Below are 72,089 nucleotides of genomic sequence, written 5' to 3'. Positions count from 1 at the left end.
GACAGTGTCGATCTTCAGACCGGATCCCATAAAGGTCACCCTGCCCATGGAGGAACCATCAATTTTTTTCATAGTACAGTGAACAGAACAACAAAGAATTTTTATTCAAAACAAATTATTTTACATTTTTTTTCTACAAATTTGTTTTGTTGGCTTAGAGCAGGGGTGGGCAATTATTTCAGCTGGGGGGCATTTAACACTTTTCAGTGAATATTCGCGGGCCGCACACAAAATATCTTGTATAAACAATACCTCTGCAGATATATCTATGGAAGGATCGGGCAGTGTGTTGTGCGTGCATTGCCTGATCCATCGTGATTGACGTCACAATGAATAATAAGAAGAAGAAGAAGAATGAGAAGAAAAAGAAGAAGAAGAAGAAGATTAACAACAAAAACAATAATCCTCCCCTTTATAAAGTAAGCTTTCACAAGAAGGGCCCTCTTCCTTCATGTGCTTTTTCGTCTCCTACTTAATTTATCTTCTTTTCAATATGCCCTTTGACAGCACCAAATCCCTCAGTTTTCTGCCGCCTTGATACTTATTTCAGTGTTGTCTGCTGATGCAGCTGTGATTATATACCCTGTACTTGTGCTATATTGTATTGAACTGTAAGTCACTGTCTTCTTGTTTTACTTTTTTGTTTTGTTTATGTACTCTGGATTTGGGCGCTGCGGATTCCATGTGGTGCCATATGAATAAAGGATAATAATAATAATAATAATAATAATAATAATAAAAAAACGTTTTACTAGAGATGAGCGGGTTCGGTTCGTCAAGATACGAACCCTCCCGAACTTCACCTAATTTACACGGTTCTGAGGCAGCCTCGGATCTTCCCGCCTTGCTCGGTTAACCCGAACGCGGCCGAACGTCATCATCCCGCTGTCGAATTCTCGCGAGATTCGTATCCTATATAAAGAGCCGCGCATCGCCGCCATTTTCCACTCGTGCATTGGAGATTGAGCGGAGAGGACGTGGCTGCGTTCTCTCCCTGAAAAGCTCCGTAATCTGTGCTCAGTGTTCTGCAAATATCTGTGCTCAGTGTGCTGCAAATATCTGTGCTCAGTGTGCTGAAAATATCTACGTTCTCTGCCTGAAAACACTCCATATCTGTACTCAGTGTGCTGCAAATATCTGTGCTCAGTGTGCTGCATTGTGGGGACTAGGGACCACCAGTATTATAGTAGTACAAAACAGTAGGCCATTGCTGTGTATTTTGCAGCTCTGTGTCAAGTATACTATCTCTGTGCTGCATTATTGTGAGCAGTATATAGTAGGACAGTGCAGCATTTTGGTAACCAGCAGTATACATATATAGTACAGTACAGTAGGCCATTGCTGTGTATCTTGCAGCTCTGTGTCAAGTATACTATCTCTGTGCTGCATTATTGTGACCAGTATATAGTAGGACAGTGCAGCATTTTGGTGACCAGCAGTATACATATATAGTACAGTACAGTAGGCCATTGCTGTGTATATTGCAGCTCTGTGTCAAGTATACTATCTCTGTGCTGCATTATTGTGACCAGTATATAGTAGGACAGTGCAGCATTTTGGTGACCAACAGTATACATATATAGTACAGTACAGTAGGCCATTGCTGTGTATCTTGCTGCTCTGTGTCAAGTATACTAGCTCTGTGCTGCATTATTGTGACCAGTATGTATACTGTACTGTGCGATGTGTGTTATACACCTGGTGATTTTATACATCCTGTAATCTGTACTGAGTGATGTGTGAGATACACCTGGGGATTATACACCCTATATTATTATTATTATTATCCTTTATTTATATGGCGCCACAAGGGTTTTTGTCATTTTCTTCCAGTGATTTGGATCAATAATACCATTGATTAGAACGAATAATTCCTGTGATATTGAGGTGTTTGTGTCGCTTAGCTGTCCAGCGACCACAGTGCACCTCTTTTTCTCTTTTCTTTGCATCATGTGCTGTTTGGGGACTATTTTTTGAAGTGCCATCCTGTCTGACACTGCAGTGCCACTCCTAGATGGGCCAGGTGTTTGTGTCGGCCACTTGGGTCGCTTAGCTTAGCCATCCAGCAACCTTGGTGCACCTCTTTTTTTCTTTGCATCATGTGCTGTTTGGGGCCTATTTTTTAAATCTGGCATCCTGTCTGACACTGCAGTGCCACTTCTAGGTGGGCCAGGTGTTTGTGTCGGCCACTTGGGTCGCTTAGCTTAGCCATCCAGCAACCTTGGTGCACCTCTTTTTTTCTTTGCATCATGTGCTGCTTGGGGCCTATTTTTTAAATCTGCCATCCAGTCTGACACTGCAGTGCCACTCCTAGATGGTCCAGGTGTTTATGTCGGCCACTTGGGTCGCTTAGCTTAGCCATCCAGCGACCTTGGTGCACCTCTTTTTTTCTTTGCATCATGTGCTGCTTGGGGCCTATTTTTTAAATCTGCCATCCTCTCTGACACTGCAGTGCCACTCCTAGATGGTCCAGGTGTTTATGTCGGACACTTGGGTCGCTTAGCTTAGCCATCCAGCGACCTTGGTGCACCTCTTTTTTTCTTTGCATCATGTGCTGTTTGGGCATATTTTTTAAATCTGCCATCCTGTCTGACACTGCAGTGCCACTCCTAGATGGGCCAGGTGTTTGTGTCGGCCACTTGGGTCGCTTAGCTTAGCCATCCAGCGACCTTGGTGCACCTCTTTTTTTCTTTGCATTATGTGCTGTGTGGGGCCTATTTTTTAAATCTGCCATCCTGTCTGACACTGCAGTGCCACTCGTAGATGTGCCAGGTGTTTGTGTCGGCCACTTGGGTTGCTTAGCTTAGCCATCCAGCGACCTCGGTGCAAATTTTAGGACTAAAAATAATATTGTGAGGTGTGAGGTATTCAGAATAGACTGGAAATTAGTGGAAATTATGATTATTGAGGTTAATAATACTATGGGACCAAAATGACCCCCAAATTGTATGATTTAAGCTGTTTTTGTAAAAAAAAACACCCTGAATCCAAAACACACCCGAATCCGACAAAAAAATTTCAGGGAGGTTTTGCCAAAACGCGTCCGAATCCAAAACATGGCCGCGGAACCGAATCCAAAACCAAAACACTACTAAGAATGCAGTGATGGATACTTTCAACGTTTCATTAAATATGAAAAAAGGTCTACCTTATGCGCTCTTCTTGATTCAGGTGCCTGGTGCCGTATATTTAAACTTCCCGCTGCTTGCTGCTGTTTGCTGCCCACATCCACTCTCTAGCCCCACCCCCAACACCGCCCAGCATCTGATGTAATGCCGGCTGACGTGATGCGTCACATGACACAACAGCGAGGCCGCAACTAGATTCTCCTCAGCGGCTCAGGCGGCTTGCAGGTACTACAGCGCAATGACAAACAGCTCATCCAGTCAGGCTGCTTGTCATTGCGCACTGACGGGAAGCAGCGGGCCACGCAGGATCAGGTCCGCGGGCCATATTTTATCCACCCATAGCTTAGAGCAATGTTTCCAAACTTTTTGGCTACTGTCCTCTTTGTGCCATAGGCTCATTCCCAGTGCTGTGACCCTTTTTGAAGACAAAACACAAAACATTAATTGCTAACTTTAAATTATTCAAAATGCCTGTCATGATTAAAACCTTATACATGTGATAAACCTTTAGGATCAGAACTCATATTCTGTATTCATCTATAGCAGCCGCCTTTCCCTTAAAATCTGATATGCTTTCCAGTTCTTGGATGCCACTAGGGCTAGGCAATGGTGGACGTTCCAACGTGGCTCCTGAAGAGCAGCAATGCCTGGAGCATCCTGAGGATGATCAGAGTGGATGTACAGACCGCAGGGTTGATGTCCAGAGCTAGACTTAAGCAAGGGCCATGGGGCAGTGACGGAGCGCCACCTAGAACCTTGCACTTTGTGTGACAGCACCGCTTGTACATCCATAGTCAAAGTGTTGCTACTAGGACCACAGCATGCATAGCAGTGCGTTATCACACCAGACAGTGTTCACAAACAAGGACAAGGTAGACAAAATAAAGATGTGAAAGCAAAGCATAGGCAGCACACTGCTCATGAAATCTTAAAATTGAGTGGGAAAAGAGCACAACTGTGGGTCTAATTTACTATGAATGGCTATTGAGGCTGTGATAGCAATTTTCACAAATCTGTTATTGCAAAAACCTGCATGTGAAGAGCTGCTCAGAAAGGATAAAAGATGCCCACTATACATTTGCAAATCTGCGTATACATTAGCAGATTTGCAATGCATATACAAAAAATGAGCAACATGGGCCTAATTCAGACCTGATTACTCCTCCTTCGTTTTTGCAGAGGTCTGCGATCAGATAGCCACCACCCATAGAGAGTGAAAACCCACCCGTGCAAGTGTGCGAATGCATGCTAATGCCGTGCAAAAACTTCGCCAGACAGCGGACATCTGCAAATCCATTTGCATCTCACCATCAAATGTTTTTTCTATTCTGTGCAGTCTGTGCGTAGCCCAGGACTTACTCCTACAGTGCGATACAAACAGGCTTATCGGGATCGTGGCCGGAGCTGACATCACACAACCACCCTGAAAACGTTTGGGAACGCCTGCATTTTTCCTGACACTCCCAGAAAACGGCCAGTTACTACCCACATACATCCTCTTCCTGTCAATCACCTTGCGTACACCTAGCGATCTAAATTTTGGCACCATTCTGTCATTGTTTGGGCTCACGCGTGTGCATTGCGGTGCACGCGCAGTCATTCGATAATCGGCCGCTGTGCGATTTCGCACAACAGCGTTCAGGTCTGAATTAAGCCCCATAGACATTTGCGGTTGACCCCCAGCATGCTCAACTTAATGAGAATGCAGTCACACCAGGAGCCATATTTTTTGAACGCAGCATTTGCAGATGACGTCAGATACACTCCCCGAAAATGACCATGACACGCTTGCGTTTTCCCAACCACTCCAAACAAACGCCATGTTACCACCCATGAACAGTCACTTCCTGGCAATGAAAATGCATACGCTTTACAATTAAGTTGCAAACACAAGGCAATCTAATTTTGCCCTTCATGCACACGCAATGCGTTAGCAGCGCATGTGCAGTCTGCCAATAATCGCTCACTGTATGCAAACTCACATTTGCAAATGATAGCGAATCAGGCCCTGTGACAAGAAGTGAGTTTCATGGTGGAGTATGGAATCATCCTGCAGACCTCTGCCTCTTAGCTGTCCCCACTTTGCTTTTTGTCATACTAGATCTATATGTAGCTATAAGGAATCATTTTTGGGGGTCGTTTGGGAAATAATAGTAAATATGCACAATTACCTCTTATTGCCACCTCCCTTTAGAATGTAAGCTCTCATGGCCAGGGTCTTTACCTTATATCTCACATATGTGGTGCCATGAGGAAGGGTACTAACTACCCAGGCCTGGGCATTTTGAAGAGGACCAGGTCCACCCCCCCAACACCACCGTCTGTCAGTAGGTGGCAGCCTCATGTCCCAGCACACACTATAGTACTTTAGGTCCTCTGAGTGCTGCAGTTTTAATAATAAAACAAACCCAGCACCAAAACACAATAATATGGGATTGGTGAAGGGAGCATATGTCTCCCGATTCAGGTTGCCACTGGTGGTGTCATCTGCCATATAGTGTAAATACTAATACAGATGGGGAAAGGAAGTACTGCGTTGGTACAGTTGGTGAAAGGAAGTTGAGATAGAAGGAGGGGTGGGTCTTTGAGAAAAAATGCAGCTCACTGGTTGCTGGTTCTGGGGGAGGGACTAGCAACTGAAACCTGGCAGGGCAGTGACCAAGTCCATTAGGAATAGGAAAGAAAAACTGTGAGCATGCATAGTATACTGAAATACTGAATTTGCCCCTAGTGTCAAATGTTTTCTAATGACTAGAGATGAAAGAATTTGAGAAAGTTATTTCAAATTGAGTTTGGACTTGTATCAGGCAGACGTGTGAAGTTTCAGCAAAGCAATCACATTTTTGACTTTGCTTTGCAATTCCATGTAGTTTTATTTGTATATTCAACTTTGACAGAAATTGTCATCTTTGAATAGAACTGGGATGACAATGTTCAATTAATTCTACTGATGTGGAGTTGTTGGGCAGGACTGGGAACAAAGAGACCAAATTCTGTCAGCCAAACATGTAAAATTTCACAGGTGTTGGAAACCGCTACACATTGACAGTGGTTTTCACATTCAAACTTAGTTGTTTTCTTACTCAGCAGCGTTAAAGGTTCTCAATATGCTTGCAATGTGTGTCAGTTAGTTTTTAATCAGTAAACTGGCAGAATTTTGCAAATACCACCAGCAGGGACGTAACTAGGTGTGTGCCGATGGTGCCTTGCCCACAGCGCAAATGCACTGAGGGCGCACCATCGGCAGCAACCCCCCCCCCCCTCCACCGCACGGCCGTTAGCTTCAGTCAATCAATATTGAGAGTTTCAGCGCTAGTCTTCCGCTTCTGCAAGGGAGTGTGAGCGCGTAGTCAGCACCTGGCAGCACCTTTCTTCCCCCTTTCCGGCAGCTCCGTCCCTGAGTCCCGCCGCCGCCGCCCCTTAGTGTTGCTGCCTCTGCAAGGGAGTGGGAGAGCCTCTGCCAGAACTCATCTACCCACTCCGTACCTGTGTGGCGCTGGCGTCTCCAGCCGCCTCTGTAATGGACTGTGGAACATTGATGCAGCCGCCAGCTCCCGGACGTGAAGTGTGCTCTGACCAGGCTGTCACTCTCCGAACAGCAGTGTCCTCCGCCTCTTCTGCACAGCGGCAAGGAGTGTGAGGAGCCCAAGACTGTGAGGTTGGTGCACGCAGCTAAACCGAGGATCGATTCGGGACTCACAGAATTAATCAGTGAGCGCTGCCCTTAGCTGCAGATCAGTGTGTGCTGGCGGGGGGTGGGGGTGTCAGGAGGGGGAGGGGAGATTTGGCTTGTCTATGGTGTTGGCTGGGGAGTGTATGGGTGGAGGTGAGGTGCCTGCCATTACAGTTTGGATCTACAGAGCTCCACAATCCACAATCAGTGTGTGAAGGGTTATGGGGGGAGGGTATGGGATGTGAGGTGCCTGCTAATGCTGCCATTTCAGCAGAGCTATAGAGCTCCACAATCAGTGGGGGGGGGGGGTTTGGGGAGGGAAGGGGGGGTATGGAAGGTGAGGTGGCTGCAGTAATGTGCCGCTGTCAGTGAGGTGGGGATGTGCCGCTGTCAGTGAGGCAGGGGTGCTGCTGTCAGTGAGGCGGGGATGTGTCAGTGAGGGGGTATGTGCCCCTGTCAGTGAGGTGATGTGCCGCTGTCAGTGAGGCAGGGGTGCTGCTGTCAGTGAGGCAGTGATGTGTCACTGAGGGAGTATGTGCCGCTGTCAGTGAGGTGGTGATGTGCTGCTGTCAGTGAGGCTGGGATGTGTCGTTGTCAGTGAGGCGGTGATGTGCCGCTGTCAGTGAGGCAGTGATGTGCCGCTGTCAGTGAGGCCAGAGCCGTAACTAGGTGTGTGCCGATGGTGCCTTGCCCACAGCGCAACTGCACTGAAGGCGCACCATCGGCAACACACCCTCACGTTGGGCGTTGTAGTCAGTGAGGTAGTAGTGTAAAGTTGCTGTGTGTCGGCGCCTGTCTCCCGCCTCTGTAAGGGACGGGGAGTGGTGTGGCAGGTGCCATTTGTTGGTAGAGAGCATCCGTGCGGTGATGCTGTCTGTCAGACCTGATTACCCCTCTACAGTAGTGCAGGCGGCAGGTCCTTTACATGATCCGCCGCTGGAGCGCTGCTTAGACAGTGAGACCCGCCACCATCAATGGAGAGAGTGGGAGCGCTACTGCAGGCAGTAGCTCGGATCAGCGATGAGCAGCCGCCAGCGATGGAGACGGGCAGGGAGCGCCAGTATATGACAGACAGCGCCTGTGAAGCCTCGATGCCGGAGCAACCACACAGGTGACTCTCTCATTCTCTCTCTCTCTCTCACACATGAATCCCCGAGTCCGCAAGAAAAAGCCACAGTCAGGGGTTCATGCGTGGGGAAACCCACTGATTCCACAATTTACGTGGAATCGGTTTCTACGCGGTAATCACCAATTTAGGCACAAAGAAAATAAGATTTTACTTACCGGTAAATCTATTTCTCGTAGTCCGTAGTGGATGCTGGGGACTCCGTAAGGACCAAGGGGAATAGACGGGCTCCGCAGGAGACATGGGCACTTTAAGAAAGAATTTAGATTCTGGTGTGCTCTGGCTCCTCCCTCTATGTCCCTCCTCCAGACCTCAGTTAGAGAAACCGTGCCCGGAAGAGCTGACAGTACAAGGAAAGGATTTTGGTAATCCAGGGCAAGATTCATACCAGCCACACCAATCACACCGTATAACATGAGATAAACATACCCAGTCAACAGTATGAACAACAACAGAGCAACAGGTCAACCCTGATGCAACCATAACATAACCCTTATTTAAGCAATAACTATATACAAGCATTGCAGAAGAAGTACGCACTTGGGACGGGCGCCCAGCATCCACTACGGACTACGAGAAATAGATTTACTGGTAAGTTAAATCTTATTTTCTCTGACGTCCTAGTGGATGCTGGGAACTCCGTAAGGACCATGGGGAATAGCGGCTCCGCAGGAGACTGGGCACAACTAAAGAAAGCTTTAGGACTACCTGGTGTGCACTGGCTCCTCCCTCTATGACCCTCCTCCAGACCTCAGTTAGAATTTTGTGCCCGGCCAAGCTGGATGCACACTAGGGGCTCTCCTGAGCTCTTAGAAAAGAAAGTTATATTTAGGTTTTTTATTTTCAGTGAGATCTGCTGGCAACAGACTCACTGCTACGAGGGACTTAGGGGAGAGAAGCGGACCTACCTGCTTGCAGCCAGCTTGGGCTTCTTAGGCTACTGGACACCATTAGCTCCAGAGGGATCGAACACAGGCCCAGCCTCGGCCTCGAACACAGGCCCAGCCTCGGCCGTCCGGTCCCGGAGCCACGCCGCCGTCCCCCTTGCAAAGCCAGAAGCAAGAAGATGTTCCTGAAAATTGGCGACAGAAGACTTCGGTCTTCATTAAGGTAGCGCACAGCACTGCAGCTGTGCGCCATTGCTCCCCATGCACACCACACACTCCGGTCACTGATGGGTGCAGGGCGCTGGGGGGGCGCCCTGGGGCTGCAATAAGGGTACCTTACTGGCAAAATAACACATAATATAGTCATTAAGACTATATATGTGTAAAATCCCCTGCCATATAGTCCATAAAAAAACGGGAGAAGTCCGCCGGAAAAGGGGCGGGGCTATCTCCCTCAGCACACTGGTGCCATTTTCCCTCACAGCTCCGCTGGAAGGACGCTCCCCAGGCTCTCCCCTGCAGTTTCCAGACTACATAGGGTAAAAAAGAGAGGGGGGGCACTAAATTTAGGCGCAATCTGTGTAATATCAGCAGCTATAGGGGAAAAATCACTGTGGGTAGTGTGAATCCCTATATATATAGCGCTCTGGTGTGTGCTGGCATACACTCTCTCTGTCTCCCCAAAGGACTTTGTGGGGTCCTGTCCTCAGTTAGAGCATTCCCTGTGTGTGTGCGGTGCGTCGGTACGGCTGTGTCGACATGTTTGATGAGGCTTATGTGGAGGCGGAGCAGGTGCCGATAAATGTGATGTCACCCCCTGCGGGGTCGACACCTGAGTGGATGGTTATGTGGAAGGAATTACGCGACAGTGTCAACTCCTTACATAAAAGGTTTGACGACATAGCAGATGTGGGACAGCCGGCTTCTCAGCCCGTGCCTGCCCAGACGTCTCAAAAGCCATCAGGGGCTCTAAAACGCCCGCTACCTCAGATGGCAGACACAGATGTCGACACGGATACCGACTCCAGTGTCGACGATGATGAGACTAGTGTACATTCCAATAGAGCCACCCGTTACATGATTACGGCAATGAAAAATGTGTTGCATATTTCTGATATTACCCCAGGTACCACAAAAAAGGGTATTATATTTGGGGAGAAAAAACTACCAGTGGTTTTTCCCCCTTCTGATGAATTAAATGAAGTGTGTGAAGAAGCGTGGGCTTCCCCCGATAAGAAACTGGTAATTTCTAAAAAGTTACTAATGGCGTACCCTTTCCCGCCAGAGGACAGGTCACGTTGGGAGACATCCCCTAGGGTGGATAAAGCGCTCACACGTCTGTCAAAGAAGGTGGCACTACCGTCTCCGGACATGGCCGCCTTAAAGGAACCTGCAGATAGAAAGCAGGAGGCTATCCTGAAGTCTGTATATACACACTCAGGCATTATACTGAGACCAGCTATTGCTTCTGCATGGATGTGCAGTGCTGCAGCTGCGTGGTCAGATTCCCTGTCAGAAAACATTGATACCTTAGACAGGGACTCTATATTGCTAACCGTAGAGCACATTAAAGACGCAGGCTTATACATGAGAGATGCACAGAGGGATATTTGCCGGCTGGCATCTAAAATAAACGCAATGTCCATTTCTGCCAGGAGAGGATCGTGGACTCGGCAGTGGACAGGTGATGCTGATTCTAAAAGGCACATGGAAGTTTTGCCTTACAAGGGTGAGGAGTTGTTTGGGGATGGTCTCTCGGACCTCGTTTCCAGAGCTACAGCTGGAAAATCAGCATTTTTACCCATGTTCCCTCACAGCCAAAGAAAGCACCGTATTATCAGGTACAGTCCTTTCGGCCCCAGAAAGGTAAGCGGGTTAAAGGCGCGTCCTTTCTGCCCAGAGGCAGAGGTAGGGGGAAAAAGCTGCAGCATACAGCCAGTTCCCAGGAACAAAAGTCCTCCCCTGCTTCCTCTAAGTCCACCGCATGACGCTGGGGCTCCACAGGCGGAGCCAGGTACGGTGGGGGCCCGTCTCAAGAACTTCAGCGACCAGTGGGCTCGCTCACGGGTGGATCCCTGGATTCTACAGGTAGTATCTCAGGGGTACAAGCTGGAATTCGAGATGTCTCCCCCTCGCCGTTTCCTCAAATCTGCCTTGCCGACGGCTCCCTCGGACAGGGAGGCAGTGCTGGAGGCAATTCACAAGCTGTATTCGCAGCAGGTGATAGTCAAGGTACCCCTCCTTCAACAGGGACGGGGTTACTATTCCACAATGTTTGTGGTACCGAAACCGGACGGTTCGGTGAGACCCATCTTAAATTTGAAATCCTTGAACACTTATATACGAAGGTTCAAGTTCAAAATGGAATCGCTCAGGGCGGTTATTGCAAGCCTGGACGAAGGGGATTTCATGGTATCACTGGACATCAAGGATGCTTACCTGCATGTCCCCATTTACCCCCCTCACCAGGAGTACCTCAGATTTGTGGTACAGGACTGTCATTACCAATTCCAGACGTTGCCGTTTGGTCTGTCCACGGCACCGAGGGTATTTACCAAAGTAATGGCAGAGATGATGATACTCCTTCGAAAAAAGGGAGTTATAATTATCCCGTTCTTGGACGATCTCCTTATAAAGGCGAGGTCCAGGGAACAGTTGTTGATCGGAGTAGCACTAGCTCGGGCAGTGCTACAACAGCACGGCTGGATCCTGAACATTCCGAAGTCGCAGCTGGTTCCTACAACGCGTCTACTGTTCCTGTGTTCTGTGTCGAGACACAGAACACAAGGATCTTTCAGTGGGATCTGTTGGACAAGTGGTCCGGATCGCATCTTTAGATGCATCGGCTGATAACCCTGTCTCCGAGGGCCAGGGTGTCGCTGCTGTGGTAGCTGCAAAGTGCTCATCTTCTAGAGGGCTGCAGATTCGGCATACAGGACTGGGTCCTGGTGACCACGGATGCCAGCCTTCGAGGTCACACAGGGAAGAAATTTCCAAGGACAATGGTCAAGTCAGGAGACTTCCCTACACATAAATATTCTGGAACTAAGGGCCATTTACAATGCCCTAAGTCAGGCAAGACCCCTGCTTCAACACCAGCCGGTGCTGATCCAGTCAGACAACATCACCTCGGTCGCCCATGTAAACCGACAGGGCGGCACAAGAAGCAGGATGGCGATGGCAGAAGCCACAAGGATTCTCCGATGGGCGGAAAATCATGTGTTAGCACTGTCAGCAGTGTTCATTCCCGGAGTGGACAACTGGGAAGCAGACTTTCTCAGCAGACACGACCTCCACCCGGGAGAGTGGGGACTTCATCCAGAAGTCTTCCAAATGATTGTACAACATTGGGAAAGGCCACTTGTGGACATGATGGCGTCCCGCCTCAACAAAAAGCTAAAAAGATATTGCGCCAGGTCAAGGGACCCTCAGGCGATAGCTGTGGACGCTCTGGTAACACCGTGGGTGTACCAGTCGGTTTATGTGTTCCCTCCTCTGCCTCTCATACCCAAGGTACTGAGAATAAGAAGAAGGAGAGGAGTAAGAACTATACTCATTGTTCTGGATTGGCCAAGAAGAGCTTGGTACCCAGAACTTCAAGAAATGATCTCAGAGGACCCATGGCCTCTGCCGCTCAGACAGGACCTGCTGCAGCAGGGGCCCTGTCTGTTCCAAGACTTACTGCGGCTGCGTTTGACGGCATGGCGGTTGAACGCCGGATCCTGAAGGAAAAGGGCATTCCGGAGGAAGTTATCCCTACGCTAATTAAAGCTAGGAAAGAAGTGACCGCAAACCATTATCACCGCATATGGCGGAAATATGTTGCGTGGTGTGAGGCCAGGAAGGCCCCAACGGAGGAATTTCAGCTAGGTCGATTTCTGCACTTCCTACAGTCAGGGGTGACTATGGGCCTAAAATTGGGTTCCATTAAGGTCCAGATTTCGGCTCTATCGATTTTCTTCCAAAAAGAACTGGCTTCACTACCTGAAGTTCAGACATTTGTTAAGGGAGTGCTGCATATTCAGCCCCCTTTTGTGCCCCCAGTGGCACCTTGGGAGCTCAACGTGGTGTTGGATTTCCTAAAGTCGCATTGGTTTGAACCACTTAAAACCGTGGAACTAAAATATCTCACGTGGAAAGTGGTCATGCTGTTGGCTTTGGCTTCGGCCAGGCGTGTGTCAGAATTGGCGGCTTTGTCATGTAAAAGCCCTTATCTGATTTTCCATATGGATAGGGCGGAATTGAGGACTCGTCCCCAATTTCTCCCAAAGGTGGTTTCAGCATTTCATTTGAACCAGCCTATTGTGGTGCCTGCGGCTACTTGTGACTTGGAGGACTCCAAGTTGCTGGACGTAGTCCGGGCCCTAAAAATCTATGTTTCCAGGACAGCTGGAGTCAGAAAGACTGACTCGCTATTTATCCTGCATGCGCCCAACAAGTTGGGTGCACCTGCTTCAAAGCAGACTATTGCTCGCTGGATCTGTAGCACGATTCAACTTGCACATTCTGCGGCTGGACTGCCGCATCCTAAATCTGTGAAAGCCCATTCCACGAGGAAGGTGGGCTCTTCTTGGGCGGCTGCCTGAGGGGTCTCGGCTTTACAACTTTGCCGAGCAGCTACTTGGTCGGGGTCAAACACATTTGCTAAATTCTACAAGTTTGATACCCTGGCTGAGGAGGACCTAGAGTTCGCTCATTCGGTGCTGCAGAGTCATCCGCACTCTCCCGCCCATTTGGGAGCTTTGGTATAATCCCCATGGTCCTTACGGAGTTCCCTGCATACACTAGGACGTCAGAGAAAATAAGATTTTACTCACCGGTAATCTATTTCTCGTAGTCCGTAGTGGATGCTGGGCGCCCTTCCCAAGTGCGGATTGTCTGCAATACTTGTATATAGTTATTGTTTAACTAAAGGGTTATTGTTGAGCCATCTGTTGAGAGGCTCAGTTCAATTTCATACTGTTAACTGGGTATAGTATCACGAGTTATACGGTGTGATTGGTGTGGCTGGTATGAGTCTTACCCGGGATTCAAAATCCTTCCTTATTGTGTCAGCTCTTCCGGGCACAGTATCCTAACTGAGGTCTGGAGGAGGGTCATAGAGGGAGGAGCCAGTGCACACCAGGTAGTCCTAAAGCTTTCTTTAGTTGTGCCCAGTCTCCTGCGGAGCCGCTATTCCCCATGGTCCTTACGGAGTTCCCAGCATCCACTACGGACTACGAGAAATAGATTTACCGGTGACTAAAATCTTATTTTCTCTAACGTCCTAGTGGATGCTGGGGACTCCGTAAGGACCATGGGGATTATACCAAAGCTCCCAAACGGGCGGGAGAGTGCGGATGACTCTGCAGCACCGATTGAGCAAACACAAGGTCCTCCTCCGCCAGGGTATCAAACTTGAAGAACTTTGCAAAAGTGTTCGAACCTGACCAAGTAGCCGCTCGGCAAAGCTGTAATGCCGAGACCCCTCGGGCAGCCGCCCAAGAAGAGCCCACCTTCCTAGTGGAATGGGCCATAACTGATTTTGGCAGCGGCAATCCAGCCGCAGAATGAGCCTGCTGAATCGTGTTACAGATCCAGCGAGCAATAGTCTGCTTTGAAGCAGGAGCACCAAGCTTGTTTGAAGCATACAGGATAAACAAAGACTCTGTTTTCCTGACCCTTGCTGTTCTGGCTACATAAACCTTCAAAGCCCTGACTACATTGAGCAACTCGGAATCCTCCAAGTCAGTAGTAGCCACAGGCACCACAATAGGTTGGTTTATATGAAAGGATGAAACCACTTTCGGCAGAAATTGTGGACGGGTCCGCAATTCTGCTCTATCCGCATGGAAAACCAGATAGGGGCTTTTATGTGACAAAGCCGCCAACTCTGACACCCGCCTAGCCGAAGCCAAGGCTAATAGCATGACCACCTTCCACGTGAGATATTTGAACTTCACCGTTTTGAGTGGTTCAAACCAGTGGGATTTCAGGAAACTCAACACCACATTAAGATCCCAAGGTGCCACTGGAGGTACAAAAGGGGGCTGAATATGCAGCACTCCCTTTACAAACATCTGAACTTCAGGTAGAGAAGTCAACTCCTTTTGAAAGAAAATGGATAGGGCCGAAATCTGGACCTTAATGGAACCCAATTTAAGGCCCAAATTCACTCCTGACTGTAGGAAGTGAAGGAAACGGCCCAGCTGGAATTCCTCCGTAGGGGCATTCCTGGCCTCACACCAAGCAACATATTTTCGCCATATACGGTGATAATGTTGAGCTGTCACGTCCTTCCTAGCCTTTATCAGCGTAGGAATGACCTCATCCGGAATGCCTTTCTCCGCTAGGATCCGGCGTTCAACCGCCATGCCGTCAAACGCAGCCGCGGTAAGTCTTGGAACAGACAGGGCCCCTGTTGCAACAAGTCCTGTCTTAGAGGAAGAGGCCACGGGTCCTCTGTGAGTATTTCTTGCAGATCTGGATACCAAGTCCTTCGTGGCCAATCTGGAACAATGAGTATCGTTCTCACTCCTCTTTTTCTTATTATTCTCAGCACCTTGGGTATGAGAGGAAGAGGAGGAAATACATAGACCGACTGGAACACCCACGGTGTCACCAGGGCATCTACAGCTATCGCCTGAGGGTCTCTTGACCTGGCGCAATACCTCTGTAGCTTTTTTGTTGAGGAGGGATGCCATCATGTCCACCTGTGGCAGTACCCACCGACTTGCAGTCTGTGCGAAGACTTCCTGATGAAGTCCCCATTCTCCCGGGTGGAGGTCGTATCTGCTGAGGAAGTCTGCTTCCCAGTTGTCCACTCCCGGGATGAACACTGCTGACAGTGCGCTTACGTGATTTTCCGCCCAGCGAAGAATTCTGGTGGCTTCCGCCATCGCTACCCTGCTCCTTGTGCCGCCTTGCCGGCTTACATGAGCCACTGTGGTGATTGTGTCTGACTGAATCAGAACCGGTTGGTCGCGAAGCAGGGTCTCCGCTTGACGTAGGGCGTTGTATACGGCCCTTAGTTCCAGGATGTTGATGTGAAGGCAAGTCTCCTGACTTGACCACAGACCTTGGAAATTTCTTCCCTGTGTGACTGCTCCCCACCCTCGGAGGCTTGCATCCGTGGTCACCAGGACCCAGTCCTGAATGCCGAATCTGTGGCCCTCGAGAAGGTGAGCACTCTGCAGCCACCACAGGAGAGACATCCTGGCCCTGGGGGATAGGGTGATTAACCGATGCATCTGAAGATGTGATCCGGACCACTTGTCCAGTAAGTCCCATTGAAAGGTCCTCGCATGGAACCTGCCGAAGGGAATGGCCTCGTATGATGCCACCATCCTTCCCAGGACTTGAGTGCAGTGATGCACTGACACCTGTTTTGGTTTTAATAGGTTCCTGACCAGTGTCATGAGCTCCTGAGCTCTCTCTATCGGGAGATAAACCCTTTTCTGGTCTGTGTCTAGAATCATGCCTAGGAAAGGCAGACGAGCCATAGGAACCAACTGCGACTTTGGAATATTTAGAATCCAGCCGTGTTGCTGTTACACTTCCAGAGAAAGTGCTACGCTGATCAGCAACTGCTCTCTTGATCCCGCTTTTATGAGGAGATCGTCCAAGTATGGGATAATTGCGACCCCTTGCTTCCGCAGGAGTACCATCCTTTCCGCCATTACCTTGGTAAATATTCTCGGTGCCGTGGAGAGACCAAACGGTAACGTCTGAAATTGGTAATGACAATCCTGTACCACAAATCTGAGGTACGCCTGATGAGGTGGATAAATGGGGACATGAAGGTATGCATCCTTTATGTCCAAAGACACCATAAAATCCCCCCCTTCCAGGCTTGCGACAACCGCTCTTAGCGATTCCATCTTGAACTTGAACCTGTTCAGGTATATGTTCAGGGATTTTAAATTCAATATGGGTCTGACCGAACCGTCCGGTTTCGGGACTACAACATGGTCGAATAATAACCCCCTCCTTGTTGAAGGAGGGGAACCTTGACCACCACCTGTTGAAGATACAATTTGTGAATTGCAGTTAACACTATTTCCCTCTCGTGGGGGGAAGCCGGCAGGGCCGTCGGTGAGGGGGCATCTCCTCGAAGTCCAGCTTGTATTCCTGAGACACAATATCTATTGCCCAGGGATCCAACAGGGAGTGAATCCACTTATGGCTGAAATTTCGAAGACGTGCCCCCACCGGGCCTAGCTCTGCCTGTGGAGCCCCAGCGACATGCGGTGGATTTTGTAGAGGCCGGGGAGGACTTCTGTTCCTGGGAACTAGCTGAGTTGTGCAGCTTCTTTCCTCTGCCCCTGCCTCTGGCAAGAAAGGACGCACCTCTGACTTTCTTGTTTCTTTGTGATCGAAAGGACTGCATTTGATAATGTCGTGCTTTCCTAGGCTGTGCTGGAATATAAGGCAAAAGATCAGAATTACCAGCTATAGCTGTGGAGACCAGGTCCGAGATCCCTTCTCCACACAATCCTCAGCCTTGTAAGGTAAACCTTCCATATGCCTCTTAAGTCGGCATCACCTGTCCATTGCATGTTCCACAGGACACGTCAAGCAGAAATCAACATAGCGTCACTCTTGAACCCAGTAGACTAATGTCTCTTTGGGCATGTTTTATATATATATATATATATATATATATATATATATATATATATATCTAAGACAGCATCTTTTATATATATATATCTATATCTATATATATATATATATATATATATATATATACATATATATATACATACTAGGGTCTCAATCTCTGCTGATAAGGTATCTGTCCACGCTGCTACAGCGCTATAAACCCATGCCGACACAATCGTCGGTCTGAGTAGTGTAAATGGACTTCAAAGTACCTTTACTGCATGCTATCTGCAGGATCCCTGAGGATAGCTGTTAAGTCAGCGCTACCTTTTGGGCAAACGTGACACCTTAGGGGAAGATTCCCATCGTATCCTAACCCTAGTAGGGAAAGGATACTCCCTGAGAATTCTTTGTGGGAAACTGCAGTCTCTTGTCTGGAGATTTCCGCTCTTTTTCTTCATGAGAGGAGGGAAATTTACCTCAGCTTTCTTCCCCTTAAACATGTGTACCCTTGTGTCAGGGACATATGAGTCATCAGTGATATGAAAAACATTTTTTATTACAATAATCATATATTGAATACTTTCCTGCCATTTTGGCTGTAACTTTGCATTATCGTAGTCGACACTGGAGTCAGACTCCGTGTCGATATCAGTGTCTATTATTTTGGATAGTGAGCCTTGAGAGACTCTGAAGGTCTCTGCGACATAGGGACAGACATGGGTAGATTCCCTGTCTGTTCTCTAATCTTTTGTGCAATAAATTTACCTTAGCACTTAATTTCACATATCCAAACAGGTGTCGGCGTTGTCGACGGAGACACCACTCACACACACATTTGCTCCATCTACTCCTTAGGGGAGCCTTTTACCTCAGACATGTCGACACACATGTACCGACACACCACACACTCAGGGAATGCTCATCTGAAGACAATTCCCCCACAAGGCCCTTTGGAGAGACAGAGAGAGAGTATGCCAGCACACACCCCAGCGCTATAAACCCAGGAATAACACAGTAACTTAATGTTAACCCAGTAACTGCTGTTTATATAGATTTTTGCGCCTAATTATGTGCCCCTCCTCTCTTTTTACCCTCTTCTACCGTGTATCTGCAGGGGAGAGCCTGGGGAGCTTCCTCTCAGCGGAGCTGTGGAGAAAAAATGGCGCAGGTGAGTGCTGAGGAAGAAGCCCCGCCCCCTCGACGGCGGGCTTCTGTCCCACTTAAATATACATTTTCTTGGCGGGGGCTCCGGAGTATGTGAGGTGTGTGGGAGCAATGGCGCACAGCTGCAGTGCTGTGTGTTACCTCAGTGAAGAACGGAGTCTTCTGCCGCCGATTTCGAAGTCTTCTTGCTTCTCATACTCACCCGGCTTCTGTCTTCCGGCTCTGCGAGGGGGACGGCGGCGCGGCTCTGGGATCGGACGACGAGGGTGAGATCCTGTGTACGATCCCTCTGGAGCTAATGGTGTCCAGTAGCCTAAGAAGCAGGTCCTAGCTTCAGAGAGTAGGGCTGCTTCTCTCCCCTCAGTCCCACGATGAGGGAGTCTGTTGCCAGCAGAGCTCCCTGAAAATAAAAAACCTAACAAAATACTTTCTCACAGCAAGCTCTGGAGAGCTCACTGAACAGCACCCAGCTCGTCCGGGCACAGTCTCAAACTGAGGTCTGGAGGAGGGACATAGAGGGAGGAGCCAGAGCACACCAGAATCTAAATTATTTCTTAAAGTGCCCATGTCTCTTGCGGAGCCCGTCTATTCCCCATGGTCCTTACGGAGTCCCCAGCATCCACTAGGACGTTAGAGAAAAGTTATTTAATTAAATAGTCTTTCCCTGTGCTGCACAGTAATTATCTGACAATTAGCCTTGGGCTAATTGAATATGCCCCTTTTTTTGTGCAATTATACAAAACTGAACACCAGGTAGAATATTAACTAATAGCAGAATAAAAACCATTAATGTCTCCTTACTGTATATGTAGCCTCTGCCACCAGGGATTATTAGAATATCTTATTCCAGGAAAGAAAAAAATGCTTCTTACTGCGCATTGATGTAGTCCTGTGAATAATTAAGGCATAAAAAGCCAGAGCCGTAACTACGTGTGTGCCAGGTGTGCCTGGCATACAGCGCAGTCGCCCTGAGGGCGCACGGCCAGCAACTATGTCAGCGGCTTGTAATGAGTTAAATTGACTCATTACAAGCCACCTGTGCCGTTTGCGCAGCCGGAGAAGAGGAGCAGCGTCAGCGGAGGACCCGGAGGAGAGAGGGGGACTGGAGCCGCAGCAGCAGTCCCTCTAATTGGTAGCGGTGCCGCTGCAGCAGTCCCTCTCCTTCCGCATTGGATGGCCGGCGCTGCTGTGAATGCTGGGATGTGCTTCCCTCATCCCAGCAGTCACAGCGGCGGCGGGCAGCCAATGCGGGAGCAGAGGGACTGCTGCAGCGGCGCCTCTACCAATTACATAGTGCTGCTGTGGCTCCAGTCCCCCTCGCTCCTCCTCCTTCTCCCCTGCCCGGGATCTGCCAGCACCAGGGAGCGTGACTGCCTTAGCCAGTGGGAAGAGATGGTAAGTCTCTCTCTCTCTCTCTTCTGGCTGCCGTAATGTGTAAAAAGGGGGACGCTGTCTGCCGTAATGTGTAAAAAGGGAGACGCTGTCTGCCGTAATGTGTAAAAAGGGGATGCTGTCTGGCATAATGTGTAAAAAGGGGACGCTGTCTGCCGCCGTAATGTGTAAAAAGGGGACGCTGTCTGCCATAATGTGTAAAAAGGGGGACGCTGTCTGCCGTAATGTGTAAAAGGGGCTCTACCTGGTGTAGTGGCGCTAATGTGCGGTGTAATCTGAATGGAGACTACTGTGCACCGCAGTACGAATTGGTATTATTTTGTGGCCTCAACCCTTCCCCATGAAGCCACGCCCCTACATTTTTGGCAGCACTACAGCACTACTGACCACCAGCAGTAGCATGGAACGGCTCTCAGTTTTCTATTAGTACAAAAAAAACACATGCAATTTTCATATTACAAGCTTTGTGCTTCCTCATATCAGAGGGTTGTTTTGTGGGTATTTATTTATCTCCAACATTTGTACATTTTCTTTCTATAACTGTTTTGGCACATTTTATTTCCCATCCTGGTTTTAATTGTAGTCAGTGAGTGTGATGTGATTAACTTTAATGTAATTACTAATTATGTACGGATGAGCATTAACATTAAATTTACATTTTCCAAGATGGCGCAAAGGATGACTGCCACTATACTGCTCTCCCTTTATGTGTTTTTTTTCTATGTTTTTTTCTGTCTCTGCAGCCCTCATCTCCTACTCCAGGGATGAGCTGCTGAGACTTCGCACCCCTGAGTGGCTAGAACTCACCTTGGACGGTCAGGGAGGCCTGCTGGATGCTGCTGCCGGTGCCGCTGTGGCCTACGTGGGTATGCCTGCTGGGCCGCGGACGGTGTGTGCAGGCTTGGCTGGAGTGCGAGCAATGGTTGGCAGCGGGCGACGACTGCCCCGAGGACTCCGGGAGGCGGCCCTCCCTCTGATGCGACGACGTGCGGGGAAAGGAGGATGGCGTCCCCCAGAAGACGTGGTCCCCTGCTGATCCTGGAGGTGCCTGCAGCGTCCCGGACTACGTGACCCCTGGTGAACCAGGAAGTGCGGCTGTCCGTGGATTGTGCTCCGGCCGTGTAGCTGCCAGCGGCCGGAGGAGAGTGGCAGGAGCTCCTGAGCAGGCGACATCACCTAATGTGGCGGTCGGCTCTGGAGTTGAGGCTGGCAGGCCCCTGGTAGCTGCGGCCCCCACTGACCCGGTCAGCGCATTCCCCGGAGTACCCAGAAGTGTGACTGTTCGGGAAGTGCTCTCCAGCTGAGGCTGGCAGGGAGTGATGGGAGCCGTCCTCGACCCTCTGCAGTTCGCCTACAGGGCGAACAGATCAGCAGAAGATGCAGTGAATCTGGGTCTGCACTTCATTATGCAGCATCTGGATTTGCCAGGTGTCTACGCTAGGGTTCTGTTTGTGGACCAGCTCTACATTCAATACTATTATTCCAGGCATTCTATGTCCTAAACTGTGCAGCTCAGGGGTACCAGAAACGCTATGTTCCTGGATGGTGAATTTTGTAACAAAGAGGGAACAATGGGTCAAGATGTGGAAATTCACTTCTGACGTTAGGACTACTAGCACGGGTGCTCCGCAGTGTTGTGTTCTTTCCCCCTTCCTATTCTCACTGTACAACAATGATTGCATTTCTGAAGACAAATCTGTGAAACTCCTCAAATTTGTGGACGATACCACGCTTATTGGACTCATCAGAGATGGCGAGGAGTCGGCTTATAGGAGGGAGGTTATGTGGTTGGCCACCTGGTGCAAGGCAAACAATCTAGAGCTAAATACACTAAAAATGGTTGAAATGATTGTCGACTTCAGTCCACTCCCCTCACAAACAATTACAGACAATGTAGTAACTGTGGTGGAAACCTGCTGATTCCTGCGCTCAAAAATCTCCAATGATCTTAAGTGGAAGTCTAACATCTAGGGAATTCTGGGGAAAGCCCAGCAGAGAGTTTACTTCCTACGTCAGCTTAGGAAATTCAAACTGCCGCAAGAACTTCTAATCCTCTTCTACTCGGCAATCATTCAATCCGTCCTCTGCTCCTCTATAACAGTGTGGTTTGGCTCTGCCTCAATCCATGACAAAAATAGGTTACATCAGGTTGTAAGGACTGCTGCAAAAATCATAGGGACAAATCTTCCGGCAGTCGAGGATATCTAACGGGCAAGGGTTATGAAGAGGGCAAGGAGGATTATCGATGACCATTCTCATCCTGCTCACGATATGTTCCGACTGGTACCGTCTGGCAGACGGTACTACTCGCAACTAGAGCGAACTGCTAGACACAGGAACAGCTTCTTTCCTCAAGCAATCAAACTGTTCAACTCAACATTCGCTTAGCATTACTCTCATATTCAGATCTCTACTGGTGTATTCTAGTCATACGTCACATGTTCTTCTTCCTTTATGTTTTTTATTTTTGTAATATTATATACTGTATGGGAGCTGTAGCTATCGGAAAATAATTCCTTGTGTATTGTGTATTTTGTACTGATATACTTGGCAATAAACTGATTCTGATTCTGATGAGTGGGTTCAGTTCCCTGAGAACGGAACCTGCCCGAACTTGGGGATCTGAGTCCGGATCCGAGTCAGGCTCAGTTTTGCACGCCTAACTCATATCCAAAATGAGGCAAAACACCATCATCCCGCTGTCGGATCTCACTGGTTTTGGATTCTATATATAGTCCTGGTGATCGGCGCCATCTTCACTCCAGACTTGGAGAGTGCACTGTAAGGATGTGTTCCTATTGTGCTGTGTGCTGTTAGGGAAGGAGCAAGCAGGGAGAGTGCAAAGCGGGGCAGGAGAGAGCAGAGGGGGCAGAAGAGAGCAGAGAAATTATTTTGCAGGAGAGTTAAATTGGGTGTGCTGTCACTGTGTTAGGGCTCTTCATAGTAGCATACTGTGGCTGTATATGTATAGGACCAGGTGTTCTCTGTCTATAAATGGCTGTGTACTGCCGTACACTACTGCTATATATCCTCTGTGTGTGATCCAAAGCAAAAAATATATTTCTATTGAGGCGTAACTCTGATTACTAGTAACGCGGCTGCCATACACTACTGCTACTGTACTGTATATATCCTCTGTGTGTGATCCAGAGCAAAAAATATATTTCTATGGGTGCATCACTCAGTGACAACTACCAGTTCTGCCGTACACTACTGCTATATATCCTCTGTGTGTGATCCAGAGCAAAAAATATATTTCTTTTGGTGCGTCACTCTGACTACTAGTACTGCGGCTGCCATACACTACTGCTATATATCCTCTGTGCATGATCCAGAGCAAAAACTATATATTTCTATTGGTGCATAACTCTGACTACTAGTACAGTGGCTGCCGTACATTACTGCTATATATTCTCTGTGTGTGATCCAGAGCAAAAATTCTATTTCTATTGGTGCATCACTCAGTGATGACTACCAGTACTGCCATACACTACTGCTATATATCTGTGTGTGTGATCCAAAGGCAAAAATATATTTCTATTGGTGCATCACTCAGTGACGACTAGTACCGTGGCTGCCATACACTACTGCTATATATCTGTGTGTGATCCAAAACTAAAAATATATGTCTATTATGTATTTGAAAGGGGTGCTCTGTCTGCTGTATCTGAAAGGGGTGATCTGTCCATACATTCAGGGGCTCTTCTCCAGTGTAAAATTAAAATAATAATAGCTAAAAATGAAAAGCCTAAAATTATATTTATAAAAAAATCTATTTTTTTGTGTTTGTGCTGTGCTCCAGTGTACTATACAATTTTTATTTTATTTTCATAAGTACTGTGTCACTGATTCATTTGTGCGACACTGTAACGACTCATTTGTGCGACATTGTATAAAAAATAATATATATATAGTTTGATTTAATACACAACAGTAGTGAAACTGGCACCTAAGGGTGACTACTACACTCCAACTATGATTATATTAACAGTTATTACTGTAAACAGTACAACAATTTTTGGAATGCAAAAACAGTCAGCAGGTTCCCATACATATATTTATTAAAAGTGAATAAAAAAGGAACATTAGTGTCCATAAACATAATTGTTCTTTGGTAATTTCACCCCTATTGACATAAAATGGGGGTCAAGATAGACATATAAGACCAAAAATTATTTTTTTTATTTCCTCTTTCTAACAGTGCCGTTGGAGGTCACATCGCAAAAGACAGATAACCCAACACGTTTCGTCACTTGTCGAGACTTCATCGGGTATATCTATAACAGTAGAACATGTTTTTAGGACATTTGCTTAAAACCTTCACACATATTATAATAAAAATATACATTTTGGAACACAACTGAACAAAACAGGCTAATGGAACAACAGTAGAATAGGGGAATTGGAAAGCAGAACAAAACATTATAATCAGGTTTATGAATCCATATTAAAACACATACCTTATTATTGAAATTACCATCAGAGAATGTAAGTTGTGGGTAAAAACTTCTCTTGGACACTATTATCAATCAGACTAGCCACTTGATATTTAACATGTGGCCAATAGTGCCTAATGAAAAAATATTTTTAATTTGTAAATATATATCTTTATTTGAGGCGCATGTCTTTTTTTTGAAAATATTGAGTTGATGTTGTCCTTTAACCAAAGAAAGACCCATACCTGATGGTTTTTAAAAGAGGCGTATGATACCTAGGAGGTCAGATTCAAAAGATGACTTTGAGGATAATCGACCTAATGGATTTATTATTGAATGAGATTAGTGTCCCATACAAAAGACAATCCTAATCATCAAAAATGTTAATCCAAATAAATAAGGGATAAAAAAAACTTCTATATTAAATACCTATACAGGCCTAGGTCATAATATGAGATCCTTTACCATTTCACAGGTAAAAAAAAGTGTTATTCATATATCAATAACATAACCTCAAACACCTTTAAACATATGTGCTCATTAATATAACATTGAATACCCCATGATAGTATACAAATACATTAGACCATAATAAATGTGTCACTCTATGAGGACTATATTACTATTTTCTATAGAGAGTAAATGGGGCCATAGTCAAACAGAGTAACCTCATAGACCATTGTAAGGTGTGAGTGCTAAAGCTTACCATCCGGTGAGAAATGTGCTGTTTGTCCTAGTATCATAAGTGTTGGACTGAGGGCACTGACCCTCCTTAATACAGTGATGAATGTAGTGGCATCACTTCCCCCCTCAATGATAGGTGCAAATAAATAAGGGGTATATTAGATATACTATAAACTTATAATATATAACACTCCTGATCTACAGAAGTACATTGATAGTACAAAGTGCTTATTTGAAGAAAATAGTCAAGAATGACTGCGAAACAGAAAAAAAACAATTACAAAAATGCCCCATAATGCACTGCGGTTACCCATCACGCCATGGTGCGGAACTCTAAGGTCTGAGTGACAAATCCTAAGATCCAATCAGTACTGGGGTACTGGGGAGGAGCGGGACAATGATACAGAGCTACTATTATTATATTGACAGGTCATATGACCCGCTATTAGTTAATCGGTGTCGTTTGGCACTGCTGAATAAATGTGTGCTGCCCGGCCATCCTATCCCGGTCATGTGACCATCAGTCACATGACCCAAATGGCCCAATCAGCGGCTAGAAATAAGAATGATTATAAACATGACGCTGAAATGGAACTACATGCGTTCCAGCGTAATGTTTGTATGCGTTCCACCAGTTAAATATACAGGTGCCACGCAAACAAAGCTATTGAAATAATAAATAGGGATCTATACATATTATTTAAACATTGTGGATGATATTAATCTCCAATAGCAATCTATCAATGGATAACAATATTATTTAAGCACTTTGATCATAGCTTAACATTACAAATTACAATATTTAGATATCAATGGGATTAGAATTATATTAATTCTGTATGCCCAGACATAAAATAAGGAATTCAGAACTTTTACTAAACTGCACAGAAAGGGACTGTGTAAAGGCACCCCTATGTAACTATAATTATGTCCATCTGACCGGTATTCCTAAAATAGAACTACTATAAGTAACTAAGAGAAACCATGTTTGATACAGGCCTCATTTTTACATAGGCTAAAAACGTTTAACAATGTGGTCATAGGTTTACAGTACAACAGATAAAAATAATGAACTCAATATCCAGCTGTAATGGACAATAATATAGACACCACAAATACTACACTCATGACAAAAGGAAGGTCCCTAAGTGGAGTGTCAACTACACCACAAAAAGGCCACCATGTCTATATTCTCATTAAGGCCACCTGGAATTAACGTATTAAGTGTGTATATCCAAAAGGACTCCCTTCTGGATATAATAAGATTCCTGTCACCACCCCTAATATCTTCTTGTATGTGTTCTATTACTGAAAATGAAGGATCTTTCATTTCTGAATTGTGTTTTTCTTGAAAATGACGGGGAGACTATGATTTTGGATCTTATTTTTTATGTTCCGCAGATGTTACTGTATTCTTAACTTGAGACTTCTCTTAGTCTTGCCTATGTAGGAAAAGTTACAGCTACTAGTAATTTTATACACTACGTAATTAGTATTGCATGTAACAATACTCTTAAGTTTGTGCAGCCTCTGATTCTCATCATTCCAACAAAATCCTTTTTAATCAATGTGATGACAACAAATACATTTGTTGCATGGGAAGAGGCCTGTCCTCCTCAAAATAGGATGATTCTCTGTATGAGTGTCCTCATTCTTTATGCTGCGTAGTTTACTAGGGGCCAGCATACTTTTAAGATTGCTAGCCTTCCTAAATACAATGTTGGGTCTATCCAGAAGATGAGGCCCCAAAATGGGGTCCTCAAGAAGGAGATTCCAGTGTTGTTCCATAACTCTTTTAATTTTCACATTTTCCTGGTTGTACAGTGTGATAAATGGTCTCTCTTTCCAATGTTTCCCCTTGGTTTCTTTTTTAACCTCTAACAGACTATTCCTGTCAATTTTAGAAGCCCGAGCTTGGTCTCTCTGTAGATCAATACTCCTGTAGCCTCTATCAATAAATTGATCCACCGGTATCGATGACATCTCCCAATATGTATTCATATCACTACAGTTCTTCCTAATATGTACAAATTGGGAATAAGGGACAATGGTCTTCCATCTGGAAAGGGGACAACTATCGGAAGGGATGTAGCTGTTCGCATCTGTGTCTTAAAAGTATGTTTTAGTACTTATACTACCATCCGGACCCGAACTCAGAAAAATGTCCAAAAAATCTATCTCAGTGAGATGTTGTTTAAAAGAGAATTTGAGATTAAAGCAGTTCACTTGAATATCAGAGATAAACTTTCCCAGACTTTCTGCATCACTATCCCAAATGAGAATGAGGTCGTCTATGTATCTACGATAGACAACAACATTAGTATGATTAAAGCCTGAACCATAATAGATGGTCTCGCTCTCCCAATCTTACATGTAACTGTTTGCATACGATGGGGCAAATTTAGTCCCCATCGCTGTCCCTTGTTTCTCTACATAGAATTTCTCCTCAAACTCAAAATAATTATGATTAAGGATGAAATCGATACTGTTTAGCAGGAATTATTTTTCATTTGTGTTGAAGTTAGCATCATTCTATAGCAGTTTGTTGACTGCTTCTTTACCTCTATCATGTGGAATCGAAGAATAAAGGGACTGAACATCAACTGTTGGCCTTCTGTAGGTGGGTTGCCAGTGGAAATCTCTGTGATTTCTCAAAAGACTGGTGGACTCCTTCAAATAAGATAATTGCTTCTTCACACATAGTTGGAGCTTCAAATCTAAAAAATGGGACAAATTGGAAGCCAGAGAGTCCACCCCAGCAACTATAGGTCTACCAGGTGGTGAATCTCTACACTTATGCACCTTGGGCAGGTGGTAGAATATAGGGAACTTTGGCTTTTTGTTGTACAAGTAATCAAACTCCTCTTTACAAATGACTCCTTTGCCCAGGGCATCATTCAATGTAATGTGTAAAACTTCTTTAAACATCTCCATGGGATTCGCTTTCAGGTCTTATATGTCTATCTTAACCCCCATTTAATGATGTCAATAGGGGGTGAAATTACCAAAGAACAATTACAGGTTGAGTATCCCTTATCCAAAATGCTTGGGACCAGAGGTATTTTGGATATCGGATTTTTCCGTATTTTGGAATAATTGCATACCATAATAGATATCATGGTGATGGGACCTAAATCTAAGCACAGAATGCATTTATGTTACATATACACCTTATACACACAGCCTGAAGGTCATTTTAGCCAATATTTTTTATAACTTTGTGTATTAAACAAAGTGTGTCTCCATTCACACAATTCATTTATGTTTCATATACACCTTATACACACAGCCTGAAGGTCATTTAATACAATATTTTTAATAATTTTGTGTATCAAACAAAGTTTGTGTACATTGAGCCATCAAAAAACAAAGGTTTCCCTATCTCATTCTCACTCAAAAAAGTCTGTATTTCGGATTATTCCGTATTTCGGAATATTCCGTATTTCGGAATATTTGGATATGGGATACTCAACCTGTATATGTTTATGAACACTAATGTTGCTTTTTTATTAACTTTTAATAAATATATGTATTGGAACCTGCTGACTGTTTTTGCATTCCACAAATTGTTGTATTGTTTGCAGTAATAACTGTTAATATAATCATAGTTGGGGTGTAGTAGTCACCCTTAGGCGCCAGTTTCCCTACTGTTGTATATTTTCTATTTCTTGATCTTTCTAACAGGGAACACAGTGAAACAGGGCAGCCTTTTTATATGTTAACAAGGTTAAAAAGTTTTATAACTTAACTAGCGCAATAAGGGAACTTTTGTTTTATATATTTTGATTTAAATAATTATTGTGTGCTGTGTCATCCCAGTATACATACAGCGACTGTAGCTACTCTGTCCATCTAGGGGTGTTCTGTCAGTCCACCCAAAATAAAAGACATTTTTTTATATTTTTTGTGCTGTATATTCCCAGAATACATCTAGGCGTGTTCCGTCTTTTTCAGGGTGTGGTGTCTGTAGCTCATATTCTTATTATAACTTATTGTCCTATTTTCATAACTCTTCCTATCACCACATTGTAATTAATTCATATTAATTTTATTAATAATAATTATAAATTAAATACATTTAAATTAAATTAATATAAATAAACTCTCCACACTCATATAGTGAACTTTCTGCATATTGAAGGTATCTGTGAGGAAATTAATAATTTGATTCTAAATAAATTAAATTAAATCAATTAAATGAAATGAAAATAAATTGAAATTAAAATCAATTAAATCTAAAATATTGTCTTTGATTATTCTTCTTTGCCTTAATCATCTTTTTGTGAACTGAAATCTTGAGCCTTGCCTAATGCATCTTTTTTAAAATAAATTCTTTTTTTTTAATATTTTGTCCTCCCAGTATATACATCCAAGGGCTGCTGCTGCTCTGTCCAACTACCTTGGTGCAACCTTTTAGCTTAAACTGGATAAAAACAATATTGTGAGCTGTGAGGTGTTCAGAATAGTCTGTAAATGAGTGGAAATGAATATTATTAAGGTTAATAATACTGTAGGAACAAAAACACCCCCAAATTCTGTTATGTTAGCTGTTTTGATGATTTTTTTTAAAAAATACAGATCCAAAACCAAAACCTGCAAGGGAGGTTTTGGCAAAACCAATTCAGATCCAAAACACGAAGGAGATCTAGATCCAAAACCAAAACACAAAACCTAAATATGACCTAGTGCACACCCCTATAATTATGTCATTAGTGTTGTTAATTTGATGAATCCCTGGGTTTTGTGTTTTGAGGCGAGAATGGAGAGAGAAAGATGGAGGATAGTATGGAAGAGTACAGATATCTAAAGTAGGATGGGGCAGGAGGAAACCCAAGAGACATTTTAGGAAAGAAAGCTGAATATCTTATAGGCAAAGCTATCAGAGATATCTGCTGGACTATTAAGGGAAGTTTAAATACTGTACCATATGGGTGTCTTTTCAGGTCAATGAATAGTCTGCCAAGGATCCTGCACAAGTGAGAGAGGCAGAGACCGAAGCAGAGAGGATAAGAGAAAGCAAGTACTCCAAGAACAAGGGAAAATCCAGGTGTAATAATTTTGACTACTGCCTGTCCTGTTTCTTTGTTGTTATTCAAAGTCCCTCCTACTGATATCCTATACACAGTACAGGGATGTCTAAAGGTCCTATCCTACTCTGCTTGGCACGGCTGACCTAGAGGCGTGGGCTCTAACATGAACCCTGGTATTTGCTGCAGAGAACTCACAGGTCACAACCACTAGGGTAGAACAGAGTGTGGCAGGTTGATGGAAAGCTTTAGGAAAGTGTATACTGTGAAAAGTGAGGTTCTACAGGATAGCGTATGCTGGAACTGAAGTAGTACTGCAATCGTGATGGTATCGATATCTCGGCACTTGAAATTCCGTTGGTCAGAATGTCAGCATCCTAACCGTAACCATCCCTCAGGCTCCCACGGCCTTAACCCTAAACATGCCTTCCACACACCCCGCCCCACCCACCGCCAGCAGCTTAACTTAAACCCTCACACTAGTGCCTAACCCTAACATCAACACCAATATTAACCAGCGGGATTCTGACTGTCATTCTGACCATCAGGATTTCAACTGCCAGGAACCTGACCGCATCCCTTGCAATCTGAGTATGTATCAATTGGAGTTGAGCTAGCTGAAGCAGTAAATGCAGAAAGAGAAGGAATGCTGTAGCCAGAATAAGCAGCTACTGGAGATGAACTTGCAGAAATAGTAAATGCAAGAACAAGTTGAATGCTGCAGTCTGAATAAGCAATTGGAGATTCACTAGCAGAAGCAATGATTGCAGGAACTGGAGAATACTAATTAACAGAGTAGCAGAATCACCAAGAACCTGTACCCACAGTCTACAGGAGAGATGAAGATCAGGCAATGCTGTAAAGACCAGGAAGGGTTTAAGTAGGGAGCCCAATCATAGGTGTAACCAGACTGGTCAGTGAATGTGATGAGGAATCCTGGATCAGCAGTGTATGACGGGAGATGCAGGGAGACCCAAGATGGTGGTGCCAATGGAAAGCCACTGCCACATGGAACGCTGAAACTGCTGCCTGGTTCAGCCAGAGTAAGCCACAGCCAATTGAATACTGTGGGAAAGAATACGGGAACCATAGGAATGTCTGTTTGAAATGTAGGTTGTGCATTACATTGCCCTAAAAATGTTGGAACTGATTTGTGCTCACATAGCCCTATGCTATCATCTAAGGGATTACTTCTCCCCTTTTCCTACACCTACCTCATCTGAAGAGGTGCAGTGCACTGACTTTCCCATTACCAAACAATTTGAATATACTATCTGCTGTTACAAGAGCTCTCGTTAGAAATATATGGGGACTATCACACTGAATCTAATTGTTTTCTGAATATTCTAAAGTATCCACCCTGGAGAAATTATCTCAAAGGATGCATTGTTTGTATTATTATTACCATGCATATGTATAAATTTCACTGCATTATTTACTGTGCATGTGAAAGTTATTGTATTATTATTATTATTATTATTATTATTAATATTATTATTATTATTATTATTATTATTATTATTATATGATATTGTAAATTTTTCTGGCATTTGTATTCAATTGTTATTCTATTTTGACACTGTCCTTGTATTGTGCAACTTGCTTCTTACTCCAAGTTTTTGCTTTTGTTACATTTTAAAAAGTTTATATCACTCAATACCATCTTTTCAATAATTGATGTTATGAAAAATCATTTACCTATACCATATACAACTCACTGAGTGCCTGACTGAGTTGCACGCAAAGTGGCTGTAGATCTGTCAGACTCAAAATCAGACCCTAAGGCATACTTGCTAACCTTTGGACTGTCTGAACTGGGAGATGCAGCCAAGTCAGCACTGTGAGGGGTGTGGTGCAACAGAAGTGGGCATTGCTGGGGTGGGGTGATGCAGTTATGTCAACATGGCAATGCCTGGCATTGTGAAGCAGGGTGGGGCTACGATGATCTGATTCAATGTGATTTGCATAATCATCATCAGCCGCCTGCACCACTCACTTCACCTGATTCTCGTGAGCCTCCCAGCCTTTCCAAGAGAGTAGGCATGTATGTCCTAAGATGCAGATTCAATTGCCCAAGGGGTTTACTGTGAAAGTAAAGCTCTGCAATTAACGCTGGAGCTATTTATTATTTTGCATTGTCCCTGCATAGTATTACTGTGGATCATGAGCATTAGCAGTGTACTTAGCACCCGAAAAGGAGACAGGTTCACAGCTTAAAGGGGCATGCCATGAGTCAACGGACCCTGACCTCGCAGCAAGCCCCTCATGTCTCTCTATTTTTTTTGGGCAGGCAAGCAGAGGGCCAGTAGATTGTGCTGCTCAGCCAGCCAAGGTTTCTCAGTGGCTTGACCAGCCCATCAAGCCATTGGTCCTACTGACATTTGCTAGAAGTGCCAGATGGGCAGTCCGGCCCTGGGTCCAGGCTAATTGAAATCCCCAGCTAATTGAATCTTCCCAATAGTGTCAGGCTATGGATTACCGGACCTTTAACTTAATAAACGTGCCAAGTGGCTTACCTCTTAAACGTGTGTGTTTTATGGAGACAGGTAGGGATTTCAACTGATGGTGGACCTTGAAAGGTGTAGATAAGAAAACTCAGAAAAGGTGAGGCAAGTCTAATTGTTAGGGTTAACATTCTGTTCCATTGAAATTGCACGATTATGCAACATTATTGGGTTTCAAGCAAAATATCAAAAGGGGGTGTTAAAGGGTTGTCTTTGAGTGATCAGAGCTACTACTAATCAGATACAATGTTCCACCTACCACTAAGACAGTACCTTGCCCCCTAGTTTTGTTTTAAACGACTACCACAGCTCTATTGATTACCTGTAGTTATAGCTTCTGCATGCAGCACAGACTGAAACAGGAAAATAAAATTAAAAAGTGTCATTCATAATCTCCTTTCAACTGCTAGAGAGAAAATGTTCTCATGGCCTTAATTATCTTAAAGTACACAAGCAAGAAACAATTTATAGCATTCAATCAGAGCTGAGCATTGCAAATTAAGTTATTTTTCTGTGTTGCTATTTCCAGTATCTGCAGGGGGTGAATAAGTTTAAACCTCAATTTAAATAATCCAGTTGAAACACTAGTTTTAAGCACATCAGGAGACTGGACAATAACACCATTGCTTTTACAGCAAAGGAAAAAATCCAAGTGTAGAAATAACAACTAAGAATAGACAAATCATTTGGGCAATTTGAAATATAGAAAAATGTCAACGATTTGTGAGTCACAAACTGTTTAAAATCAGATGAGATTCCTCAACAGTTGCTGTATAATTTATGTCTCTAGGACAATGGGGCTGATTCTTTGTCAAGAGTCACTCTGCCTCTTGACAAAGCCGCCCAGTGTGTGGAGAAACGCGTTGAGGAATACAGAGGAGGGACTACTGGAGATTGTAGTTTCCACTGGTGACGCTGGTTAAACCTACCTTATGAGGTTCATGCACTGCCACATTAACTTTCTAACATCCACCGGCTTCCAGCATTGGCGTTTGTCGCCGCATACTACACAGTGGACACGGAGCATCCGCTGAGTCAAGGGGACACTACTACCTTTAGACCTTTGACCTGCAGCCTCTCGCACCATCGCCTCCGATGCATGACACCCAGTGGCATCAATGCACTTGCTGAGTCAGGCTGCTATCCCGCTTCCAACCAGTGAACTGAGAGCCGGCGAACGGAATCTCCCTCACGTGCTCTTTTGCTGTGCATGCATGCAGATCACAAATTGATATTTGTCAAAATACCATCTGGGTAATACCGATCACCAGCTATATGGATATAGCGTTGAGACTGACTGACTGCATACTGAGAGTCTCCGCTTTCAACCACCAGTAGTGAGAATTATATTTGAGTACTCATTCACTATTTGACTATCAGTGCTCTTAGTGCTATTTTTAAACTCCAGGAATAACCTCTGATACGCATAATAATTGCTGATATAAGTGTGCAGGATTCCTTGTTTTTTATATAACTATCGGAAATTACAACTGTTTCTTTATTTCTGTTGGTTATTGTTTTTTAATTTGTGTAATAAATTGTGTTTTTGTCTCATACTCATGCAGTGTTAAGCGCTACCTAATACACTATACCTTTTTTCTTTTATTCAGAAGAGTCTGGCTACCTCTTCACTAGGCGGCTGCTAATCTGATGTTGTTAGTTTACACCTGCTCACACAGCACCTGCAAACCTTAATTCCATTTGTGTTCCACTACATTCACCTCCATTTGCCTGTACTGCCTTGAAGCCTCTACTTTTGAAAACATTGTTTTTATGAAGTCATATAATTTATTAAACTGCCACCCTGTCTGCCACTGCTGTGCCACAATGTTTCATACAGTAAATGTGCTATATTCTGTTGTGTTTGTGCTGCTACTGGGTTGCTTCGTTTAGCCAACTAGCCTTTGGTCTATATTAGTGAACAATACTGTGAGCTGTGAGGTGGTCAAAATTGACTAGAAATGACTGGAAATTAATGTTATTGAGGTTAATACTGTATGAACAAAAACAGGCTCAAATTACAATATTTTATCTGTTTTTATCAATTTATTTACAAAAAATACACATCCAAAACCAAAATACGTGAGGGTAACAGGGAGAAGGGGTGAGTCACAGGGAGAGGGTGACAAGCAGAGGCAGTAGGTGATGCCAAGGAGAGACAGTGTGTGACAGGGAGAGGGTGATGGGAGAGGTAGTGGGTGACAGGGAGAGTGTGACAAGGAGATGCAGTAGGTGGTGTCAGGAATAGGCAGAGGATGACAGGCAGAGGGTAACAGGTACAGGGAGAGGCAGTGGGTATCACCAGAGAGAGGCAGTGGGTGACACCAGAGAAGTATTGGGAGACAGTGGGTGACAAGCAGAAGATGACAGGCAGAGTCAGCGGGTGATGCCAAGGAGTGGCAGTGGGAGAGGGTGGCAGGCAGTGGGTGACAGGGAGAGGGTGACTGGGACAGTGGGTGATGGAAAGAGGCAATGGGTGACCATAGGGAGAGGCAGTGGGTGACAGGGAAGGATTTCAGGCAGTGGGAGACAGGAAGATGGTGACAAAGAGAGAGTCAGTGGGTCAGAGGGAGTGGGTAATAGGCAGTGAGTGACAGAGAGAGGCAATGGGTTACCAGGAGAGTGGGTGACCAGGAGTAGTGAAAAGTATATTACAATTTGTATACCTGGCCCAGAACTGCAGCTAATCGCAGATGGTTCCTCCTTAGGTTTTAACGCCGGGGACAGTCATGAGATTGTGATATCAGATCCATGGTGCCAGCAGCAAACACAGACTCAGTCAGAGAACTCAAGAGGTAGCCGAGGTCGGAGCAATTGGCAGAGCAGATGGGAGAACCTGGGAGAAGATGGGATCATTGTCACTCTTCCCCCACTGTCCAGGCTGCACTCATCTCAGACAGCAAGGACCAGCTCAGACTCAGCTGCTCATTTGGGGGACTGGTGGCCAGCAGCACAGAGCAGAGACTAGCAGGTGGTGTTGGCAGTCTGATTCATATTTATGCTGTGGGCTCCTTCGCAGCAGCGGGACCCAGTGCAATGCATCGGCTGCATAGCGGCTTGTTCCGCCTGTGTAGGACTGAATGTTTTCAGTAATCAAGAATTAAAAGCCTAAAAGTAAGAGCCTAGTCAAAAATAGATTATCGGATAGGACAGATGTTTTAAGTGTATATGCGCAACAAACTTGATGAGCAGCAAGAAGTGTACAAAAGGATGTGAATCCCACACATCAACAAGACAATACGTATGAACAAAGATAGTGCACACTACATAAGCGCTCACCAATGACCAAATAGACCCATGTGTATTATAACAAACAGATTATGGGTACAAATACATTCCCCCTTAATAGGATGTTGGTCCTCAAAGGTGGACCACGATTTTTCTGTTTAATTCTTTCCTTCACATATGGAACTCAGGTCCGATTAATTGGTCCTTTAGATGACCTGGAACAATAAATACCTCTATTCCCAGTGCATTGAGAATATTAGGAGGTATAAAGAATAGCAGACATAGTGTAATATTGCTTAAAAACACGCAGGATTTATTTCCACAGATTACACTTACAGAAGAGTTAAAATATAACAGCATGTAAATATGACTCCATAGATCAAAACACGGATATATCACCCAGAGGGATCCGACGCCACAGATGTAAAGCAGTGTGGGATGCAGATAAGCTCTCCGGAAGGCTTACAGCATGCAGGATCAAAACTCCAGGCCGATGATGTATTCCGCAGATATCAGGGTCAAAGTCCAGAATAAAATACACGGGTCACGCTTGACGCGTATCGGACATAAAGTCCTTCCTCAGAAGCTTCTGAGGAAGGACTTTATGTCCGATACGCGTCAAGCGTGACCCGTGTATTTTATTCTGGACTTTGACCCTGGTATCTGCGGAATACATCATCGGCCTGGAGTTTTGATCCTGCATGCTGTAAGCCTTCCGGAGAGCTTATCTGCATCCCACACTGCTTTACATCTGTGGCGTCGGATCCCTCTGGGTGATATATCCGTGTTTTGATCTATGGAGTCATATTTACATGCTGTTATATTTTAACTCTTCTGTAAGTGTAATCTGTGGAAATAAATCCTGCGTGTTTTTAAGCAATATTACACTATGTCTGCTATTCTTTATACCTCCTAATATTCTCAATGCACTGGGAATAGAGGTATTTATTGTTCCAGGTCATCTAAAAGACCAATTAATCGGACCTGAGTTCCATATGTGAAGGAAAGAATTAAACAGAAAAATCGTGGTCCACCTTTGAGGACCAACATCCTATTAAGGGTGAATGTATTTGTACCCATAATCTGTTTGTTATAATACACATGGGTCTATTTGGTCATTGGTGAGCGCTTATGTAGTGTGCACTATCTTTGTTCAAAAATAGATTATCAACACACTTCTCCAAATCCGATGGAACTTGGATGCTGCTAGTAGCAGAGAAATAGTTAAATGTAAAAAAATATACATACATGTGTGATAATCGGGGTAAGTATCACGTGGAAGGTTATAATTTACAAGTAAATATTATGGAGTAAGATTCTTTGGAAATTCACACTATAGTTCAACTTACGATTAGCACAGACATTTATTATACAGTTGCTCCTCAGTAGTTTTTATTTAGCTGAGACGCTTCTGGGTAACCTTTTCTCCACTGTAAAGCTTAGAAGTAGTTATCACAATTTACAATAACACTTTGTGCATGCTATACACATTACCACAAAACATTACAGAATGTATTATCCACTGCCAACAATGTTAACGAACTAATAAAAGCAACAAAGGCAATAGCATAGACATTGCATTACTAGTGGGGCACCATGTACTTGTTTACGTCCATTAAATAGTTTATGTTAGAGAACTCAGTCGTAATAGCTATAGCACTGATCACAGTTTTGAAAGTTCACAGTTTTATATAAAATATGTAACTCTTGCTGGACTAGACTGACTGAAATTCATAGAGCAAAGGCCTAGTTTTCTTATGTTGAAGTATATCACTGTCTTCAGCTCACCGTCAGACAGCCTTGATACCCTATAACTTCTGCGACAAAAGTATCTGTCCTTAGGCGACAGTTTCCCTGTATAGCTGTGTAACAGTGACGTATAGAAATTGCAGGTCTCTAGAGAGCTGAGTACTGTGTCACTATGCTCCCTGCAATGCTGATGCTCCTTTAAGTTTAGAGTAACAACTGTAGCAGTCAATTAGTGGTGTCCTTTGATAATAGGAGCTGCTGATTGCAATTGTATTTATAAAATACTTATGCAGCTTTATATCCAAAAACTATGTTTGCTTGTAGCATTCGAGCTAAGATACCATGTAAGCAGCTAAACTGTCTTTTGCCCCTGAGGAAGCTTGTAATGTTTGGTTAGTGCCAGGGGCGGAACTGTGGGAGGCAGTGGAGTCGGCTGCCGCCGGGCTCCTGGCCACAAGGGGGCGCATCTCCTCCACTGTCTCCCGCAGCCTGAGGACTGCGCTGCTATTGCAGATGGAGGAGCTGTGTCAATGACACGGAAGCTGCCTCCTGTAGAGAGAGATGGCACTGGCTGCAGCTAGGGGGAGCTCCAGAGCACAGCTCCTCCCGGGCCCTTAGTAAGCCAGCCGAGGGAAGCTCAGAACTCTCTGCTCCTCCATGCTCTGGATGATAGCCAAAGGTAGGCACTGTGTGGGGGGTGGGGGAGAGGTGTATTTGGGGGGGAAGTACTGTGTTTTGTGTGTGCTTGTTTTTAAGTGAGGTGTGTGTGTTTTTAAGGAAAGTTGTACATTCAAGTAAAAGAGGCATGTGTGTGTGTGATGTGTGTGAGAGTGGCATGTGTGTGAGAGGCATGTATGTGTATGTAAGTGGGAGGCATGTGTATGTAAGTGAGAGGCATGTGTGTGTGTGTGTGTGTGTGTGTGTGTGTGTGTGTGTGTGTGTGTGTGTGTGAGAGGCATGTGTATGTAAGTGGGAGGCATGTGTATGTAAGTGAGAGGCATGTGTGTGTGTGTGAGAGGCATGTGTATGTAAGGGGCCCTACACACTCGGCGATGCGCCGCCGAGGTGCCCGACGGCCGACGAGCGACCCAGCGGCGGGGGGGCAGTGACGGGGGGAGTGAAGTTTCTTCACTCCCCCCGTCACCCGGCTCCGTAGACTTGCAGGCAAATATGGACGATCTCGTCCATATTGGCCTGCATGCACAGCCGACATGGCCCCAGCGATGAACGAGCGCGGGGTCGCGCATCGTTCATCGCTGGGGACTCCACACTGCACGATATGAACGATATCTCGTTCATTAATGAACAAGATCGTTCATATCGTGCAGTGAAATCGCTATGTGTGTAGGGCCTATAAGTGAGAGGCATGTGTATGTAAGTGAGAGGCATGTGTATGTGAGAGGCATGTGTATGTGAGTGAGAGGCATGTGTATGTGAGAGGCATGTGTATGTGAGAGGTGTGTGTAAGTGAGAGGCACGTGTGTGAGAGGTGTGTGTAAGTGAGAGGCGTGTGTGTTTAAGTGAGACGTGTGTTTAAGTGAATGAGGCGTTTGTCTTTTTTTTAATATATATCTAGTGTTCACGCTAGGTGTCTGCCCCTTTTTTAGACAGCTGAATCCCGCCCTGCCCGTTTTTGTGCGCCCTGCCGCCCCGCCGTTTGCTGCCTGCCGGACCCCGCCACGTCGCCGGATCCAGCCGTGCGCCGCCGGACCCGGTACGTACATGAGAGTCCCCCTGGGCTAAATTAACCTTGTAAGTATTTTGCAGCTGTAAACATTAATCTCAGTGCTTTCTACCTGGTGCAGTGTGCCTCAGTGCTCTCTACCTGGTGCAGTGTGCCTCAGTGCTCTACCTGGTGCAGTGTGCCTCAGTGCTCCCTACCTGGTGCAGTGTGCCATTAGTGCTCCCTACCTGGTGCAGTGTGCCTGAGTGCTCCCTACCTGGTGCAGTGTGCCTGAGTGCTCCCTACCTGGTGCAGTGTGCCTGAGTGCTCCCTACCTGGTGCAGTGTGCCTCAGTGCTCCCTACCTGGTGCAGTGTGCCTCAGTGCTCTCTACCTGGTGCAGTGTGCCTCAGTGCTCTACCTGGTGCAGTGTGCCTCAGTGCTCCCTACCTGGTGCAGTGTGCCATTAGTGCTCCCTACCTGGTGCAGTGTGCCTGAGTGCTCCCTACCTGGTGCAGTGTGCCTGAGTGCTCCCTACCTGGTGCAGTGTGCCTGAGTGCTCCCTACCTGGTGCAGTGTGCCTCAGTGCTCCCTACCTGGTGCAGTGTGCCTCAGTGCTCTCTACCTGGTGCAGTGTGCCTCAGTGCTCTCTACCTGGTGCAGTGTGCCTCAGTGCTCTACCTGGTGCAGTGTGCCTCAGTGCTCCCTACCTGGTGCAGTGTGCCATTAGTGCTCCCTACCTGGTGCAGTGTGCCTGAGTGCTCCCTACCTGGTGCAGTGTGCCTGAGTGCTCCCTACCTGGTGCAGTGTGCCTGAGTGCTCCCTACCTGGTGCAGTGTGCCTCAGTGCTCCCTACCTGGTGCAGTGTGCCTCAGTGCTCTCTACCTGGTGCAGTGTGCCTCAGTGCTCTCTACCTGGTGCAGTGTGCCTCAGTGCTCTCTACCTGGTGCAGTGTGCCTCAGTGCTCTCTACCTGGTGCAGTGTGCCTCAGTGCTCTCTACCTGGTGCAGTGTGCCTCAGTGCTCTCTACCTGGTGCAGTGTTCCTCAGTGCTCTCTACCTGGTGCAATGTGCCTCAGTGCTCCCTACCTGACGCAATGTGTATAATGTGCTCTATCTGGCGCAATGTGTATAATGTGCTCTATCTGGCGCAATGTGTATAATGTGCTCTATCTGGCGCAATGTGTATAATGTGCTCTATCTGGCGCAATATGTATAACGTGCTCTAGCCTCTACCTGGCGCAGTGTGTATAGGAGGTTCTAACTGGTGCAATGTGTATTAGGGGCACTACCGTGTGGTGTAATGTGAATTGACACTATTATGTGGCCACGCCCCTTCCCCACGAAACAACGCCCCTAGATTTTTGCTGCGCACCTTCGGTGCGCACTGTCCATGTTTTGCCCATAGGAATGGGAGCACCAAGCATTATAGTATGTACCTAAGTTTGCCCATTTAACTTAAAAATTTACCCTCACGAATGAAAAATGTGCCCTCCCCGTGATCAGCACCCTGCCCTAAAAAAAAAATACTACAGTGAACACTAATTATATTGGCACACCGCTGCGCCAAAGCATCTCCATGGAGACCTGGTGGGTGAGGGAGCACTGTAGGTGTACTATAATGGTATGCTGGTGTCTGTTTTATTGTAATGACTGACTTGGAATGCGTCCACTTTCTATGTGTATCTATATTACTATTGGGAAAGGTACCTGAGCACCCTTCTACTGTTCACCCTGGGTGCGGGATAGCTACATATGGTATGTGTGTGTATGTGTAGGGGGGCACCAAAATGTATCATGCCTCCGGGCGACTGGGACGAACTTACGCCACTGGTTAGTGCAGCAGTGTTACCGAACTGTGTTACAAAAGATAGGTTGGCCTCAGTTACCCACTGTGTGCTGACCTATGTCTGAAGCTGCAGCAAAAAACTGTCTCTGCTACTCCCAATGTCTGTTACTCCAAAGCCATATAGATCCAGTCTAGTGGTACTGCCATAAAAGTCTAGTGATACTGCCGTATAAGTCCACTCCAGTGGTACTGCCGTATAAATCCAGTGGTACTGCCATATAAATCCAGAGGTACTGCCGTATAAATCCAGTGGTACTGCCGTATAAATCCAGTGATACTACCGTATAAGTCCAGTGATACTGCCGTATATGTCCAGTGGTACTGCCGTATAAGTCCAGTGATACAGCTGTATATGTCCAGTGATACTGCCATATAAATCCAGTCCAGTGGTACTGCCGTATAAATACAGTGTTACTGCCGTATAAATCAAGTGGTACTGCCGTATAAGTCCAGTGATACTGCCGTATATGTCAGTGGTACTGATGTATAAGTCCAGTGATACTGCCGTATAAATCCAGTGATACTGCTGCATAAGTTAAGTCCAGTGGTACTACTGTATAAGTCCAGTGATACTGCCGTATAAGTCCAGTGATACTGCCGTATAAGTCCAATGGTACTGCCATATATATCTAGTGGTACTGCCGTATAAATCCAGTGGTACTGCCATATATGTCCAGTGATACTGCCGTATGTGTCCAGTGGTACTGTCGTATAAGTCCAGTGATACTGCCGTATAAATCCAGTCCAGTGGTACTGCTGTATAAATCCAGAGGTGCTGCCATATAAATCCAGTGGTACTGCCATATATGTCCAGTGATACTGCCGTATATGTCCAGTGGTACTGCCGTATAAATATAGTGGTACTTTCATATAAATCCAGTCCAGTGGTACTGCCGTATAAATCCAGTGGTACTTCCATATAAATCCAGTGGTACTGCCGCATAAATCTAGTGATACTGTCATATAAGTCCAGTGATACTGCTGTATATGTCCAGTGGTACTGCCATATAAGTCCAGTGATACTGCCATATACATCCAGTCCAGTGGTTCTGCCGTATAAATAGAGTGGTACTTCCGTATAAATCCAGTGGTACTGCTGTTAAATCCAGTGGTACTGCCGTATAAATCCAGTGATACTGCCGTATAAGTCCAGTGATACTACCGTATATGTCCAGTGGCACAGCCGTATAAATCCAGTGATACTGCCGTGTATGTCCAGTGATACTGCCATATATGTCAAGTGGTACTGCCATATAAGTCCAGTGATGCTGCCATATAAGTCCAGTGGTACTGCCCTATAAGTCAAGTCCAGTGGTGCTGCCATATAAGTTCAGTGGCGCTGTCCTGTGCTGTACTGTATATCATTTACTCCAAATAAAGGGGTTATTAATATTTAATCCAAATAATTTTACAGGGTTTGTCCTGTGTGGTATAGAGGTATGCTCTCCTGTGCTGCATTTTGTTATATAACTCCAGAAAAATAACAAAAATTTGGAGGATAAAATAGGGAACGATCAAGAACCACTTCCTCCTACTGCTGCTGCTGCCACTGCTGTTGTTGCTGCTGGGTGTCGATCGTCATCCCAGAGGGGAAGTCGGAAGACCATTTGTACTACTTCAACTAAGAAAAGGACTGTCCAACAGTCCTTTGCAAGGAAGATGAAATATGACAGCAGTCATCCTGCTGCAAAGCGGATAACTGAGGCCTTGACAGCTATGTTGGTGTTAGACGTGCGTCTGGTATCCGCCAACAGTGCAGTGGGACTGCAGTGCCACTCCTAGATGGGACAGGTGTTTGTGCCTCACACTTGTGTCGCTTAGCTTAGTCATACAACTACCTCATTGCACCTCTTTTACTTCTTTGCATGTTGTGCTGTTTGGGGCCTAGTTTTTTTATAAGTGCCACCCTGTCTTCCACTGCAGTGCCACTCCTGGATGGGCCAGGTGTTTATGCCGCACACTTGTGTCGCTTAACTTAGTCATACAGTTACCTCATTGCACCTCTTTTACTTCTTTGCGTGATGTGCTGTTTGGGGCCTAGTTTTTTTTAAGTGCCACCCTGTCTGCCACTGCAGTGCCACTCCTAGATGGGCCAGGTGTTTGTGCCACACACTTGTGTTGCTTAGCTTAGTCATACAGCGACCTCTGTGCAACTTTTAGTCCTAAAAACAATATTATGAGATGTTCGGTGTTCAGAATAGACTGTAAATGAGTGAAAATTATTGTTACTGAGGTTAATAATACAGTAGGATCAAAATACCCCCAAATTCTGTGATTTTAGCTATTTTTAGTTTTTTAAAAAAAATCATCCAGATCCAAAACCCAAAAGGGTGATTTTTTGCAAAAACTATCCAGATAAAAAACCAGAACACAAAATACGAAAAGTGCCCGACGCACATCTCTAAATCAGACCTAATTTGATCCCCCCCCCCCCCCTGCAGACATGCCAGAGCATCTCATGGCGGCAATGCTTTCAAACCTAAGAATGCCAAATTGATTTCTCACAAATATTTAAAATGCCCGCTCTAATATATATTGTAAACGCCTGCACCTCTTATTACCATATCCCATGAATGTGCGCTATACATCGCAAAACACTGCATCCCATAAGAGAAAACTATACACCCACACATTATCTGAGTTCCAAAGCTCATTGATGTATATATTTGTTATTAAAAAGGATATGGATTCAATATATATTACAAAGTACAGTATACCTATAGTTACATGATTACATCTCACACAGTAAGCAGTTAAAACATACAATTACATACAGTTAGATACAGTTTCAGTAACATGCCAGCGATACAATACCATTATCCTTAAGTTATATAAATTCGTCTTTCCATATCACTCTCTCTCTCTGTAATGTAATGCTGGGACTCCATCTTCCTCTGAGACCTTACAGCAACTCTGAGACCAAAACAGGAACTACCTTCCTGTGTGATCAGCAAAATGTGTTAACTAGTTTCTGGGGGAGGGGACTCTCTCTCATTCATGATGAGTCACTAGTTTCTTTGTATATGCTGAACAGGTTCAGCCTTGGGGACATCCAAAGGGGCTGGCCTGAGTTTCCTGTTCATTACCTGTTTGGAATATCTATTGTTCTAATAAAAGTGATTTTAGCTTTTATACATTTAATCATAATTCCGTGTTGCAATGTCCTACAACTTAATAACAAGTATCAAATGATCCACACATTAATCTGGTCATTTCAATAGTAAACATGACAGGTCTATCTTGTTTCGTTCAAATAATACACATTCATGACATTAATTCATTAGGTAATTTTAAATCATCATGATGTCTGGCGCTTGATATTATTATAATTATGTACTGTATGAGATAAGTGTTGAATCCATCTCTGTGGCATGTCCGTGTAAATGCGTGTTACCATATATTGCTGTGCTCGCTGTGCGTATTTGCAAGTATAGCGACTTAAATGTGTGAAGTTTGTATGTTCTCTTTATGTAATATTTTTGACTTCGACACACCTGTCGAGTAGCCCTGTGCCTAGGCGAAGGCAGACGGTTACCAACCATGTTTAGGGTCGCAGCGGCTGTGTGTGATGTCACACATCTGTCGCAGCCCACCTCACTAATAGTCCGGACACACCTCTGTTGTCGGGACTGCACCTCCCCAAAGACGATGACACCACCCCGACTGCCCAGCAACCTTCTCTGCCTGTCAATCAGGCAGAGACGATTGCATAAGTGAGATGCCGTCGCATCTCACTGTGTGCACACACGCAGTGCGGCTTCTGCGTGTGCTCACCCTTCTCCAGCCTTCATCCTGTGAACGCTGCCACTGCTGCATCCAGGTATGAAATGAATTAGGCCCTTAGTGTTTCCAGTAACTGAAACTACAAACACAGTGTAATGTGCATATAATACAAATGTCTTAAATTGTGATGCATGATCAGTTTGAATGATGCACTTACAAACGGGATGTGGTCATGTGACCGGCTGTTGGGATCCCGACGGTCAGGATACTGATGCCGGAATCCCGACCACTTCAAATGTTGACAGCCGGAAATGCCAATGAACAGGGACTCTTCCCACTCATGGGTGTCCATGACAATAGAACCTGTGGTGAGCGCAGCGAGCCACCAAGCCCGCAGCGTGGTGAGCACAATGAGCCTGCAAGGGGTTTAGAAGCATTCACCCCTCTGCCAGCATACTAGTGTCCGGGATCCCGGCATCGGTGTGCTGACCACTGGGATCCCGACCGCCAGTCACCCAACTCCAAGCCCTTACTAACATTAGGATGCAAATGGGTCATAAACCTGCTGCTAAAATGGGGAGGCAGCACACAAGATGTGTGGGATTTTGCTAAACAACATCAGCTGTGTGCGATTATTTGCTAATTGTGTAGTGATCTTCGATTTTACTGCTGTCATTATAGTGACTTGCACAGTGTGCGTAGCTCTATAACTGCCCAGAATTTGCATTGACTTTCTCTGTTCTTTAAGGTTGTCTATCTGCAGATATACGTATGCACCACCCTGGACCCAGGTACATTCTCCCACTACACGCCCCTGTTACATGCCCAGATTTGTAACCTTGCGGAAACTGCCCACAGACACTACTCCGCCACGCCATTTTAACATTGTTTAGTTGAGGGGTTGTTTCTGTGTGGAAGTCTGCTGAATAATTTAGCGGAGGCGATTTTTACGCTATTCCATACGCAAATATAGTGGCAGACATGCGCCATGTTAATTTTGCGCTTGCGCAGTATATGCAAATGCATTTGCGTTCAACCTTGAATTAGGCCCTATGTTATGGACCTAATATATTGCCCTATGGCAGAACTAGATTGGAGAAAATCTCTAGGGCTTCAGTTTGAGGGTTGATTTGCAATGTAGTTCTATTTTCCCTAAAGGAAGTCATGAATCTTTTATTGATATGTCAAAAGATTATAATATGTTTTAAGGGTGTAAAATGTTTTTTCTTCTTCATTTAATTCTGATCATATTATTATATTACAGGTTAAGTATCCCTTATCCAAAATTCAAAATCCCACATTTTTGGGTCCCCTACTGAGATAACGAAATATACATTATATATTATGTGTATATATACTGTAGATATATTATATAGATATATTATATAAATGTATATATGTTATTATCTCAGTAGGGGAACCAAAAATGTGTGATTCTGAATCTTGGACAAGGGATACTCAACCTGTACAATGTTTTGATTCAAAGCTATGTTTTAAAGACAATTCTGAATTCGTAAACTTGACAAACTGATCTGCTTGCTAGTATGCTATATTTTGTCCAACCCAACATGCCAGGTTTTGCCTTTAATTGTATTTTAACACCTGCTGGTAAAATCTCTGAAAATCTGCAATTTAAAAAAGACTGCATTTGATAAATAATGGTGTATATGTCCGGTACTTCCCGCTTCAGGAAAATTGCCTTTTCCACTGTGAAATTCATTCAAATGACTATCCCTCCCAACTATGCTCATGTCTAGCTAGTCATGGCAATATTATTGACAACAAACAATTGTATTTAAAAGTCACATTTCTGAGTTACTTAAAATAATATATTAATCTTCCATGTATTTCCCTGTCTACATGAACATTTTAATCTTGGCCATACTGTATATTGATCTCAAACAAGATGGTAGTGCATAGTATCTAAGCAACACACTAAATACTCCAAACAGTACTAAGCTTGTCTTTCTAATGGCAATTAAGTAAAGTGCTTGGTTTTTTTCCAAATGCTATCCAATAAGGATTTTCCGGAGCCTGTCTCTTAACCTTTTGAAGAAACCATTTTCTTGGTTCCATACCGTTTACTCATATCTGTGTCCAATCAATTAATTTAATCTCAATTATTTCTCTCATCGTTAACATACTGGCTTGTCTTTCTCAGAATGCTCTTGACCTCAAGCGCAATCAACATTTATGAAGACTGGGACAGGAAAGGATGGATGAGTTCTTAATGACATTAGAAACAATGACAAAGATACGTTTAGATTCTGGATAATCTTGCCTGAAATTAACTTTCTCTCTACTGCCTTCTTTCTTTTCCTTTCCTCTGCAACGGTGAGGATCCAGTGCTTCCAATGTATTTGGGGTACCGTATTCTAGGCAATGTATTTCAGATACTCTAGGCAGAATTGCCCATCTTATGTACAGCAAAATATGTGTACATTCACTGACAATTCTCAGTGTGACACACATGGTGCTCAAATTCAAACCTCATGTATTGCAGACACTTAACACATTGGGGCAGACGTATTAACCTGGAGAAGAGATAAAGAAGTGATAAACCAGTGATAAGCACAAGGTGATGATGCACCAGCCAATCATTACGGATTTAGAAATATAACAGTTAGGAGCTGACTGGCTGGTGCGTTGTCACCTTGCACTTATCACTGGTTTATCATTTCTTTATCCCTTCTCCAGGCTTAATACATCTGTCTCATTATTGAACTTTTTGCACTGGAATAGGAAGCCTTGTAATTCTAGTTAAGTAGATCTACAGTTTGCAGCATGTGGAAAAAAAACTGAGTGACGCTACTGTATGTTCAACAGAGTAACACATAAATTAAAAAATAATGGCTGCGCCTTTATAAACGATTAACAATTTTAATGCATATGCAGATGTCTCCTCATACACTGTGGCTACAGTGCTTGGTGACTCAGCCACGCTGAAGTTCTTTTTGCTCAAAATATTATTGTTTACACAAGTAAAACAACTGGCAGTGACAAAAATACATTGCTAGATTGCACTGATCAATTTGATGTGTGACATTTGTATATATGTGTGCAAATTAATTTGAATCTGTATACGAAGTGCTACAAAGTAGAGGCAGCAGCTTTTTCTCACTGCAGGTTCCTTGGTGCTTCATCTGCAACTGTGTATGTGTTTAAAACTAATTCCTGTGTGATTAAAGGCCCTCATTCCGAGTTGATCGCTAGCTGCTTTCGGTCGCAGCGCGGCGATTAGGTGAAAAAGCGTAATTTCTGCGCATGCGTATGGTGCGCAGTGCACACGCGTGACGTACTTTCACACAAAACTATGCTGTTTCACACAAGGTCTAGCGACGCTTTTCAATCGCAGTGCTGATCATGAGTGATTGACAGGAAGTGGGTGTTTCTGGGCGGAAACTGAGTGTTTTTGGGGAGTGTGTGTAAAAACGCAGGCGTGCCCGAGAAAAATGCAGGAGTGGCTGGGGAAATGGGGGAGTGGCTGGCCGAACGCAGGGCGTGTTTGTGACGTCAAAACAGGAACTAAACAGTCTGAAGTGATCGCTTATGAGGAGTAAGTTTCGAGCTGCTCAGAAACTGCACACTCTTTTTTTTGTAGCAGTTCTGCGAACCTTTCGTTCACACTTCTGCTAAGCTAAGATACACTCCCAGAGGGCGGCGGCCTAGCGTTTGCACTGCTGCTAAAGGAATGACCCCCCTAAGTCGCTGTCCAGTATCTCTAATACATTCAGTGGTGTATTGCTGTTTCTGCTATGCGACTAAGATTCCAAATTTAATAAAAAATACAGTATGACAGACCTCTCAGAGCGGTTCTGTTGTGCTGCGTGTCTCTCATCGTAGGGCGTATTGAGGTTAGGTGCATTAAGATACATCTGTATGTAACCAAAAATGATTAAAACATGAATAAATATATAAAACAAGGAAGTTGTAATACAATGATCACATAGATATATATTGTTTCTGCAAACCAATAGGATTCCTCTACAAGTAATAGCAGCAATTATAGTCACTTGTTATCTGACTCGTGGATAAAGGTCAGCAGGGTGTGTGTGATTGGTTAAACAATAAACACGGCAATCTATACTATACACGGTAATAGAGCACACAATATTTATTTAAAATGTCCACCAAATACCAAAAATAGTATTCCTTACATAAAGTAGTAAAATTTATGTCAAACATGCATGTTTAGGCAACCAGCTAAGCAACATAATACTGTGGGCCTAATTCTGATTTGTACATAAACCTGATGGTCGCAATGGTGCTCCGAGGCAGCATCCTCAGACGCAGCACACGGATCTCGCAAATGCATGCAGGAGGCATCTATTTCCTACAGACGTCTTCTACTGCATTTGCATTTTTTTTTTTCAATATATATTTTATTGAGGTTCACAAAATACAATAATTAATAGCAGGAAAAAGCATAGGACCCGATCATTGTACAGAATCATATTGAGTCACAAATTAACTAGTCATAAGGGTAGTGGGACCTAGAGCAGGACCCATATTTTCCATTTTCTAATATAAAACATCAAAATTATAAACGACAGAGTTACATAGGTCATATAAGAGCTTTTCTGCAAAAATATAAATCGTAAATCTGGTACAGAAACAAAACAAAAATATAAACAGTATAACATTCTAATGTGTTCTCCCTGTTGGGGAACACAAAAACCAAAAACAATAAACTAACATATAGAATAAAATAGTACCTGCCAAGGCTAGGGGACCACTGACCCATCCATGGAGACATCATCAGAGCTAGAGAAAGTATATAGTCAAAGGAGAGCCATAGAGAGGAAATAGAAAAGAGGAACATAGAAAGCTAAGGTAGGCTTCAGAGAATGGTGCGATAAGGAGGAGAGGAAAGGAGGAGAGGCGGGGAGGTGAAAAGAACTAGGCGGTTATGGGAGAGAAACTGGAGGGTTATCAGCCAGGAGTTGATGGCCATACCATGTGGTGCAACAAAAACTCTGCGGAATGGCTAGTTTTGTTAAAGTGGGCAGCTTGTGTATAAACCGACCCCAGGATTGAAACAGCGCAGGGGTTAGTATTTCTTTATTGAGAGATGTTTCTAGCCAGTCCATTGTGAATAAGAAAAGTAGCCTAGAGGTCGCCAGTGGCAATGTGTGTGTGTGTGTGTGTGTGTGTGTGTGTGTGTGTGTGTGTGGGGGGGGGGGGGGAATCGGAAATCCACTGCTGAAGTATGGCTTTCCTGCCTACCGCTGAGAGAATCACTGCCAGTTTTGCCTCCTGAGAGGGAAGATCGGTTTGATCAAGAACATGTCCGAAGAGAGCCCAAGAGGCAGTACATTGAAAGTGTAAACCCAACTCGGAGGTACCATAGACCCTCAGCTCAGCCCAGACAGCTTGAATGTAAGAGCAATGCCAGAAGCAATGCATAAGATCAGCTAATGGTGCAGAGCACTTTATGCATTTCGCCGAGTCAGATAAACCCATTAAATAACTCTTCTTTGGAGAGATATAGGCTCTATGTAGGATCTTATAGGACATTTCTTGGTATAAGCTAGCTGGGATAAGTTTTAAAGAGGCTGTAAAACTATCCATTACGGCATCGGGAGACTTTGAAGGTATTTGAGAGGACCATTTCTGAACTTGAGCGAGGTCAGTAGTGGGTACATGTTCTGTGCGTATGCGGGCATAGATAGTCGAAATGGAATGTGTCCCAGAACGCAGGAGCGTATCTAGGGAATTAATAAAGTCCGACGGACGGAGATGGGAGAGGACCGATTGTATATAGTGCGAGGCCTGTAAGAAGTAGAATACATGGTGAGGATTAATGTTGAATTTGGTTAATACTTCAGCAAAAGAAAGTATCTTTTTCCTGGAGTCAAGAAGGTCACCAACATGTGTAATCCCAGCCGTGCTCCAAGCAGTGAAAGGAAAAGAGGCCTGACCCTTCTGAATTTGCAGGTTACCAACCAGAGGGAGAAATAATGAGTAGGTATATTGTAGCTTTAGAGATTTTCTAGACAACCGCCATGCCATAATGGTAGAGGTTAAGAGTAGGTTGTCAAGGTGAGGGGGCGACAATTCGGATCTGTTCGCGTGGAGAAGAAAACTGAGAGACAGGGGGGCACAAAGTTGGGACTCAATCATCGAGTCAGTAAAGACTGACGTACCTCTAAGCCAGTCCATAGCGAAACGAAGAAGGCATGCTCTATTGTATTGCTCTATGTCCGGCAGATCATTCCCCCGTTCTGTACCATCTGGGACAATTTGAAGAAGCTTATTCTGGGTCGTTTATCGGCCTAAATAAATTTAGAAATAAATGAATTAAGGGACGATAGATCAGATTTTGACAGCATGACTGGAACCATCTGGAGGACATAGAGCAATTTGGGGAAACTAGCCATCTTAACAAGGTTGCAGCGTCCCATTAAGTTGAGGAGCAATTTTTTCCAGAGCACTAGTTCAGTCTGAATTTTGGTGAGGATAGGGCGTATGTTGTCAGAGTAAAGACGAGTAGGGTCAGAGGGGAGAAGGATCCCAAGATATGTGCATTTGCATTTTAATTACATGGAATTGCACAGCTGCTTTCTTGCATACATTAATTTATTGTGTTTCAATAAATTCATGAAAACATTGACACCAAACACTGGGTTGACACCGGGTTCCATAAGGAAGTGCAGTAATCTTGCCAACCTTAAGGAATCTCCTTAAGGCTGCAGATAATATTGGTCCAGTTACCTGTTGTCCTGCGTATGTGTGGTACCGTTTGCGGTGTTGTGTTACAGGTATCTGTGTGGAATGCATTTTGGGTCTTGCTATATTTATAACTGTCCTGATGATGCCACTCATTTCTTAAGTACCTGTTCCAAATGCATAGGGTTATACTGGAATGCTTGGGTTTATGTATGTATGGATGGTAGGTACACCACATGGATAAGTTGGATGGTAGGTAGGTGATGGACCTGGCTTGTTGAGGAGTGGGTGGATGTCACCCAGACATGCCAGGCTTCTGTGAAGTTCCCTCCTGTTAGGCTTCCTGGTGTGGTTTAGAGATGAGCGGGTTCGGTTCCTCTGGATCCGAACCCCCCCGAACTTCACCTATTTTACACGGTTCTGAGGCAGCCTCAGATCTTCCCGCCTTGCTCGGTTAACCAGAACGCGCCCAAACGTCATCATCCCGCTGTCGGATTCTCGCGAGATTCATATTCTATAAAAGGAGCCGCGCGTCACCGCCATTTTCACTCGTGCATTGGAGATTGAATGGAGAGGACGTGGCAGCGTTCTCTCCCTGAAAAGCTCCGTAATCTGTGCTCAGTGTGCTGAAAATATCTACGTTCTCTGCCTGAAAACGCTCCATTTCTGTGCTCAGTGTGCTGCAAATATCTGATCAGTGTGCTGCATTGTGGGGACTGGGGACCACCAGTATATAATAATTATAGTAGTACAGTACAGTAGGCCATTGCTGTATCTTGCAGCTCTGTGTCACTGCAAGTATCCATTCCATATCTGTGCGGCATTTTTGTGAGCAGTATATATAGTATTACAGTGCAGCATTTTGGTGACTAACAGTATATAGTTGTACAGTAGGCCATTGCTGTATCTTGCAGCTCTGTGTCACTGCAAGTATCCATTCCATATCTGTGCGGCACTTCTGTGAGCAGTATATATAGTATTACAGTGCAGAATTTTGGTGACTAACAGTATATAGTTGTACAGTAGGCCATTGCTGTATCTTGCAGCTCTGTGTCACTGCAAGTATCCATTCCATATCTGTGCAGCATTTTTGTGAGCAGTATATATAGTATTACAGTACAGCATTTTGGTAACCAACAGTATATAAGCACATGAGGGAAGAGGGCCCTGCTCGTGAGAGCTTACAATCTAAAGGGGAGGGGTAGACAGACATGGGTGACACAGATGGGGTACATAGAGAACGTGGAACAGAGGGTTAGGAATCAGGATGGGATTTGGCTGGGTTTGGTGAAGAAGTAGACCCCCAGAAGGCACAAGTCAATACTTAACATTGCAACATTTTACTGGGCTACGCAGGAGAAAATTAAAAATAGGGGAAAATAAAAATAAAAAGAATCGATAACTTCTACCGCTTTCAAAAAGGTCAATGGAAGCTGAAATAATGGACAACTACCTCATGGAAGCCAGATACAGTATACCAAACAGTACTTAGCAGAGTTAGGAATGAGTGCTTGTAAAATACAGTAACATTTTGTCATAATATTTCAGAAACTGCATGGCTGGTCTCTTGCACTCTTTTGCTCTAATACACCACCTGCTTTAGGATTTATATTCAAAAACATTATGTCTCCATAATCCCAAAAATGTCAGTCTTCTTCCAGTGATTTGGACCAATAATACCATTGATTAGAACAAATAATTCCAGTGATTTTGTCATTTTCTTCCAGTGATTTGGACCAATAATACCATTGATTAGAACAAATAATTCCAGTGATTTTGTCATTTTCTTCCAGTGATTTGGACCAATAATACTATTGATTAGAACGAATAATTCCTCTGAGTTGATCGCTAGCTGCTTTCGTTCGCTATGCAGTGATCAGGCAAAAAAGGCACTTCTGCGCATGTGTATGCGGCGCAATGCACACGCGCATTGTACTATTACAACGAACGATGTAGTTTCACACAAGGTCTAGTGAAGCTTTTCAGTCGCACTGCTGGCCGCAGAGTGATTGACAGGAAGAGGGCATTTCTGGATGTCAACTGACCATTTTCAGGAAGTGTTCGGAAAAACGCAGGCGTGCCAGAAAAAATGCAGGCATGGCTGGGCGAACGCAGGGCGTGTTTGTGACGTCAAAACAGGAACTGAATAGTCTGAAGTGATCGCAAGCGCTGAGTAGGTCTGAAGCTACTCTGAAACTGCACTAAATTATTTTGTAGTCGCTCTGCAATCCTTTCGTTCGCACTTCTGCTAAGCTAAAATACACTCCCAGTGGGAGGCGGCATAGCGTTTGCACCGCTGCTAAAAACTGCTAGCGAGCGAACAACTCGGAATGACCACCTACATTCAGGTGGATTGTGTTGTAGCACTCCTGGCATCCCTTAGTCCTGGGACTAGTGTGCTCATTCTTTTAGATGTTTTGCCTTCACAGAGCAAGTTTGTGTGGGGTTTGTGAGGAAAAGACATTTGTTATTGCGCTATTAATAATATACCCAAAGGCGGATTGGCCATTGGGTTTACAGGGAAGATTCCCGGTTGGCCGACGCACCTGCGGGGCCTGTTTTGTTTGAGGACATGTGGTCCTTTTTATAGACATAATGAATACGATGCAAATGAATTTGCATATGTGAAAATTACTTTGCCACTTAGCCTGTGATTGCAGATGATCTAGTGCACAGGTTCTCAAACTCGGTCCTCAGGACCCCACACAGTGTATGTTTTGCAGGTAACCCAGCAGGTACACTGGTGTATTAATTACTCACTGACACGTTTTAAAAGGTCCACAGGTGGAGTAAATAATTTCATTTGTGATTCTGTGAGGAGACCTGCAAAACATGCACTGTGTGGGGTAATCAGGACCGAGTTTGAGAACTTATGATCTAGTGCACAGGTTCTCAAACTCGGTCCTCAGGACCCCACACGGTGCATGTTTTGCAGGTCTCCTCACAGAATCACAAGTGACATAATTAACCCACCTGTGGACCTTTTAAAATGCGTCAGTGATTAATTAATACACCTGTACACCTGCTGGGTTACCTGCAAAACAAGCACTGTGTGGGGTCCTGAGGACCGAGTTTGAGAACCACTGATCTAGTGTATGCTCTGTCTGCTTGCTTGGCTGACATATAAGATTGAGTGAATAGTGATTGGGATACGGTTGGTGTAATAAGCAAGAAAATATATCTTTCTAAAGAATTATATAGTTTCCAAAATTCTGAAGGTGTATCATATAATGTGCTCATAATATTTAATTTTATTTCTTTTTAACTTCCCCCTTGATGCTGGACATGCCCACTATCTGGAAAGTCTTGGGGGGAGGGTGCTGCTGCCATGGCCCATGGCTAGACCTTACACCTCTGGTGCTGCCCATGTGGGGCCACTAGCACAAATTTTTCCAGGGCCGCTTTTTGTTCCCAATTCGCCCCTGAATATACCACAGATCTAGGTGTATCTAGCAAATAAAATTTGGGAAGATTTTTATATTTTCAGCAAAATATTAAAGCTTTCAGCCGGCTGTCAAGGAACCCCAATTCTCAGCAAGTTCCTACACTAGCATACAGTATATGTCCAACCAGAGTCCAATCCATGTGCAGGCTCCAATCGGGCCCCCTCCTCTTCGGTGGTGTAATGGATGCAGTAGACTCTGGTTATGTTGCCAGAGACTACTGGGCTTTGCAGGTCTCTGGAAAATGGCACCCGCGCCTTGTTCCTGATGACATTTGTACAGCGCATGCATGAATCACTAGGAACTCCCGGTGATTTCTGCAGCCAGTGATAGGCCAACGGAGTGGTAAGTTTAATTATAAAGGTGCAGGGTGTGTGGTGTGTGAGCCCCCCTGGTCCCAGGGAGACGGTTAACCGCGCACCTTGCACCCATTATAGACCAGTGTATCCAACACACCGTTAACCACTTGCCCAGCATGGTCGCATCAGATGCGACCACACCAGGCAGTGTTTTATCTGACCTGGTCGCACAGGATGCAACCAGTCGGATAAACAGTGCTAGCAGCTGCAGGGAAGGGAAACTTCCCTCCGCTGCTGCTCTCAGAGGAACAGGAAGGTACCTCTGCCTCTGTGCACCCTCCCCTCAGTGTTGCTATGCTGTCGATCATTGCTGATCGGTCAGCACGGCAAGAGCCCCCCCCCCTTCAGCGGCTGCAGACAATAGCAGCCACTGGGGAAGTGTAACACAACCCCCACAAGCCCCCCTTCCCCCCCCCCCCCCCCCCCCCCCCCCGTGTACCTAGCAGCTGCCCGGGCTCTAAAAGGTCACAATGTTACTGATGTTCCGACGGTCACAATACTCCCGACCGATGTTTCGATAATTTAAAAAAAAAACACAAAAACATATTTTAGAAAAAATGGGATTCTTTTGTTGTTGTTTTTTTACTAAAATCATTTTTGCATAGGGTTAAATTCATGTTCTTCACCTTCACTCATTCATATTCATATTCACTCATATTCACTCATAAAAAATCTGACAATTTCCTAGCGGTTTTTGGGGATAAATATTGTCAGTTAAGTGATAAACTACAGTTAACTCTAGACAAGGGCCACATGAAGCTAGCAGTGGCAAATTTAAAGGTCAGGCCGCCCCTAGGCACAATATTTTTGCCCCCCCCACAGGCTGTGAGCAATGCCACTGGCACGGGCGGACGCTTGCGGCTTGACGCGTTCGCTAATCCGCTCCACAGTGACACAGCACTCTGCTGTTAATGTCCCCTGCCTGGCTGAGGCTGTGAGCGCCGCCGCCGCCGGTGCGTGCGCTTCCTGCTCTCTCCTCCTTCTTCCTCTGCAGGCTCTGCTGTTAATGTCCCCCCTGTGGCTGAGGCTGTGTACACAGCCCTGACCATCATCATAGTTATCCTAATACACAGCCCTGACCATCACCCTAATTATCCTAATACACAGCCCTCACCATTACTTTTATTATCCTAATACACAGCCCTGACCATCACCCTAATTATCCTAATACACAGCCCTCACCATTACTTTTATTATCCTAATACACAGCCCTGACCATCACCCTAATTATCCTAATACACAGCCCTCACCATTACTTTTATTATCCTAATACACAGCCCTGACCATCACCCTAATTATCCTAATACACAGCCCTCACCATTACTTTTATTATCCTAATACACAGCCCTGACCATCACCCTAATTATCCTAATACACAGCCCTCACCATTACTTTTATTATCCTAATACACAGCCCTGACCATCATCATAGTTATCCTAATACACAGCCCTGACCATCACCCTAATTATCCTAATACACAGCCCTCACCATTACTTTTATTATCCTAATACACAGCACTGACCATCACCCTAATTATCCTAATACACTGCACTTCACATCATGCTAATTATTCTTATACACAGGCTGTGTATAAGAATAATAAGGATGATGTGAAGTGCAGTGCGAGCGAGCAGAGGAGAAAGCAGCGAGCGCCCACCCCGCGCCGGTGGCGCCGCTCACAGCCTCAGCCTCAGGGGGGACATTAACAGCAGCAGAGCCTGCAGAATAAAGAGCAGCGAGCGCCCGTGCTGGTTGCGCCGTTCACAGGCGGACATTATCAGGTAACCAGGGCTGCGACGCTGCGTTACTGACCAGGGCTGTCAGGAGCAACCAGCAGCCCCCAGAGGGACATCAGCTAGACTAATGAGGGGTGCCTCCCCTAAGCACATGCCTCACGTGCCTAGTGGGAAATCCGGGTCTGCCAGCTAGACCTTTTATAGCCTTGATTGGAAGCAGCCATGACAGCACTAGGCAAAATTTAGAAACAAAATAGAAACGAAATATGCCTGCTAGTGAGTTGCTATAGGCTAGTTAACCATTCTAATATTCATTTAAAAAAAGGGGATCTGGTCAGGATCCCAGATGCTGATGCCAGAATCCCGACACTCATAGAAATGCTGGCGCCAGCATCCATATAAAGCGCACATCCTAGGGCTGCAATCCTGACCTTCGGGATCCCGAACGAGCGTGGACCAGGCCGCCCGGCAAGTAAGCCGGGGGGGGGGAGTTTAGGTTTAGGCTGCAGGAGTTAAGTTAGGATTAGGCTGCGGGATAGGTAGGATTAGGGGTTAGGGTTAGGCTGCTGGGTGGGGGTTAACATTAGGCACCCCCAGAGATAGTTAGGGTTAGGCTGCGGGAGAGGGAGGGTTAGGTTTAGGCTGCGGGAAGGGGGGTTTAGGTTAAGGTAAGGCTTTGGGTTGGGTGGTTGATTAGGTTTAGGGTTCAGAGAGGGAGGGCTAGCGATAGGAAGGCATTGGGGTAAGATGAGTATACTTACCTTTCCCATGTTGGGATTCAAAGCACTGGGACTCCGCAGTTTTCTTAACACTGGCATCCCGACCGCTGGCATTTCCAAACCAAAGCAAATAAAGACATCCAAGTTTTATGCCAAACCACTATCTCTGTGTCTTTATTTTATGAGTGTTAAGTATAGTATTAAGAATGTATCCATTAGAGACATCAGCCGCTAGGGTGTTTATTGATCCAGAGAAAGGGAATACATTTACCCACAATTTTAATTTCTAGTAATAAATGATTGTATGGGATCCGGTCTCTAGGTCGACAGTAACTAGGTCGACCACTATTGGTCGACAGTAATTAGGTTGACAAGGTTTCTAGGTCAACAGGGTCTCTAGGTCGACATGTCCTAGGTCAACAGGTCAAAAGGTCGACATGAGTTGTTCACGATTTTTTTCTTTTTTTTAACCTTTTCATACTTAACAATCCATGTGGACCACGATTGGAAAGGTAATGAAGCATGGCGAGCCATGCGAGGGGACACGGTGCACTAATTGGGGTTCCCGGTCACTCTATGAAGAAAACGACACCAAAAAAACATAAAAAACTCGAAAGGGGCGTGGTCTGGTGGCTGACTGGGTAGGACGCTTCCTTAGAGTGCTCCTGAGGTTGGACATCTAAATCCCCTTTTCAACCACCCACTGCTTCTACTTGTGGCCCCCACGACTGTGCCTCTGATGTTGGTGGACCTTGACTGCAGAATCGGGGAGCCAGTTTACTGGCTCCTGCGGGTTGCAGGCTGTTCACCAGCGCCAAGCCGGGACCTCAAGTACACCGTCCCCCCCACCCCCCTCCCCCTGTTACCGGAGGTGCTACTGCTACGGAAGCCATTGGCGAGTCTCCCCAGCCTGATTGTAAAGGAGCGCTGTGCTGTGGACCGGAGCGGCCCTGTGAATCCTGCTCACGAAGCTCCAGATACCCGTACGCACGGCGGCCGCTTCTGTGCGGGAGGACGGAGCAGCGGGGCCGCGCGGCGTCACACGGGGAATCGCCGCTGCCTTGGGAGGAGATCACCGCTGGTGCCGGCGGGGGGGAACGCCTCGGCGCCGCACGTCAGCGGCTGCAATAGTATCCCCGCCGGCGCTGCCTGGTCCCTGCTCTCCCTGATGAGCAGAGAGTGAAGCGCGGGAGCCGCACAGCTGCCGCCTGCTCCTTGAGCCTTGCACTGCCTGACAGCCGTTCTGGAGGGAGACAGGCTCCAGGACTACACTGCTCACACTGCAGCTGCTGGCTCCTTGCACAACGCATAATCTGTTACTTAACAGCCGCCCTGAGGGGAGTTCAACCCTGGGGTTGTGCTGCGACTACTGGCTCCTGGTGCCCTCCACTAATTGCTAGCTGTGCTGTGGATACGGTGGTGGCGCTTTAGCTTCTTCCTCTGGTGCCATATGATCCTTCCTCCCCTCAGCCTACAGGGAAACATGCCATAGAGCCACGCTGCGGTGGCCTGACCTCGGTGCTGCTCATTGGGGGTCATTCCGAGTTGTTCGCTCGCAAGCTGCTTTTAGCAGCTTTGCACACGCTAAGCCGCCGCCTACTGGGAGTGAATCTTAGCTTATCAAAATTGCGAACGAAAGATTCGCAATATTGCGAACAGACTTCTCTGTGCAGTTTCTGAGTAGCTCGAGACTTACTCTGCCAGTGCGATCAGTTCAGTGCTTGTCGTTCCTGGTTTGACGTCACAAACACACCCAGCGTTCGCCCAGACACTCCTCCGTTTCTCCAGCCACTCCCGCATTTTTCCCAGAAACGGTAGCGTTTTTTCACACACTCCCATAAAACGGCCAGTTTCCGCCCAGAAACACCCACTTCCTGTCAATCACACTCCGATCTCCAGAACGAAGAAAAAACCTTGTAATGCCGTGAGTAAAATACCTACCTGCATAGCAAATTTACTTGGCGCAGTCGCACTGCGGACATTGCGCATGCGCATTAGCGACTAATCGCTCCGTTGCGAGAAAAAAATAACAAGCGAACAACTCGGAATGACCCCCATTGATCATTGGCCACCCTGAAGTGATAGCAGTGGGGTCTCTAGTCTAGCCTTTTATTTATTTTCTCCCTCTAACGCTACTAGACTTTGGCTTCTCCTGGCCGGCAGGGAGTCAGGCTCAGGTGCATCACTGAAGCCACCTGCTCTGTTCTGATATCATACGAATGCCACCTTAGGGCACTGTCTGCCCTTTATCTGCTACCCGGAATGCTGGCCTAGCAGAGCAGGTTGTCCTACCTGGACCGTAATAGTACTCTTTATACCATTCCCTTTTCTACTTAACATACATTTCACAAGCAGCGTCTGTGTCTCCTTTTACGTTTGTGATTCCCCGCCTACCCTACTAGTCCTCTATAATGGCGCAAAAAAATAAGAAAAATACACAGGCCCCACAAATTTTTTTGGATCAAAGTCTAAGGGCCCTCCGACTCCTGCTTTGCTTACGGACTCTCCTTCCTCCCCCGGTTCTTCAGAGACAGGTATAGACCCGCAGATCCAAGCAGTTATGACCAGTTTACTTGAGGGGGTCCAATCTGCCTTTAAACAAGAACTCTCCACAGCCATTGCCGACTTCAAGTCTGATCTCACAGCCCTTGATAATCGTACGGATGCTCTCTAGACTCCACGATGAGATGGAGGATCTCAAAGAACGTCAAGAAGATCAGGAGAATCGCTCCCGGCTAAATAATCTGCAGATACGTAACGTGGCGGAATCAATCCTTAGCTCCGCTTTACCATCCTTCTTGAAAGACTTTTTTCAGCATGTATTGCCTGATCTCTCAGATGGCGACTGTCTTTGCAATAGAGCTCACAGAGCGCTTCGGGCAAAGCCTGCTCCGACTCAACTACCCAGAGACGTCATAGTTCGTCTACATTATTATTGTTCCAAGGAACGGATCCTAATGTCGGTTCGAGACTCCCCAGTGATCGATTTCCGAGAAATGCATCTGCAGGTTTTTCAAGATCTGGCCCCCTCTACTATTCAAAAGCGTCGAAACCTCCAGCCTGTTACTAGGATACTACGTCAGCATCAAGTACGCTATAGATGGGGATTTCCTTTTATGCTACAGGTTACGGTGAACAACTCCACTCACTCCGTTAAAACTTTGACTCAGGGTCAGGAGCAGTTGGCTAACCTTGATCTTCTCCCTGTATCGTCACCTGATGGTGGAAATGCCTCTTCATCGGGGCCAAAACGCCCCCAGATTCCACCGCCTGACTGGACGAGGGTAACTCGTCATCGCATTGGCACTAATGACCCCCCTTGATCTTAGCGGACACTTAGCTCTAAGCAGATAGTCCCCACTGTTTTAGAGATACATCTCCTTGTACTATGTTCTTTGTTGACAGGCGGGGACTCTGGTCTTCATCCTATTTTCTTTCCGATAGAGCTCACAGAGTGCATCGGGCAAAGCCTGCTCCGACTCAACCACCCAGAGACGTCATAGTTCGTCTACATTATTATCGTTCCAATGAACGGATCCTAATGTCGGTTCGAGACTCCCCAGTGATCGATTTCCGAGATATGCATCTGCAAGTTTTTCAAGATCTGGCCCCCTCTACTATTCAAAAGCGTCGAAACCTCCAGCCTGTTACTAGGATACTACGTCAGCATCAAATACGCTATAGATGGGGATTTCCTTTTATGCTACTGGTTACGGTGAACAACTCCACTCACTCCGTTAAAACTTTGACTCAGGGTCAGGAGCTGTTGGCTAACCTTGATCTTCTCCCTGTATCATCACCTGATGGTGGAAATGCCTCTTCATCGGGGCCAAAACGCCCCCAGATTCCTCCGCTTGACTGGACGAGGGTAACTCGTCATCGCATTGGCACTAATGACCCCCCTTGATCTTAGCGGACACTTAGCTCTAAGCAGATAGTCCCCACTGTTTTAGGGATACATCTCCTTGTACTATGTTCTTTGTTGACAGGCGGGGACTCTGGTCTCCATCCTATTTTCTTTAGTGCGCATGTTATTGGTTTTTATATCACCTACCGGGCTTTAATGTTTGTTCTGATATTGCTTACCAGGCTTTAATGTTCGTTATATGTTATGCCTAGCTTTATATTGTTGCGCTTGGCTTACCTTGCTCACCCTATTATCCCTTGATTCCCCCCCCCCCTCCCCTTCCCCTTTTTGTTTTGTTATGACACAGTATGTTTTTTGTTTTTCTGTATTCTGGGTTACATGATTGTATCTTCAGCTCTGGCCGATTCAACTGTTGCGGTCCAGAGGGACCTGCTTCTCCTGCATTGGTTTGCTGTTCCCGCTACCCCCCGTGCTCCCTTTATTTGTTACTAAGAAATATAATGTTTAATATCTGTGTAGCGGTCCTTGATTGGGACCCTATATTCCAGGGTTTTTTCCCGTATGGGTTCTCTGTTACTTTCTCTTCTCCTAAATCTCCGCTTCTTGTTTCTTGCCGTTCTTCTTCTTCTTCTCTCCTTTCTTTTCCTCCCCGGGATGGGTTTCCACTGATCCTCTTCCGTTCTTTGGTATCACATGGCACTTAAATTGTTTTCTATAAATGTTAATGGACTTAATTCTCCCAAGAAACGTACAGTGATGTTATCCGCCTGTCGGAGAGAGAAGGCTGATATAGTTTTACTTCAGGAGACCCATTTCACTGATATACATTCCCGACTTCAAGGTAAGCAGTTTACCCAGACCTTTTTTACCTCTGCTGACTGTAAAAAAAAGGGGGGTAGCTATACTGATCCACCGTAATATCCCATTTGTACACACCACAACCATAGCTGATCCTGACAGCCGATACCTTATAGTGATTGGTACACTCCACACTGAAACTCTAACACTTGTGTCTGTATATGCCCCTAATCAAGACCAATCACGTTTTTTCCACAAACTCTTTTTGCGTCTTAATAGAGTGGCGCAGGGCCACATCATTTTCGGTGGAGACTTTAATACTGTGATTGATACTTTCTTAGATAAATCTAATCCCCCGAAAAATAAGAAGGAAGCATCCCCGACGGAAGCCGCCCTTGCATTAATATCCTCCCTCACACAGCTTGATCTACGAGACACCTGGCGTCTTAAACAGTCCACTGCTAGGGATTATACCCACTTTTCTGCACCTCATCAACATTACTCTCGAATAGATATGACACATGTGTCTCAGTCACTCACAACGTTGATTACTGATGCAGGCATCATTCCCTGTTCATGGACGGACCATGCGGGGGTTTATATCCTGGTAGAACTCTATAGAACCCCTAATAAGACACGTAAGTGGCGTCTCGATGATACCCTCCTTTTCGCATCCCTCCACTATATCAGACACTAAATTAAACCTGAATTTTTTTTTGAGGAAAACGCCTCCCCAGAAGTCTCTCCTAGTCTAGTTTGGGAGGCACATAAAGCTACCATTCGTGGTCATTTCATGTCCAAGGCCTCAGCCATACGTAAGAAAGCAGCACAGGAAGTTTCCTCATTGGAATCTCAAATTTCTGCGCTCTTAGCCCAACATAAAAATACCCCGAGTGACTCCCTACTTTCCCAGATAAATAACCTCAGGGGTCAGTTAAATACCCTTTTATCGCGAAGAGCGGCAGCTATACTACAGAAGCTCCGTCAAAACTTTTTACGACAAAGCGGATAAAATAGATAGTCTCTTAGCCGATAAACTGAGAAGTAAGCGAGCTATGGGAATGATAGAAAAACTGCATTCTACTACAATAAACGCACTCACTTATGATCCTAAACTGATGGTGGAGGAATTTCGGAACTTTTATAGCTCCTTGTATAATCTCCCTGCCCCCCCCCTCTCCACTCCGACGGTCCGGAGGGAGTACGTTCATACCTCTTAGATACTCCATTACCATGCCTGACAGAGCAACAGATTTCTCTTCTCAATGAGGATATCTCGCTGGAAGAGACGGTTACCGCTATCAAATCTATGCGGTCGTCGGCTGCACCTGGCCCAGATGGCTTTACCGCTCACTATTACAAAACATTCCTTACGGAATTAGCCCCTTATCTTACCTCACTCTTTAGCAATGTTCTGGAGGGAGCATCGTTTGCGCCAGCAACTGTGCAAACCGACATTATTGTGATTCCGAAGCCGGAGAAGGATCCAACGCAATGTTCAAACTATCGCCCGATCTCATTGCTGAACGTTGATCTTAAGATTTATGCTAAAATCTTAGCCAACCGCTTAGCTCCCCTACTCACACAATTGATACACCCGGACCAAGTGGGCTTCATCTCTGGCCGTCAGGCCTCCGATAATACCAGGAGATAGATTTGATTTACTCCATCCATAAACAAAAGCTACCCTCATTGTTGCTAGCACTGGATGCCGAGAAGGCTTTTGATAGGATTTCCTGGCCCTTTGCTTTCTAAGTATTCTGGAGGATGGGCTTTTCTGGCAAATTTCTGGATGGTGTCTCGGCGCTTTATAGATCCCCTACTGCCACGGTTTCTGTTAATCGCCTCACCTCTTCCCCATTTGGTATAACTAACAGCACCAGACAGGGATGCCCGCTCTCCCCATTGCTATTTGCCTTGGTTATGGAGCCGCTGGCAGCAAGGATTCGAGCTAATGCAGCTATAGCTGGAGTGCGGGTAGGTCCTTCTGAACACAAAATTGCATTATACGCTGACGATGTCCTTATATCCCTGGGATCCCTGTCTCAGTCGTTACAGCCGCTCCTCTCTGAGATAGACCTCTATTCTAAACATTCAGGGTATAAACTTAACACGGGTAAAACTGAAGTATTGAATTTTTATATCCCTGGCCCGATTAAGCTCTCTTTGGAAAATTCCTTCCCATTTCAATGGCACAAGCAAAAAATTAAATACTTAGGCATTTCCTAACACATAGCCATCATCAACTTTATCAAACTAATTTCCCTAGACTTTTAGACCGAATTAAATCAGATCTGTCTTCTTGGTCCAACCTTTTTATCTCCTGGATAGGTAGGGTAAACTCAGTGAAGATGAATGTGCTCCCTCGGATACTTTACCTATTCCAGACCCTCCCGATATTTATTCCTCCATCTGTTTTCAAATTCTTACAATTCCACACGTCACAAATCATATGGGCAAATAAGCGTCCCCGCGTCCGATTGAAACTTCTACAGCACCCCACACACAGTGGCGGCCTAGGCATTCCTGACTTTAAAAGATATTACTTAGCCACACAGATTTCCCACTGTGTACAATGGTGCAATCCTGAATCTCGAAGGGTCTGGGTATCTATAGAAGCCGCCGAACTGGGTCTCTCTACTCTCTCTTCTCTGGCTTCCGAAACCCTGCCATCCTAGAAATGTGGCATCCCACCCTATAGTTTCCCGCTCACTGACGGTTTGGGACTTTTCCAATAGGAAATACGGCTTGGCCCCAGCCCCATTCCCTATCACCCCAATATTACACAACCCTGCATTCCCTCCTGGTACAAATAAATCACTGTTTGCTCCTTGGCAGGATAGAGGTATATTATATCTGAATGATATCACCAGGGACACTAGCTTTCCTCAATTTTCTCAGATTCAAGAAAGTACTGATATTCCCTCCAGGTATTTTTACCAATTTTTACAACTCCGACACTTTCATTCCACACTGAGCCACGTCCTCTCTAGCAGACCCCTGACCATGTTCGAGACTATATGTTTCAGACGTCATTCAACCAAGGGCCTAATTTCACTTTTATATACTACTCTCATTGGGGAAACTTCCTCTCAGCATGATCCTCATGAGAATGCATGGGAACTGGACCTAGGCTCGGCCTTAGATGACGAGGAATGATCTGAAGCCTGGGGTAACGCGGCATCTAGCTCCATCTGCGTTAGAATCAAGGAGAATGTTTATAAATTATTATATAGATGTTATTATGTACCGTCTCGTTTGAGCAAAATGTACCCGGATACATCGGATAGGTGTTGGAGAGGATGTGGAGCAGAGGGCTCTTTTCTACACATATGGTGGTCATGCCCTAAAATAGTAAACATATGGAGGGAGGTGATTAATTTTATTTCCAGCTTATTGCAGACTCCTATTCCTTTTGACCCTAAATACATTCTTCTCCCCTTAAACCTGCCAACGCTGACAACATTTCAAAATAAACTGTTGCGTCATATAGTCTTTGCAATGACATGTCAATTGGCTGCAGATTGGAAAAACCCTATCCCGCCTTCCATGCAATCTATAATTGCCCGTATCTGGTACGTTTACCGCATGGACTACATGACTAGCATTATAAATTGCTCCTCTAAGTCATTCGATAAAATATGGAGCCCATGGCTGACTACCCAACATGCCCCTTCACCTTTTAATTAGTGATGCCTCGCAGTATATTTGATGGGACCCCCCCGGGGACTCTATCCTTCCTTATTTTGTCTCTCTCTCTTTCTCTCTCTCTTTCCCTCTCCTTTTCTCTGTCTTTCTTTCTTCTTGACCACTTTCTACTTTTACTTTTCAGTCTCAGTCGGTTAGCTTCTCTGCTGACTGCCATTCTTTCTATTTTATACTACCCGCTTTATGGGTCAAAAAGGGATCACTGGTTTTTGTTTGGGTTTTTTTTGGTCATCTTTATAGTCACCAACTATTAAGCTGTATTTGCAATGTACTATGCTATAAGCACTATTTGTTGGTTTCTGTTCGCTTTTGTGATCCCACGAATAAAAATTATGTTAAAAATAAAAACATAAAAAACTCATGTCGACCTTTTGACCTGTCGACCTAGGCCATGTCGCCCTAAAGACCCTGTCGACCTAGTTACTGTCGACCAATAGTAGTCAACCTAGACACTGTCGACCTAGTTACTATCTACCTTTCATACCACACCCGATTGTATACTTACATTTAGATACATGTAGTTACAGATTATACACATTTTACTACGTAAACCATGAGCATAATGTAGGCTTAGAAAGTTAGAATATATAGTATACAAACAGACACTTAGATGTGTGTGTGTTTTTGTTAGGTTAAACTTATGGGATGTAGAGTACTGTGTACATTGGTCAAATTTGCATACAAAAATATTTGCTAACTACTTATACTGAACATTCACAATAAATGTGCACACAAATACTGTATTTACAGTATCTCAGAAATATCTCCAGAATCAGACCCTGTCTCACACTCGAGGCAGCTAAGACCCTCATCCACTCATTGGTCATGTCTAGACTGGACAACTGTATACTCCTTTTATCTGACCTCCCTGTCTTCCACTTTTCTCCACTTCAATATGTCCTCAAAGCTGCTGCCTGGCTCATTTTCCTTTCCAAATGCACTACGTCTGCCTCCCCACTCCTACAAGCCCTACACTTGTTCCCCTATCCCATTAGAACCCAACTGAACTCCTCACGCTCACTTACAAAGCAATTAATCAATCCTCTCCTATATGCATCTCTGACCTCATCTCCCTTCATGCTCCCGTCCACTTCATTCCCCTTCTGAACATCACCTCTCCTCCTTACTGATTATTCCCTCCCTCTTCCACCTCCAAGATTTTGCCAGTGCTGCTTCCTACCACTGGAACTCCCTCCCTTTCCTATCAGACTCTCCTCCTCTTTACAAAATTTCAAATGGGCTCTCAAGACCCACTTCTTTATCAAAGTTTTCCAGCTCTCATACTAATCCATCACTCTATGGGGGTCATTCGGACCTGATCGCACGCTAAGTTTTTTCACTGCGCTGCGATCAGGTCCAAACTGTGCATGCGTATGTGCACAATGCGCACATCGTACGGGTGCAAAGCGGATCTTTGCTGAGCGATGGATTTAATGAAGAATCCATTCGCACAGCTGATCGCAAGGAGATTGACAGGAAAAGCGCATTTGTGGGTGTCAACTGACCTTTTCTGGGAGTGGTTGGAAAAGCCATCATCTCCCTTTCACTGCCAACAATGGCACCAAACCTATGGGTCTGGCCGCCTTACTGATCATGTGGGTATTATGACTACTGCTGCAGAAAGGTTTATAAATCTTGCCCATATTTTGCAATGTTCTGTACTGTAAGTCACTTTTTTGTTCATACTGGTTCTGTTTATGTACCATATTTATGGTGCTATATAAAGGATGATAATAATAATAATATGAATGCATTTTGGCACATTTTACATTTATGACTCCCTTCAACTTCAAAAGGCTAGCAAGTGTGGGTCAAGTACAATACAATGCATTGTCTCATTGTCAGGTCTCTGGTGTTTTGTGAACTTGGATCAGGAACCGGGGGGGTTGGCTGGGGCATTAAAAGGTTGTAGGAAGCTAGAAGGCCTGATGAGGATCCTCCTCATGTGGGAAATAACTTTGTACCAGATTTGCAGTGTATACACTGGTATGGAACTGATGGTTGCAAATGATATGCCCAGGGCCGGTGCAAGATCTCTTTGCACCCTAGGCAAAGCTTCAGACTAGCGCCCATTAACTTGCAAGCCCCCCACCCCATCGGGAGCTCTAGGTGGTCACTAGGTGGGCTGGGGTGAATTGCATCATTAGACATATACAGAGAAAAGTGACAAAACTCAAGGAATGTTAAAAGTGATAAAGTGTATTGTAAAGAATTTTTTTTTTAAATTGTGACTTTGCTCACAATATACTTTCACTTTAAAATCCTATGTGGTACAGCCTGATAGCGGCGGCTGCACTTGATGAGACCCGCAGCAGCGGCCAGCTAGATTAATTCAGTGTCGCCCCCCAAGGGCTGGCACCCCTAGGCAGCCGCCTAAAGCTGCCTAATGGTAGAGCCGACCCTGGATATATCAAACTAGGGAGCACTATGCTTGATGATAAGACACTGTTGTTAGCAGAGTCAGAAGACAATAGATCCAGTGGGCCAATTGGTAAATAATGAGGAAAAGATATAGAATCCTGGATGGCTGTAGAACTTACTGGATAAAGCACTCCACTTACTATATTAACAGAGTATTGAGAAGTGAAATGCACCATACTGTGCCTACTACTGTAGATGATTACACAGCATTAAAAGGGATCTGGTTCTTGCTGGATGGAGTGTACAGCATAGAATGGCTACTGGTACTTGCAGACTAAAGTGCACTATGTAGAATGGATACTGGTCAGGGGCAAATTTTACCTATGGGCAGCAGAACTGCAACACCCAGTAAAATCCACCACCTCAGTGAGCCAGTTGCAGTGTGTGCCTACACTGACTACACTGTAACTGGCAGTGACTTCACATTAGAAGCGCAACCTGCCAGTCACCCGCAGAACAGGCAGTCCCATTGGGAGGTGTTTTCTCCCTCCCTCCTGTGGGAAGCCACTCCCTGCATTTCGGGCAGCTCTTCTATGGGCTGCAGCTGATGCAGTCCATAGAAGCGCATGTTTGTTGCTCATGTGCAGTCCCAGTGTCACTTATGCGCATGCATTGGTCCCGGACTGCCAGATCCATTGCGCAGGTGCCAGGATCAGGCTGGCTGGGGCTCTTCTCTCTTCCTACTGTAGGCAGCATGGGCAGCAGCAGCTCCCCTCATCCAAAGAGGTAGGAGCTGCCACTGATACTGGTACATGCAGATTAAAGTGCACTGCCTAGAATGGATACTTATATTTGTAGACTAGCAGAAAGAAACACAGCTAGCCAACTAGCAACTGAAACACACCAAGGAATAGCGTCCATGAGCCATTAGTAGGTCACAGTAATGAAATTGTTCTGTCACTGGTCTGCCCACCGGAACAGCCTTAAATAGGGAGCTCTATCTCCTGATGGGCTCCTTGGGTCAGCTGATCATAGAGCAGATTATGGTTGGTGATTAGAGAGTCTGCTGGCAGGAATTAGTGATGTGCACCGGAAATTTTTCGGGTTTTGTGTTTTGGTTTTGGGTTCGGTTCCGCGGCCGTGTTTTGGGTTCGAACGCGTTTTGGCAAAACCTCACTGAATTTTTTTTTTCGGATTCGGGTGTGTTTTGGACTCGGGTGTTTTTTTCAAAAAACCCTAAAAACAGCTTAAATCATTGAATTTGGGGGTCATTTTGATCCCATAGTATTATTAACCTCAATAACCATAATTTACACTCATTTACAGTCTATTCTGAACACCTCACAATATTATTTTTAGTCCTAAAATTTGCACCGAGGTCGCTGGATGGCTAAGCTAAGCGACCCAAGTGGCCGACACAAACACCTGGCCCATCTAGGAGTGGCACTGCAGTGTCAGGCAGGATGGCCCTTCCAAAAACTACTCCCCAAACAGCACATGACGCAAAGAAGAAAAAAAAGAGGCGCAATGAGGTAGCTGTGTGAGTAAGCTAAGCGACCCTAGTGGCCGACACAAACACCTGGCCCATCTAGGAGTGGCACTGCAGTGTCAGGCAGGATGGCCCTTCCAAAAAATACTCCCCAAACAGCACATGACGCAAAGAAAAATGAAAGAAAAAAGAGGTGCAAGATGGAATTGTCCTTGGGCCCTCCCACCCACCCTTATGTTGTATAAACAGGACATGCACACTTTAACCAACCCATCATTTCAGCGACAGGGTCTGCCACACGACTGTGACTGAAATGACTGGTTGGTTTGGGCCCCCACCAAAAAAGAAGCAATCAATCTCTCCTTGCACAAACTGGCTCTACAGAGGCAAGATGTCCACCTCATCATCATCGTCCGATTCATCACCCCTTTCACTGCGTACACCCCCCTCCTCACAGATTATTAATTCGTCCCCACTGGAATCCACCATCTCAGATCCCCGTGTACTTTCTGGAGGCAATTGCTGCTGGTGAATGTCTCCATGGAGTAATTGATTATAATTCATTTTAATGAACATCATCTTCTCCACATTTTCTGGAAGTAGCCTCGTACGCCGATTGCTGACAAGGTGAGCGGCGGCACTAAACACTCTTTCGGAGTACACACTGGAGGGAGGGCAACTTAGGTAGAATAAAGCCAGTTTGTGCAAGGGCCTCCAAATTGCCTCTTTTCCCTGCCAGTATACGTACGGACTGTCTGACGTGCCTACTTGGATGCGGTCACTCATATAATCCTCCACCATTCTTTCAATGGTGAGAGAATCATATGCAGTGACAGTAGACGACATGTCAGTAATCGTTGGCAGGTCCTTCAGTCCGGACCAGATGTCAGCATCAGCAGTCGCTCCAGACTGCCCTGCATCACCGCCAGCGGGTGGGCTTGGAATTCGTAGCCTTTTCCTCGCACCCCCAGTTGCGGGAGAATGTGAAGGAGGAGATGTTGACAGGTCGCGTTCCGCTTGACTTGACAATTTTCTCACCAGCAGTTCTTTGAACCCCTGCAGACTTGTGTCTGCCGGAAAGAGAGATCCAACGTAGGTTTTAAATCTAGGATCGAGCACGGTGGCCAAAATGTAGTGCTCTGATTTCAACAGATTGACCACACGTGAATCCTGGTTAAGCGAATGAAGGGCTCCATCCACAAGTCCCACATGCCTAGCGGAATCGCTCTGTTTTAGCTCCTCCTTCAATGCCTCCAGCTTCTTCTGCAAAAGCCTGATGAGGGGAATGACCTGACTCAGGCTGGCAGTGTCTGAACTGACTTCACGTGTGGCAAGTTCAAAGGGCAGCAGAACCTTGCACAACGTTGAAATCATTCTCCACTGCGCTTGAGACAGGTGCATTCCACCTCCTTTGCCTATATAGTGGGCAGATGTATAGGCTTGAATGGCCTTTTGCTGCTCCTCCATCCTCTGAAGCATATAGAGGGTTGAATTCCACCTCGTTACCACCTCTTGCTTCAGATGATGGCAGGGCAGGTTCAGGTTTTTTGGTGGTGCTCCAGTCTTCTGTACGCGGTGCCTGCACGCCGAAAGTGGCCTGCAATTCTTCTGGCCACCGACAGCATCTCTTGCACGCCCCTGTCATTTTTTAAATAATTCTGCACCACCAAATTCAAGGTATGTGCAAAACATGGGACGTGCTGGAATTTGCCCAGATGTAATGCACGCACAATATTGCTGGCGTTGTCTGATGCCACAAATCCCCAGGAGAGTCCAATTGGGGTAAGCCATTCTGCGATGATCTTCCTCAGTTGCCGTAAGAGGTTTTCAGCTGTGTGCGTATTCTGGAAAGCGGTGATACAAAGCGTAGCCTGCCTAGGAACGAGTTGGCATTTGCGAGATGCTGCTACTGGTGCCGCCGCTGCTGTTCTTGCTGCGGGAGGCAATACATCTACCCAGTGGGCTGTCACAGTCATGTAGTCCTGAGTCTGCCCTGCTCCACTTGTCCACATGTCCGTGGTTAAGTGGACATTGGGTACAACTGCATTTTTTAGGACACTGTGGAGTCTTTTTCTGACGTCCGTGTACATTCTCGGTATCGCCTGCCTAGAGAAGTGGAACC

Source organism: Pseudophryne corroboree, chromosome 3, assembly GCF_028390025.1.
Source record: "Pseudophryne corroboree isolate aPseCor3 chromosome 3, aPseCor3.hap2, whole genome shotgun sequence".
In the NCBI taxonomy this organism is placed as follows: domain Eukaryota; kingdom Metazoa; phylum Chordata; class Amphibia; order Anura; family Myobatrachidae; genus Pseudophryne; species Pseudophryne corroboree.
This window is presented reverse-complemented; position numbering follows the sequence as displayed.